This window comes from Sus scrofa, chromosome Y (genome assembly GCF_000003025.6).
Source record: "Sus scrofa isolate TJ Tabasco breed Duroc chromosome Y, Sscrofa11.1, whole genome shotgun sequence".
NCBI classification, from domain to species: Eukaryota; Metazoa; Chordata; class Mammalia; order Artiodactyla; family Suidae; genus Sus; species Sus scrofa.
In genome coordinates, this window is record NC_010462.3 from 1,957,109 (window position 1) to 2,020,601 (window position 63,493).

At 44.2% G+C, this 63,493-nt stretch overlaps 1 long non-coding RNA gene across 3 annotated transcripts; it reads right to left on the reverse strand.

Annotated features, from left to right (window-relative positions):
• LOC110257973 lies at positions 5,732 to 47,797 on the reverse strand. 3 transcript variants are annotated; one of them, XR_002340942.1, is made up of 3 exons: positions 47,299 to 47,797; positions 10,606 to 10,775; positions 5,732 to 5,944 (listed from the first exon to the last, which is right to left on the reverse strand). It is a non-coding gene; the product is annotated as an uncharacterized LOC110257973 (long non-coding RNA). The 3 variants fall into 3 exon arrangements; XR_002340941.1 differs by having other exon boundaries at positions 47,027 to 47,795; XR_002340943.1 differs by lacking the exon at positions 47,299 to 47,797 and adding an exon at positions 46,771 to 46,910.

The window sequence follows — 63,493 nt, forward strand, 5'->3', positions numbered from 1 at the left end:
TGTCTTGGCTATGGTGAACAGTGCTGCAAGGAACAGAGGTGTGCATGGATTTTTCAAGGAAAGCTTTGTCTGGATAGATGCCCAGGAGCAGAATGGCTGGTTCCTATGGTAGTTTTATATTGAGTGTTCTGAGGAACCTCCTGACTGGTTTCCATAGTGGTTGCACCAAAGACCATATGATATCTCTTACAGATGGAAGTGAACATAGGACAGAAATGAATGCATCTACAGAACAGAAACAGACTCACAGACATAAAGAACAGACTTGTGGCTGCCAAAGGGGAGGGAGGAGGAACTGGGATGGACGGGGAGTTTGGGGTTCGTAGAAGCAAATGATGACACCGAGAATGGATAAGCAATGAGGTCCTACTGTATGGCACAGGAAACTCCAATTTTCTTGGGATAGAACATGATGAAAGATAGTATGAGAAAATGAATGTATACATATGTATCACTCGAGCAACTTGCTGTATAGCAGAACATAGGCAAAACATTCCGGACATCAACCTTACAAATGTTTTCTCAGGTCAGTCTCCCAAAGCAACAGAAATAAAAGCAAAAATAAAGCAATGGGACCTAAACGAACGGACAAGCTTTTGCACAGCAAAGGAAACCATAAAAAAAAAACACACACACACACACAAAAAGAAAACCTACAGAATGGGATAAAATAGTATCAAAGGATGCAATGGACAAGGGCTTCATTTCTAAAATATACAAACAACTTATACAACTCAACAGCAAGAAAACAATGCAATTAAAAACTGGGCAAAAGACCTGACAAGACATTTCTCCAAAGAAGACATACAGATAGCCAACAGGCACATGAAAAAAGTGCCCAAGATCACTGATTATTAGAGAAATGCAAGTCAAAACTACTATGAGGTACCACCTCACACCAGTCAGAATGGCCATCATGAATAAGTCCACAAATACCAAACGCTGGAGAGGGTGTGCAGAAAAGGAAACCCTCCTGTACTATTGGTGGGAATGTAAATTGGTACAACCACCATGGAGAACAGCATGGAGGTTCCTCAGAAAACTAAATATAGAACTACCTTATGACCCAGCAATCCCACTCTTGGACATATATCTGGACAAAACGTTCATTGAAAAAGATACACGTACCCCTATGTTCATTGCAGCACTATTCACAAGAGCCAAGACATGGAAACAACCCACATATCCACTGACAGATGAGTGGATTAAGAAGATGTCGTATATATACACAGAGGAATACTACTCAGCCATAAAAAAGAACAAAATAATGCCCTTTGAAGCAATATGGATGGAACCAGAGACTCTCATACTAAGTGAAATAAGTCAGAAAGAGAAAAACAAATACCATATGACATCACTTATATTTGTAGTCTACTATATGGCACAAATGAACCTATCTACAGAAAAAGAAACTCATGGACTTGGAGAACGGACATGTGGTTGCCAAGGGGGAGGTAGTGGGATGGACGATGGGGAGTTTGAGGTTCATAGATGCAAACTATTGCCTTTGGAGTAGATAAGCAATGAGATCCGGTTGTATAGCACGGGGAACTATATCTAGTCCCTTGTGATGAAATGTGATAGAGGCGAAAAAGAATATATATATATGTCTAGGACTGGGTCACTTTGCTGCACAGTAGAAATTGACAGAACACTGTAAATCAGCTGTAATGGGAAAAAATAAAAGACAAAAATAAAGAAATTGGCACAATGGTACAGATCAACTATAATTAAAGTAAAATAAAAACATTAAGGGTCCTGAGATGGGGAGATGGCCCTGGATTATCTGGGTGAGCCCCGTAGAATTACAAGCTATTTAAAAGGAGGAGTCAAGGGTCAGAGTCAGAAGAGGAGATGCAACAACGGAAGCAGAGAGAAGGGGATGACCTTTGGGATCCTGAGACGGGGATGTCACAAGGGGGAGACGGCAAGAAAATGGGTTCTCCCCTAGATCTTCCCGGGGGAGCCAATGCCTCTTGACACTGATTTCTGCCCCAGACACCTGCCTTCCGGAATTGTATTTGGGAATGTGTCCTGTTCAAACCATCAATTTTGGGATCATCTGAGAGAGCAGCAGGAGGACAGGAAAACAGTGCCATAGGAGCGGACAGAGACGAAAATGCATTTTGACGGCTCCTTCCTTCAAGAAGATGGGCTGAGAAATATACAGCAGACTTAGGAGTGAGGCTTCAGCCGGGGGCCCTTCAGATGTGCATTTCCCAAGAGAGGGGCCTCAAGAAAGAAATCAGAACAAAACCAACGGGAAAGACGGTCAACGTGCAGGGAGCTGAAAACATGTTTGAGAAAGTGTCTACGATTAGAGCTATGTATATGATCTAGGCCTTGAACAGCCACATCATTTTGAAATGTCTTTCCAAAGCAGTGTGGCCATGTTGATACAGAAGAAAAAAAAAAAGAGAGAGAGAATTATTCCAATATATCCAGAAGATAGATCAACTCATCCATCTTCAGCTGTGCCAAACCAAGATGGCGCCACTCTGGACCAGGAGGCCCACTGATGTCTATCTGTTCTGAAAGGCAAGGTTGACTTTCTTCTTAGATCAGCTCCATTCTGGTCAGATGTGGCCACTCATTCGGTGCTCCTTTCCTCCTTCCAAAAATAAATTTCTTTCAGCCGTACCTGCCACACATGGACATTCTCAAGCCAGGGACGGAACCCAAGCCACCATGGCTGCAACCTATACCACAACACAGCTGCAGCAACACACAAGCCTTCACCCACTGTGTGGAGCCAGGGGTCAACCCCACCCCTCCCCAGCGACTCTCCCCACTTTAGACAAAACACCAGGTCCTTCACCTGTTGCACCCTAGCAGAAGCTCACCCCCCTCCCCAAATTTTTAAGTCATTCATGTTACGTCATTGCATAGATGGGGTCTAGGACGTAACCACCGACAGGGTAATGATGGGAAAATTCCACAAGAAGGCTAAGCAGTGGGAAACGGTGGTCACTGGTCACTACGGGGACTGCATTTTCAATGACACGCTTCGGCGACAGTCTCCAGGCATCCGCTGACAACGGAGGATTATTCCATGCTCCGCTGCCATGCCCCTCATTCATTGATTTTTGAGCAAGCACTCAGTTTAAATAATTTTAAAAAAATGCAACTTACGTAGCAAAAGAATTAAATTCGTCGAGGCTAAAGAATTAAATTCGTCGAGGCTTTTAATTAAATATTGATTAGAAAAGACGCAATGCGAGTACCAAGAACAAAAGAATACCTGGCAGGAAATGTAAACTCTGCCACTGACGTGTTTCCCATTTTCAAGTTTACTTTCGTGATGAATCCGCAACGTTGGGGCGTGAGAAATTAATGAGGACATGCATCCAGGTCGGAGAGGGCTCTTCATTCATCTGACGCCACTGCCTTATTACCTTGCCAGATTTTATTTGTGAACCTTCTTCCCAGAACAGCATAATATGAACAAGCCCATCCATTACCATTAAAAGGACAATTGAAAGACTCAGGCTTCCCCCAGGAAAGCTTAAATTTTCTAAGCAATTGAGAAGAAAATACGGCAGCTAACATCCTAGTCCATTTAAAAGACTTAATTACAGATAAGTCAATGCTCAATAATTGATATTCTTCCATGCATAGAGACCAGACCAGAACGAATACCAGGGGGAAGAAACATCTCTGGCATCTACGCTCCATTGCTTCCAAGCTGTACACCCACGTACAAAAAATGTCACAAGAACCCTGTGCATATTTTCGATTCACAAAACGCAAGGAATAAAATGATACCGATGCGTTCCTTGGCTGCAAAGACGACGCTCAGTTTCCTAAAACAGAGCTAACATGGGCCAGCATGACTTTGTTCTCTCCACCTAATTTTTTTTTTTTTTAATGCTGGAAATTCGAAGAGGTGTTTGGAAACCCAGTTTGCTGAAAACAGTCGAAAGAGGGATGTGCCCTTGAAAATCTTCTCGAAGCCAGAGAAGCTGCAGATGCTTGGTTACAGCATGAATGCAGGCACATCAGGTGATGAGCGGTCACAAGATAGTCTAAAGCCACTTGTGGTCTACATTCCAAAAAACGCTCAGAAGCTACGGCACTCCAATGGGTAAGAAAGTAGGTAAGGACCCAGGACTCAATCTGTATCATCATAACTGTCTCAGCAGGGCTGGAATTGAGGGCTGAGCTGTGAAAAGTCTTAACCATGCCCAAGAAATACATGAAAGCACATTCTCTCTGCAATTTCAATATGGAGAAGAAGGTCCCAAGTTTGAATTTTAAAATATCTTTTCTTTTTTTTTGCAGCATATGGAGATTCCCAGGCTAGCGGTCGAATTAGAGCTGTAGCCACTAGCCTACACCACGGCCACAGCAACACCAGATAGGAGTCACATCTGCGACCTATACTACAGCTCACAGCACCGCCGGATCCTTAACCCACTGAGCGAGGCCAGAGATTGAATCCCACATCCTCATGGGTCCTAGTTGGGTTCATTACCTGCTGAGCCATGAAGGAAATCCCTCTGGTTTTTTTTTTTTTTTTTTTCCTTTTTTAAAGCTGCCCCCATGCATATGGAAGTTCCCAGGCCAGGGGTTGAATCGGAGCTGCAGCTGCCAGCCTACAGCACAGAAATAGCAACACCAGATCCAAACCGCATCTGCGACCTACGAAGCATCTTTCAGCAACGCCAGATCCTTTACCCCACTGAACGAGGCCAGGTATCGAACGCACATCTTCACGGATCCTATGTTGGGTTCTTTGCTGGCTGGGCCACAGCAAGAACTTCTTGAACTGTAACGTATCTTCATTAATATGTGCTCCCAACCAGAGAGCATCAACGTGTTCTCCTCATCCCCCCTTCTCTGGGCGAGGCTCTATTTCTGGCTTTCAAATAAAGAGAAGAACCCCATGAGAGTTCCCTTGCGGTGCAGCAGGTTAAGGATCCAGCACGGTCCCTGCAGGGGCTCGGATTGCTGCTGTGGCGCAGGTACGATCCCTGGCCTGGGAATTTCCACACGGCACGGTTGTGGCCAAAAAAGCAAAATAAGCGAAGAAAGGATCCTGTGGCCTCCGTGGACCCACAGCCTGCATGACAAGCCCCTCTAACATTTTGGAACCCCCTCTTCAGGGGCTAGACTGAAAAATGAGAAAATAAAACACTGAGGGCATTCAAAGGCCCCAGGAGTGGGAGGTCCAGTCGCAGCCCAGTGGAAATGAACCCAACTCGTATCTATGAGGATGCAAGTTTGAACCCTATCCTTGTTCCCTGGGTGAAGGATCTGGTGTTGCCATGAGCTGTGGTGTAGGTCACAGATGCGGCTTGGATCTGGCGTGCTTGTGGCTGTGGTGGAGGCCAGCAGCTGCAGCTCCAATGCGATCCCTAGCCTGGGAACCTCCATATGCGCCAGGGGTGGCCCTAAAAAAACAAAAAAAAAATTTTTATTTAAAAAATTAAAAAACAAAGGTCCCAGTAGCTCAAGAGGCTTACTATAGGAAAAAGTGGGCTTTCAGCAGCCGAAGGATAAGGGGACATTTCAGAAGATTTATACAAGGTGAGTCAGAGGGCTGACTGTCCCATCTAATTAGCGAGATATACGTTGTCCTGTGGCTATTTGGAGAAACAAATAATTATGATGAAATCCTAAATTCACAATGTGTTCCCGTACATACACTCCAAGAGAGGCTGAAATCACCGTTTTGCACTTTTGCAAATTACAGATAGTTTAAAAAAAAAAAAAAAAAAAGAGAGAGAAAGAAAGGAAAGAAAACTATTTTCACCAGCAAAGTAATCTGAGAGCCCTGCTAGGTTTGGACTCACCAGGCTGAAAATGCATCAACATAATAAGCCAGCGGCGATCAATGATTATTTCTGACACTTACCATTATACTGTCCTTCTAAGATGATGCCTTTAAAAATGCCTCCATGGAAATCTCCTTGATTTCTTTTCCATCTCAGCACATGTTTCTCTGTTAAAACAGAAAGAGAGAAAACAATCCACTCAGTAAAAGAGATAATGCCCCTGTTTCAAAACCTGTGTTACATTCCTCTTAAGCTTACTTTTTCTTTTCTTCACTTTCTTTTTTTTTTTATGGGTACACCTGTGGCATATGGAAGTTCCCAGACTACGGGTTGAATCAGAGCTGCAGCTGCAGGCCTAGGCCACGGCCACAGCAGCACAAGATCTGAGCAATTATCTGTGACCTAAGCCACAGCTTCTGGCAACACCAGGTCCATAACCCATGGAGCAAGGCCAGGGATCAAACCTGCACCCTCATGGACACAGGTTGGGTTCTTAAACCCATTGAGCCACAGTGGGAACTCCTAAGCTTTCTTTTGGCTGGTTATAAGGACTAGCTGGTAGTGAGTTGCATAGGGTAATTCTTAACTCATTCCCTAAGAATTCAAGCAACACACATCAAGAGAGGACACCTACATGGTGGTGGCAAAGTGTGGATTTTCTTTTCAATGACATGATTCCACGTCTGTTTTGAGAATTCAGATTAAATTGAGGCAGTTGGAGATTACCAATAAATTTTCATTGAAGAGGAATAATCAATGTAGTCTATGTTTACACTTGATCTAATTTATTTAAATTAAGATTTTCTTCTTTTGGTCTTTTTTAGGGCCTCACCCAAGGCATATGGAGGTTCCCAGGCTAGGGGTCGAATTGGAGCTGCTGCCACCAGCCTACATCAAAACTCATGGCAACACCGGATCATTAATCCACTGAGTGAGGCCAGGGATTGAACCCTCGCCCTCATGGATGCCAGTCAGATTCGTTTCCACTGTGCCACAAGGGAACTCCTATTTAAATTGAGAATTTTATTTGATTTACATAGATACATGTGTACTCTTTTTCAAATACTTTTCCCATATAGGTTATCTCAGAAGATTGGGTAGCATTCCCTGTGCTCTACAGTAGGTCTCTGCTGACCAGCCTTAAGAATTTTAAATCCTTGAAGAATTTAATTTGTGACAGCCAATCAACATGGTAGCGGGCACTGGTTTGCAAGCACTGATTCTCAGGCTGTGGAGATCTTTTTTTTCCCTTAGAGAAGTGGGTCAGATGGAGAAGATCCAACACCACCCACTCTCTCGGCTCTCCTGCAACAAAACTAGCCTCTATTTGATCAGTCGTCATCTCAGGACCATTCGGCACTTTTCTTGTCATATCACTATGGAATCTTCTCTTTAAAGGATGACTCTCAAGGAACTCTGCTTCTTCCCGCTCATAAGGGAAGATCTCAAGAAAGCGAGTGAGCCCTTTTGTGACACTGAACAGACTCCCATGTTTTATGCCTCTAGGAAGGACAGTAAGCTGGGAAAGAGTATACATCAGTGAACACATTTCAACCCATGCAGAGTATCAGGATCAAGGACATAAGGTGTTCGGGTTTCATAGCTCACAATTCAGCCCAGTATTCAATTCTTGGAAGGTAGGATCATATTCTAATTATGTTTTTGATTACTCACAACACCTAGCACATTTAGTCATTATTTAATACATCTTTTTTTTTTTTTTTTTTTTGGTGTTTAGTGCCAAACCTATAGCATACAGAAGTTCCTGGGCTATGGGTAGAATTGGAGCAATGGCTGCCAACTACATCACAGCCATGGCAATGCAGAATCTGAGTCACATCTGCAACCTCCACACAGCTCATGGCAACCCCAGACCTTAACCCACCATGTGAGGCCAGATATGGAACCCACATCCTCAGGGATACTAGTCAGGTTCATTTCCTCTGAGCCACAGCAGGAACTCCTATATATCATTGATTAAAATAAATGTGTGGGAGTTCTCTGGTAGGCTCAGTGGGTCAAGGGTCCAGCATTGTCTCTGCAGTGGTTCTCATCACTGCTGTGGAGTAGGTTCTATCCCTCGGCCAGGAACTTGTGCATGCTGCAGATGTGGATATATATATATATATATATATATATTTGAAAATGAATATAAAAGGACCAACAATCAGGGAGTTCCTGTTGTGACTCGGTGAGTAATGAACCTGATTAGTATCCATGAAGATGGGGGTTCGATCCCTGGCCTCATTCAGTGGGTTAAGGATCTGGCATTGCTGCAAACTGTGGTGTAGGTCACAGATACTGCACAGATCTGGCATTGTTTGTGGCTGTGGTGTACGCTGGCAGCTGTGTCTCCAGTTTAACCCCTAGCCTGGGAACTTCCAAATCCCTCAGGTGCAGCCCTAAAAAGCTGGAAGTGGGGGATGGGGAGACCAACAATCCAAACTACATTCTTTATAGCTGACCCTACAGTCATGCAGACGAATTAATTACATTTTACATGACATTCCTAGTTTTTTTTTTTTTTGGGGGGGATGGCCACATTTGTGGCATGCCCATGTTTCTGGGCCTGGGATTGAACCTGTGCCAGAGCAATGGCAATGCTGATTCTTTAACTTATTGTTCCACCAGGGAACTCCGTGTACGTGTGCTTTGTAGGTGCACAAGTGAGGTGGAAATATCAATCAGTATTTGCATGAGTCTCCTTTATTTGCAAATCTGATACTGACGGAACCATATATTCACCTCTGATGGTATTTAGCAAACACATGTCAGGATTATTTCATCTGCTCTGCTTGCCCGTCTCACCATCTCCAGGTCTCTTCCTGGACCTGCATCACCATCACCACAGATTCTGTAGCCAAGCAGGACCCTGTGGGGCGTCCAGGGGAGAGACCCTCCCCATATTCTCTGCTGTAGCTTCTCTCTGGAGCCCTAAGATAACAGCATCTCATGCATATTTTTTTTTTGGTGGGGGGGTTGTTTGTTTTTGTTTGTTTGTTTTTAGGGCTGAACTCACAGCATATGGGAGTTTGCAGGCTAGGAGTCGAATCAGAGCTGCAGCTGCCAGTCTGCACCACAACCACAGCTACACTGGATCCGAGCCACATCTGCACCGTATGTCACAGCTCACGGCACCACCAGATCCTTAAGCCACTGAGCAGGGCCAGAGGTCGAACCCACATCCTCATGGATACTAGCCTGGTTCCGTACGGCTAAGGCTTGCGCCACAGCAGGAATTCCTCCTGAGTTTTTCAGATATGAAAAGCACCCCAAAGAGAAGAAATGAACCCCTGGATGACCCTGAGCTCTTAGACCCCAGAGCAACTGGCACCAAAAAATGTGAATCCCTGAGACCTCGCCCCTGTAGCTTATGATCAACCAATCAGTGGACTGCGCACGAGCTGATCTCATACCCTGGGACCCCCTCTCTCATCTGGCCACTGGAAAGGCTTTGCTGGAACCCTTTAGGGAGTCTGGAGTTAGGGGGGCACAAGCCACCTGTCTCTCCACATGGCCCTGCAATCAACCTCTCTCTGCTCCAAACTCCAATGTTTGGTTTGTTTGACCTCATTCAGCGCCAGGTACAGGAACTTGTGCTTGGTAGCAATTCTCCTATTTTTCCTGCTATGCACGGTGACATACATTCTAACTTTTTTTTTTAATGTCTTCTCAAAGCATAGCCATCCACGTGTGACGTCACATCCCAACAGCTGGCTTTTTGTATTAGAAACCCCCAAACACCGGAGTTCCCATCGTGGCTCAGCGGAAACGAATCTGACTAGTATCCATGAGGACTCAGGTTTGAACCCTGGCCTTGCTCAGTGGGTTAAGAATCTGGTGGTGCTGTGAGCTGTGGTGTAGGTCACAGACACAGCTCAGATCTGGTGTGGCTGTGGCTGTGGCTGTGGTGCAGGCCAGTAGCTACGGCTCTGATTTGACCCCTAGCCTGGGAACCTCCATATAATGCAGATGGGGCCCTAAAAAGACAAAAAAAGAAAAGAGAAAAGAAACTCCCAAGCACTAAAGAGGCACAGAAGGGCAGTGGCTTTTGATTACACCCATATGTGATGTCATTTTGCTGCTAATTATTGATATCAAGAGAGAATGCTAATCACCAACACGCCTCTGCTCAAATAATCACATTTTCATTTTTCTCATTTGTTTGTTGCTACACGGTTCAATGAGGGCCCTCAGGCTATTAATAAGCCTTACTTCATGCATCTGAACGTAGATGATACTTCTTGCAACTAATAAGATATTTCCACGGTGAAAGTCTATATTCTCTAGGAGTTTCCATTGTGGTGCAACAGAAACAAATTCGACTAGTATCCATGAAAATGCAAGACAGCCAGAGCAGCCAGAGCAACACAGAATCCGAGCTGCCTCCGGGACCCCCACCATGGCTCATGGCAATGCCAGATCCTTAACCCATGGAGCAAGGCCAGGAATCGAACCTGCAACCTCATGGTTCCTAGTCAGATTCGTTTCTGCTGTGCCATGACGGGAACTCCCCCCAAAAATTTTTAAAAATATATACCGTGCATTAAAAAAAGAAATTACATTTTCTCATTTGTCTGCATGTAAAACAGTACCCTACTGTATACAGATCATTCGTAAAAACTTACACTCTACTTAATCATTTACTGATTCAACTGTAAAAGCATCTTCTAAAAATAGACATCACTTGTGATGACTGATATGAAATCGTCAAGGCAAAGCCATATTTATGTCTTGCCCATATATTAGCAAAGGTTATCCTAAAATTCTGAGGTCATTCTGTTGGAATCTGAGCATCCAGAGACTACATGACTCAAAGCATACAGACCTGAGGAGCGATATCAGATGCAGATGCTAAGAAGGATCTATTCCACGCTAAGACGATGCATGGGGGAAGCTTCTGCACAGGATTTCATCTTTATGGCACAAGACGTGGTGTTTGACACACACGTTCACAGCCATTCCAGATGCACCCTGGGTACTCGGTCAAGGAGATACCTGGAACATAAGATAAAAGGATTTCACTATTTTCATAAAAGACACCACTGATGGAGCATTGACTTTTTTTTCCCCTCTGTTACGGCCACACCCACGGCACATGGAAGTTCCCAGGCTAGGGGTAGCACGGGAGCTGCAGCTGCCAGCCGACACCACAGCCACAGCCACGCCAGATCTGAGCCACACCTGCGACCGACACCACAGCTCACAGCAACACCGGATCCTTGACCTCCTGAGCAAGGCCAAGGATTGAGCCAGCATCCTCACAAAGACCATGTCGTGTCCTTAACCCCCCAAGGCACAATGGGACCTCCTGACTTTTCAATTCAGTATGAATGTGATTTTATTCCCTGCTCTCCAAACAACTGAGTGTAAATAAACACTGTCTAGAAATTCTAAATTATTTCAGTTCATGCATAGAGGCGGAGCCCAGGCTTTGAATGAGAGAGGAGGAGAGGAGAGAAATTCCAGGAGTTCCTTGGTGGTGCAGCACGTTAAGGATCCAGCTCTGGTCACTGCAGAGCTTGGGTTCCATCTCTGGCCTGAGAATTCCCATGTGCCATGGTGCCGGAAGGAAGGAGGAAGAAAAGAAGGAAGGAAAAAAGGAGGAAGGGAGGGAGGGAAGGAGGAAAAAGAGTAATTCCAAGGACGAATGCAGCACAATCTTTGCCTTCAAGGAGCCTGTGGTTCCCCAGGAGGAAAGGGACAGACATCAAAGCCATTTAGATAAAACTGCAGGACCAGGGATCAAGTCCTCTCTCAGGGATCAAGGCATAGAGGCAGGTGTTGCTCAGAAGAGGTGGAAGCTCAGGGAAACTCTCAGGAGGGGGCTTTGAAGATGGCACCGAGCGAAGGAGAGAAGGCCCCTTGTTGTCAAGGACACCAACAGGTGGAAGCTACAGCAGACCCTCCAGGATGCTCAGAACGTCTGTGCCAGGATTACAGCTGAGGGTTCCCAAGGGTTTTCATGTCACTCATGCTTAATGTCTGCAACCAGTCGTGGGCACAGACCTACACACAAACCCGGGAAAACATACACTTATTTTGAAACCTCAAGCTCTTTCAGAGGTATTGCAATGTTTTAAAAACGCTACTCTCGGCCATCATATTTATGGCATTTTCTTCTGAGTCGCTTCTGCTCAATTTCTCAAAGAAAAATGGAAGGAAGGTGTTTAATTTTGAGAGAATTTCCATGAGGAGCTAAGAAGAAATAAAACAAAATGCATGCTCAGATAAGAAGAGTACTGATCTCTAGGTCTTTGCAGGGTCACCCCGGATATTTCTAGATGTATATATGAAGGTCCCGATTCATATAAATCACCTGAATTTGCACCCTCATTTATCTAATTCAGATTTTATCTCCTTTCTCTCCAACCGAACAATCTTCCAAACCACGTCCATTCTTGAAGAGATGCATATTTCATAAAACATCTTTTTCTGTCTTGGATTTGCTCCCCATTGTATGCAATGATCCGACTGTTTAATGTTCAGCATTAGGAAAATCCATGCAGAAAAAAAATTTCCTTAGAATGAAAAAAGAGTCCCTTAAAGTATGTGTAATCACTTTTACACAATTCTACTCCTCCTGAATCATTCCAGAATTCTAATGAACTCTCAAGAAATTCATTTCTGGTCCACGTGGCTAATTTTGACCCAAATCTCTGCAATAAAATTAAAAAGTGCTAGAATCAACATTCAAGGAGCAGTAGAAACAAACAGTACTGCAGACTTGATTTATGGCTTTTATGTAAGACTTTCAACAATTAAGGGCCAAAATCATTAAACTTCCTAAAAAAATGCATCCCTCTAATTTTCTAGGCATGGACTAAAATGGGAAATTTGACCAAGCTTTTCCATGCCACGGTCTTTAAAAAAAATAATAAAAATGGTAAAAATCCTAGGGAGGTGAACACAGGCAAAGACGATTTTACAAGATGAAGAGGCATTTAGAAATAAATCACGTAAGTTTGCTGACTGAGCCACATCTTTCAGATTGCAAACCTGATCCTGATGGAACGAGGTGTTCACATCCGATGATGTTTAGTGCACTTGTCAGGAATGTCTACACGTACCCTGCTTGCCTACCTCTCTGTCTCTGGATCTCTTCCTGGGCCCTTGTTAAGATTTTCAGTACAGATTCTATAACCCAGCAGGAGCCTATGGGCCTCCTGGAAGCTGGAAGTGGGGGAGGGGGAGGAACACGCACTGAAGAAGCAAAAGACTCAGAAAAGTTAACCTAAGGATAAAAAGATGGGAGCAGAAAGCCAGAGGGGAGAGTTTCGGAATTCAAGGAAGGCTAAAGCATCTCCAAAAAAAAAAAAAAAAAAGAATATATATATATATATATATATATATATATATATATATATATATATATATACATACCTTATTAAGAGTCCCAGAGTCCTCTCAAGGCATAAATGGGGCAGGGGTTACCTTTTTTTTTTTTTTTTTTCCATTTGTGGCCACCCCATGGCATATGGAGTTCCCAGGCCAGGGATCAGATCCAAGCCATGGTCTTCACCTAAGCCCCGGCTGTGGCAATGCCAGAGTCTTAAGCCACTGTGCCAGGCAGGGGATCGAACCTGACCCCACTGCATCCCAGTGGGAGCTCCCCCAAACAGGATTTTGCAGAGATGATTGAATGCCTGAGAAGAAAGATCTTGATGATGAATATGTCAGACTGGTTTCAGAAGGAAATTCCCTACCAACAAGAGAGTAGGGAGGGTTACAAGAATGCTCATCTTTTAAAGTCTATCCATTGCCTTATAATCACCAGAAAATAACACATTCCTGGGAGTGTCAGAGATATGACGACGTGGCATCTGATAACGGTGACCTACCGCCTCCATGTCTGATTATTCTTTCTTTGATAAAGTACCTAAGATATAACCCCAATGTCTTCTTTTGGCCACGCCCATGGCATGCAGAAGTGCCCAGGCCGGGGATCGAACCCATGCCACAGCAGTGACAATGCCAGGTCCTTAACCACTCAGCCACCAGGGAACTCCTACTGCCCCAACTTCTCACAGTTACTTCCTTGGCTTGCTCTCTTTCCAAAAGGATGCCAGGTCCCATCCAATACCCTATTCCCAGCGCCCCTCCAAGAGTGTCAAACCTTCTCCCTTTCCCCAGTCTCTATCACCACGGGATCTTAATTTACATTTTTAGCTTCACAACTTCCCTGTCTTCCTCCACTGCAACCTGCCTCCATCACATTCATTACTGCAAAGCTGGCATTCCAGAAGGGATCCCATTCTGTGAAAGCCTGGACGTGGCTCTCTGCAGCCTACACAGTAGCATCTATTGGCCTGACCACTTGGGTTCCACCACCCAGAATGCCCTGATTTCAATGTAAGTCTCTACACACAGCAACCCACACTTGAGAGGGGTCTCAACCCATCCCTCCACACAACAGCAGGTGCACTCACGTCTTGACCCCTGTCCCCATTGCTCTTCTGAAAAAATCTTCTGCATCCTCTGCTGGAGCTCACAGGCTCCCTCCTTAGGCAAAGCTCTGGGGAGAGTCTTGTTTGCAAGATGCATTAACACCCTCCTTTGGTCCCCTTTCACAACACACCAAGAGCACGGAGCAAAAGTGAGGATCCTTCAAGCTCGAGGTACCAAAGTCTGTGGTTTGCATCCGAGGATCCCTCTCATCCTCTCCATCTCTCACTTCCTCTCCTCTCTCCCGCTCCAGAAAGCCACCTGTGTGATCAGCCTCAAGAGAAGGTCCATGTGACAAGAAACGGAAGCTCTCTGTTGATGGCCACACACGGGAAGCTCTCCCACGCCTGCATCAAACTGCATCCACCTGGGGTCAGCATCCTGAGAGGCCCACCCCAGAACCACCCAGCTGGTCGGCTCTTGAATTCCTGTATACAGGAAACGTGTGCAATAATAAATACGTCAGTCTAGGGTGATTCTTTAAGGGCTCTTGAATTCCTGACGTACAGGAAACGTGTGCGATAATAAATACGTCAGTCCAGGGTGATTCTTTAAGCAGCTGTAGACAACGACGGAAGTGTTGCAAGGGACACGAGGAGGAAAAAAGATTCCAGTGGGGGGGAAAAAAAAAAGAGTCCAGATTCCCAAAGTCTGTGTGTATCACCTCCTCATGGAATGTGTGACATGGTAGCCTTGGAGAGTATGTATTTTTAGGGATTATTTTATCTTCTCTACCACGACTAGCAGCATGCTTGGAATCTAATCAATGCTGTTTTTTGGTTTTTGGTTTTTGGTTTTTTTTATCTTTTTAGGGCAGCCCATGGAAGTTCCCAGGCTAGGGATCAAACAGGAGCTGCAGCTTCCAGCCTACACCACAGCCACAGCAATGTGGAATCCGAGCCCTGTCTGCAATCTACACCACAGTGCACGGCAACATTGGATCCTTAACCCACTGAGCGAGGCCAGGGATGGAACCCACATCCTCATAGATACTGGTTGGGTTCATAACTCACTGAGTCCCCATGGGAACTCTCAATGTTTCTATGTCCTGCAGCATCTGGCAGGGGGACCTTCTCAAAATAAGATGGGAACACATGGTTATCGAATGGATGAATGAATGCCTGTCCACTCCCAGCTTCTCAGTCTCTACAGGAGGAATACCGCCACTCAGCCTGGAATGCCCAGACCATCACTGAGGTTGAAAGTGTCCTTCAATGCCTGGAATGGGAAACAGTCGGCTGCCTTCAAGTTCCTCTAATGCTTTGAATTACAAGCTCAGCATGTGAAGCCATGGAGGAATAAATAACATTCAGCCTATCGATGCAGTTTTATGATGGTTATTATTCATCTTTACACCCCTCCCAGGCCATAGCACATGGGAGATGCCCAATAAATAGGCATGGGCTTGCATGGACCGGGAACCTGAAAACGGAAAACCTAACCCATCCATCATAGGAGCGAGACAAAACACCAAAAGCAAATGACGGGACCCCAGAGGTTTTAAGGCCACCTTCTGAACCGGAAAGGCCAAAACAGGAGGGGGCGCTCGAAAGGTCAGAGAGGACGTTCGTGGAAATGCAAACTGAAATGGCTGGAAGGGGGTCCCCCACAGATTAGCAGCCGCAAGTTCATGTGGGAACGTGTTGGGTACCATCTTGGATCTGCTGATTCAGAAACCAGGCGGGGTGGCTGCCAGGGGGTCTGTGTTTCGCAAGCCCCACCCCACTCCACAGGGGACAGGAATGCTCCATTTGAAGATTTAGGACTTAACGTCCCCTTCCAGGAATGGTCGTCCCAATAGTATGATTCAGAAAAGGGCAGAGGCAAAATGGATGGGAACTGACCCCCCCCCCGCCCAAGCCATGGCCATAAAGACCAAGCACTGTGGCCATACCAGGAGACCCGAAGCCAGCTCTTTGATGCAGCCGTGTCACTTTGGGCTGCTCAGCACTGGCTCTGACCTGCACACTTTTGTGTCCCCCAGTGCCTCCTGGCCCCCACCATCCCTTCCAGCTGTTTCACCCCCTCCCCATGGGAAGGTCTAGCTTCCTCTGGAAAATCATCCTTGAACTCAACCTAAGGTAGGTCCCTCTTCAGAAGCCTCCCATTATTCCAGCCCTACAAACAGGGACCGAGCCACCTGTATTAAAGGAATGAGGTCCCACACCCTTACGTCATCCCCTGGAACCACCTCTAGCCTCCAGCAGACCAGACCTCATCCTCCACGATGGAGGTACTGTCTCTTCCTCATCACCTCCCCATGGGAAGTCCACTGCTCCCCAGGCCACAAGCTCTCAGCACCCCGTGTATTCAACCCTACAATCATGCTTCTAAAGGTTCAGATGTTTGAGCCGACGGGGAGATTTTATTATTTTATTTTATTTTATTTTTATTATTTTTTGTCCTTTTGCCTTTTCTAGGGCGACACCCACAGCATATGGAGGTTCCCAGGCTAGGGGTCCAATCGGAGCTGTAGCCACCGGCCTACACCAGAGACACAGCAACGCGGGATCTGAGCCGTGCCACAGCTCACAGCAACGCCAGATCCTTAACCCACTGAGCGAGGCCAGGGATCGAACCCGCAACCTCATGGTTCCTAGTCGGATTGGTTAACCACTGCGCCACGATGGGAACACCAACGGGGAAATTTTTAAAAGCTCCCATTCATCCACTTTGATAAAGGTCAAGAGATACCCCCTCGGGGAAAAGACAGAGGAGCCCAGCGTAAGGGGACAGGGTGTGCCCTTGTCCACTCCAGCAGGGGAAAGATGAAAACGTTTGCTCTTTTGCTTAACTGTTTGTGACCCATGAGCTAGAAGTGGAAGAGGAGCAAGACCAAGACGGGAGGGAGGAAGCAGATGCTACCTCCTGCCACCTCTCCATTCAGCGCAATTTCGACTTTCTAACCTAAACGCTGCGCCCAGTGCTTTACGAACCAGACTGCCGCCGGGCTAGCTGTCTCTGGGGGAAGGGGGGCAATCCCTCCAGATTTGTTTTCGGTGACACTGTTCCGTGTAGGAAACACCCCCTTCCCCATTTGTCCCTGACGTTCCGTCAGGTGACGGTGGTGTTTCTTCAGAAAATCCACAGAGCACGGGGTAGGGCTAATCAGGGCTTAAAATGAGCGGTATTCACATCAAGAGTCTTAATTACAATGATCACGATTCTTGAATCATGCAGGCTTTGAGTCTGGAAAGCGCCTGGAGGCTGGTCCAACCCGCTCATTTCACAGCGGAGGGGCAGGCATCTGTTACCCTTCCAAGGATTGTGATTAAAAAGGGGGACCCAGGGAGTTCCCGTCGTGGCTCAAGGGTTACAAACCCAACTAGTATCCATGAAGGCATGGATTCCCTCCCTGGCCTCACTCAGTGGGTCAGGGATCCGGTGTTGCTGTGAGCTGTGGTGCAGGTGGCAGACACGGCTCGGATCTGGCATTGCTGTGGCTGTGGTGTAGGATGGCAGCTGTAACTTCAACTCAACCCCTAGCCTGGCAACCTCCATATGCTGCAGGTGCGGCCCTAAAAAGACAAAAAGGTGGGGGGAACCCCAGGAGTTCCCACTGTGGCTCAGGGGGTTAAGAACCTGACTAGTATCCATGAGGATGCAGATTCAATCCCTGGCCTCGCTCAGTGGGTTAAGGATCCTGCGTTGCCGTGAGCTGTGGTGTAGGTCACATATGTAGCTCAGATCCGATGTTTTGTGGCCGTGGTGTAGGCCGGCAGCTGCGGCTCTGATCCGACCCTTAGCCTGGGAACTTCCATATGCTGTGGATGTGGCCATAAAAAGGAAAAATTTTTTAAAAAGCTGAGGGGACAGGGGAGGCGGAATCCGGAGTTCCCTGGTGGCACAATGGGTTAAGGATTCTGCTTTGTCACTGCAGGGGCTCAAGCTGATGTCGGTGGTGCAGGCTCAATCTCTGGCCAGAGAACTTCCATGTGCCAAGGGGGCAGCCAAAAAAAAGGGGGGGTATTCCACCCCGGAATATGTGATGCTGTGACAGGAGGCAGCGGCATCATTGAAATCTTGATAAAAGAGAGTGATCTCTGAAGCCAATCTCTTCCCCCCAGCCCCAGCCCCACCCATGAAGGAATGTACGGGAGAAACAGGACAAGGCACAGGCATAAAGCTGGGTGAGGGGTCCACGCAGACCCCAGCATGACCCCAGGCTGGCCGCCGCACTGCAGGTGAATCCTCTAGAGTGTGGCTTGGGGTTTGAGAACCCTTGGGCTGCCCTAAGGGACAACCATAAATGTGAGGGTTTCAAACAATAGGAATTTGTTCTGGAGGCCAGAGGTCCTAAATCAATATGTCCCAAGGCCTCCGTCCCTTCCAAGGCTCAGGGCCGGTCCTTTCTGCCTCTTCACGTTCAGGTGGCTGCTGGCCCTCCTGGGCGTCCCTTTGTCCAACTGCTGCCTCTGCACTCAGGCCACTGCCTCCTCCTCTTCACTTCCTTCCCTGTGTCTCCCACATGTCTGCCCACGTCTTCATGTGGCGTTTTCCCTCTAACAAGGCCACCCGACATCCCGGAGGAGAGCCCACTTGCATGACCTCCGCTCAACTGCACCTGCAGACACTCTACTTCCCATTAACATCAGAATCTGGAGTCTTGGGGATCAGGACTGCCTCCTAAAGTTCAGAAAAACAATTTGTTTCACCCCACTGGGTTGATCTGTCAAATGAGATGGTTGGACTCTAGGAATTGTTAGCATTAGCTTCTAGTGTTAAACCGGAAGAGAAATAGAATGAGAAAATTCTCTCATTCTCCCCCTCTCTCTCTCTTTCTCTCTCTCTCTCTCTCTCTCTCTCTCTCTCTCTCTCTCTCTCTCTCACACACACACACACGCTCATGTGGAATTGTGGAACTGGAACACTCTGAATACTGGCTGGATGTGCTCACTTTCAAGCAGGGATTTTATCATCATGCAAAGACCCCCTTCTCCAAGAGGGAGGCTAGCATGTGTACTGTCTGCAGAATTCTCATGCACACAGGCACCCACCAGAAACATCACAAAACCTGCCACCACCCTGTACGTGGGGGCAGTTTGCAGACAGGCATCCATCAAAACCTGTTTGCATTCACTGCCAAATAAATGGACTTTTCCTTGTTTCTTTCTATTTTGCTGCAGCCCAGCTTCTTCACCTCCTTCCGGGCAGATCACACTTCTTTTAAATCTGTTCCATTCATTCATTTGAATATGTTAGCTGGGGCATCAACATATGAAAACATAGCCAAGTCTTGGAGTTCCACTGTGGCACAGTGGGTGAAGAATCTGACTACAGGGTTGCGAGTTCAATCCCCGGTCCCGCCCAGTGGGTTAAAGGATCCAGCTTTGCAGCAGCTGCAGGCTAAGTCACAGCTGTGGCTCAGATTCAATCCCTGGCCAGGGACCTTCCATAGGCTGTGAATGCAGTCATAAAATTTAAAATATACATATGTATATAAATCCAAGTGTTAAAAATGCAGAAAAGGAAGAGTAAGACATTTATATTTATGAACTATGAAATGATACAATGAAATACTATTGTAGCCAAACATAAATACTGCAGAAATGTGTATAGAAGAAAGAATAGCTTCCATCTTCACCACCCAATTTTACAGAATCAAACTCTCTTTTTCTTTTTTTTTTTGCCACACCCACCCCACACGAAAGTTCCAGGACCAGGACTCAAACCCACACCACAGCGCTGACCAGAGCCACAGCAACAGCAATACCAGATCCTCAACCCACTGAGCCACCAGGAACCTCCCCAGAACCAAACTCGTAAGTATGAGCTACTTCGTTTCACCCAGACTTTTAGGAACAAGTAGGGAGGTGATAGCAGTAGTTTAAATGAAGCACGGCAATAGATTGCTGTTTTGGGACCATCTGAATAAAAATTACTATTTTTGCATAATCCCTTTATCATAAAAAAATGGAGAACGTGCCCACTTATCATAGAAATTGAAAACGCTAATCCCAAGCAATCTATTCTACAGCCATTTATGATAAATCTTAACACTGCCTTCTTTGGGGTGACTGATAGGAAAACTCAGCCTCTGAGGTTAACCATATACATCTCTGAAAAACACATTTTTCCATGCAAACCAACCTGTATGCATTCATGGAATATGAAAGCTTCTTATTTTCCCTGCTGTGTAGCACTTGGAACTATATCTGGTCACTTATGATGGAGCAGGATCATGTGAGAAAATGCATGTGTGACTGGGTCACCCTGCTGTACAGTAGAAAAGTGACAGAACACTGTAAACCAGCCATAACAGAAAAAAAAAATCATTTAAAATAATAATAATAAAAAACTTCTTATTTTGTTGAAGAATCTAATGTTCATCATTCAATGCAACAGTTTAGAAAATATAACACCATTTTCAAGGAGTCTGAAATTCTCCACGTGGTGCAATCCTGCCGTTTGCTTCGATGCCGATAATTTCTCAATAACTGACAGGTCTCCCCAATTTGTGCTCATCTGTAGAGCTGTGAATCATACTCAGAGCATCAAATGTTCAAATACTGGCTCCCCATCTAGGGAGCTTTCAATTGCAATGCAATTTTGCTCAATTTTAGATAAGCTAGCTGCATTTCGCTCAGCACTTTGTTCTCAAAGATACTTATCAGGAGGATTTTTCTGTTCTGGCTTTCTCTTTTTATTTGCTCTAAAGCACTCCCCTATATAAATCAACTCCATCTTTCTTTTTGATAAAGTGCATGATAATGCTATCCCCCAAAATCACCCTCATTCTCATTACAACTGATACAATTCAAGAAGTCAACTCCTCATATGAAAAAGAGCTTCCTAAATAATACAGTTACTACCTCTCACTGTTTGCCCAATTTTTCTGATCATGCCCAGCACACGTAATGGACTAACAGAATCCCAAAGACAATGAAATTTCCTGTGTAAAACCTCCCTTTTTTTTTGTCTTTTTAGAACTGTACCTGTAGCAAGTGGAGGTTCCAGGGCTAGGGATCAAATGGAAATTGTAGCCACTGGCCTACACCACTGCCACAGCAACACCAGATCCAAGCTGCACCTACAACCTACACCAAAGCTCATGGCAACACCGGATCCTTAACGCACTGAACCTGCATCCTCAAGGATACTAGTCAGATTTGTTTCTGCTGAGCCACGACAGGAAATCCTAAAACTTCCCATTTTGAAACAGAAGTCCTTTACCATATAACCCAGCAATCCCACTCCTAGGCATCTATCCAGATAAAACTCTAATTTGAAATGACCATGCACCCCTACATTCATAGCAACACTATTCACAGTAGCCAAGACATGGAAATAACCTAATGTGCATTGAGGGGTGAATGGATTAAGAAGATGTGGTACAAATACACAAAGAAATACTACTCAGCCATGAAAAAGAACAAAATAATGCCACTGGCAACAACATACATGGACCTAGAGATTCTCATACTACTTGAAGTCATTCAGACAGAAGACAAATACCACGTGATATCACTTCTATGTGGAATCTAAAATATGGCGCAAATGAACCTATCTATACAACAGAGACAGATTCACAGACATAGACAATAGACCTGTGGTTGCCAAGGGGGAGGGAGAGGGAGTGGGATGGATGGGGAGTTTGGCGTTGGTAGATGCAAACTATGACATTTTGAATGGATAAGCAATGAGGTCCTGCTGTCCAGCATAGGGAACTCTATCCAGTCTCTTGGGATAGAACATGATAGAAAATAATATGAGAAAGAGAAGGTATATATATGTATGACTGGGTCACTTTGCTGTACAGCAGAAATTGGCACAAGACTGAAAATCCACCAAACTTCAGTTAAAAAAAGAAAGAGAGAGAGATCCTCCACTGGGATGGATTTTTTCCCCCCAGAGGCATCTAGAAGCTTGAGGAAAAGCACTAAGCATGGGACAATGCACAGGGCAGCCACTTACAAAAAGGATTCACCAGCCTCAATATCCAGAGGGCCAAGGGGAATACATCACTGTATGTGAGAAAAAGGTGTATTCTCGCAACATTGCAACATCACTGACTATAGGAAATCACATTTTAAATATTATACAGCACTGCCTAGATTGCAAAAGTCTCTAAAGCATCCTTCTGTGATAGACTCCAATGATCTTGTACCAATTATGCTTTCATATTCCTAATCTAGGTTACAACGGTTTGGGTATATCAAGCAGGCTAGCATGTATAGGCACACACAAATGTGTGGAGGGGAGAACTTTTTTTAATTTTATTGAAGTATAGTTGAGTGATACTGTGTTCATTTCTGCTGTGCAGCAAAGCGATTCAGATATATATACATATATATATCTTGACTGGGATGTTATCTTATAGGGGTGATGGTATTATAATATGTAAAAGTATTAACTGATGACACTGTCCACCATATATTTACAATGTTACATGTCAGTTACATCTTAAGAGTATCGATATGTATACTTACTTTCTTTTTTATATTCTTTCTCATGATGGTTTATCCTAGGATCCTGAATAATATATTTCCCTGTGCTCTCCAGCAGGGCTTTGTTGTTGTTTATCCATTCTATATATAATCATTTGCATCTGCTCACATGTGGAGGGCACATCTTGCTGTTTCTAGCAAGACTTTTTTTTTTTCTTTTTTGAAAGATTGGTATGTCATTCCTTTTATTTTGTTCAACAGGCTAAATATCTAATAGGTATCATTTTTCTCCAATACGCAGCCATTTACCCAAAGGGTCTATGCTATTAGGCTGAAGGATGAAATAAACCAGAGAGTCAAAGAATGGTTGCCAGGGGCTCTGAGTCGAGGGAATGGGAAAAGATTGGTTCAAGGGTAAAAATATCTAGTCAGAAGACGGTACGTTCTGGATCTGAGGCACAGCATGGTGATCTAGTTAAAAATGATGTCTTTTACACTTGAAAACTACTGAGAGCCAATCTTTCCTATTCTCCCCACCCGAAAGAAAAGGTCATTATGCAGCATGACGGGGGTGTTAGCTTATGGGGGTGATGCTACTACAAGAGGTAAAAGTATCAGCTGATGACATTGTCTACTGTATATTCACAATGTTACATGTCAGTTACATCTCAAAAAAACAAGGATGGGAAAGGAATGAAGCAAAGCAAGAATGATGAGAAACCATCTTGATTAACCAGCTGTCCCTACACTGTCTCTTTTTCTTTTTTTTTCCAGGGCCACGGGTGTGGCATAGGAACGTTCCCAGGCTAGGGGTCGAACTGTAGGCTACGCCACAGCCACGGCAACTCAGGATCCAAGCCTCATCTGTACCCTACACCAGAGTTCACAGCAATGCTGGATCCTTTAACACACTGAGCGAGGCCAGGGACGGAACCCTCATCCTCATGGATACTCGTCTGGTTCATAACCCGCTACGCCACAATGGGAACTTCTTAAACTGTCTTATTAATGTAGAGCACGACTTAAGAATGATGTGCAATGGTAATTGTGTAGATCAAGTGGCTAGTGTTCAGTCTTTATGTTTGGAATTTTTCAATAGTAAAATATTCCATAAGACTTCAAGCACATACAAAAGTTATGGGTTTTTTTGTTTGTTTGTTTGCTTGTTTTTTGTCTTTTTAGGGCCACACCCATGGCATATGTAGGTTCCCAGGCCAGGGGTCAAACGGGAGATACAGCCGCCGGCCTACACCACAGCCACAGCAATGCAGGATCCAAGCTGCACCTGCGACCTACACCACAGCTCACAGCAATGCCGGATCCTTCACCCACCGAGTGAGGCCAGGGATCGAACCTGCGTCTTCATGGATACTAGTCAGATTCGTTTCCGCTGAGCCAAGACAGGAATTCCCAAACATGGTTTTTAAAATCATACGAAAGAAAAAATAGTTCACAAAGTAAGAGTATACAGAAAGCCACAAAACAAGTCATGTCGCTTTGATGAAGAATGTAGGCTTTACAAGAAAGGATTTGGAAAGAAGTCACAGGTGCAAAACACTGTAACACTCTACCTGGCAAACAATAAAGAAACTGTGTGTAAACCAATAAGGTTAGAATGCACCCTCACACCATACACAAAAATCAACTCGAAATGGCTTAAACACTTAAATACAAGACATGATACCATTACACTCCCAGAAGAGACCATGGGCAAAACATTCTCTCACGTAAATTGTACACATGTTTTCTTAGGTCAGTCTCCCAAAGCTAAAGAAATAAAAGCAAAAATAAACAAATGGGCCCTCATCAAACTTGTAAGCTTTTGCATAGCAAAGGAAACCACAAACCACATGAAAAGACAACCCATGGAAAAGCACAAAAGATTTGCAAACGATGTGATGGACAAGGGCTTAACTTCCCAACTCTACAAACAGCTCAAACGACTCAATATCAAAGAAACCACCCAATCAAAAAATGGGCAGAAGACCAAGAAGGACACTTCTCCAAAGACATACACATGGCCAAGAGGCACAGGAAAATATGCTTAGTATCACTAATTAGTAGAGAAATGCACATCAAAACTACAATGAGGTACCACCTCACACAAGTCAGAATGGCCATCATTAAAGAGTCTACAAATAACAAATGCTGGAGAGGGTGTGGAGAAAAGGGTGCTGTCTGGCACTGTTGGTGGGCATGTCAATTGGTGTAGCCACTAGAAAGAACAGTATGGAGGTTCCTCAAAAAACTACAAATAGGAGTTCCCTGGCGGCTCAGCAGGTTAAGAATCTAGCATTGTCACTGCTGTAGCTCTGGTTGCTGCTATGGTACAGGTTTGATCCCTGGCCCAGGAACTTCCATATGCTGCAGGGTGTGGTCAAAAAAAAATCTAAAAATAGAATTACTACCTATGATCCAACAATCCCACTTCTGGGCATACATCCAGAAAAGACAAAAACTCTAATTTGAAAAGATACATGCACTCCAGTGTTCACAGGGGAACTATTCATAATAGCCTCTTATTCGTAATGGAAGTAAGCTAGATGTCTACCAACAGATGAATGGATTAAGAAGATGTGGTACATACTTACAAGGGAATATTACTCAGCCATAACAAAGAATGAAATAACTCCACCTGCAGCAACATGGATGGACCTAGAGATTATTACACTAAATGAATTAAGTCAGACAGAGAAAGACAAATATTATATAATATCACTTATATGTGGAATCAAAAAAAAAAAAAACCAGCACAAGTGAATTTATATGCAAAACAGACTCACAGACATAGAAAACAAACTTATGGTTACCAAAGACAACGGAGGGATAAATTAGGAATATGGGATTAACAGATATACACTGTTATTTTATATATATACTATGCATATAAAATAGGTAAACAACAAAGACTACTATGTAGCACAGGGAATTATATTCGATATCTTGTAATAGCCTACAATGGGAAAATGATTAAGTTAAGAATAGGAGTTCCCATCGTGGCTCAGTGATTAATGAATCTGACTAGCATCCATGAGGACGTAGGTTTGATCCCTGGCCTTGCTCAGTGGGTTAAGGATCTGGCGTTGCTATGAGTTTTGGTGTAGGTCTCAGACATGGATTGGATCCTGCATTGCTGTGGCTGTGGTGTAGGCTGGCAGCAACAGCTCCGAATGGACCCCTAGCCTGGGAACCTCCATAGGCTGTGGGTGCAGCCCTAAAAGGAAAAAAAAAAAAGAATAACCTCCTGAAATAATTAATCATGAAAAATAATGCTTATGAAGATTTGCAGTAATCATAAAGAGGCTTTTGCTACAATATTGTAGGAAATATTCAAAATGGCACAGATATAGATATATAATATAAACATAAACAAAGATATGACTAGAGATAGAAATATGGATATAATTCAGATATAAATACAAGAAGGAACAATGTAATAAAGGTATAGTTATGGATATCATATGGTTTGATATAGATACTGATAGATATATAGGTATAGATGGACTATGCATGCTGATACACATATAGTTATATGCATATACACGGATAAGGCTAAAGATCACATATAAGATAGATAACTAGGAGTTCCCATCATGGCTCAGTGGTTAACGAATCCGACTAGGAACCATGAGGTTGTGGGTTCAATCCCTGGTTTTGCTCAGTGGGTTAAGGATCCGGCGTTGCCGTGAGCTGTGGTGTAGGTTGCAGATGCAGATCGGATCCCGCGTTGCTGTGGCTCTGGCGTAGGCTTGTGGCTACAGCTCCAATTCGACCCCTAGCCTGGGAACCTCCATATGCCGCAGGAGCGGCCCAAGAAATGGCAAAAAGACAAAAAAAAAAAGATAGATAACTAAAATATTAAAACATTCAGATAATTAAAAATAAAAATACAGAAAAAATGTGACAGAAATGATACAAATTGTTTGCTGTTTAACTGAAAATTGCTGTTTAATTTTTCACAGAATTTCTATATTCCTATGGCACTCCTCATTCCTTCTTTGTAAAGAAAACCACACTGTCCTTAAAATCTCTTTGAGAAGGCTATGGTGTGCTTATATGACTTATTCATAAAGTGGACCCATAGCATTCAAAAAAGAATGCTTCTGAAGATACCATTAAGTGATAACTACCTGTGTGCATATGAAACACACATCATAATGTTAAGAGGATGAGATGACTTTTTAAAATATTGATCACTGTGAAAACATGGCCACGCCTACGGGCAGTTCAGACTAAAACCTCCACGGGGTTCCAGGGCACTTTGGTTCCTGCATGGGAAGGTTGCAGAGGATGGCACTGGAGCATTGTGAAAAAGCTGGTGAACTCTGCTGGCCCCACAGAGGTTTCCAGACAGAAGGTGGCCTTTTTGTAAGGTGAATACCCCTGGGCCAGCAGGATGAGCAGAGTCTGAGAAACAGCATACTGTCCGTGAATTGAACGCTCCTCCCAGATGCAAACCCTGGGTGGAAGTTTTCTTCTAATGGTTCTGTAACGTAGCACTTTCTCCTTTATGAGCTATCAAAATGACAAGACTCCCAGGTGTCCAAACTCCAGCAACAAAGTATAATCAGTAACAAAGTAACAGTAATGCAGTACTGGAGATTGGTACCACAATAAAGTTAGTTCTGCAAGAATACACTCCATGTCCACTGAGTCCATACAGATATAAAGGAATGATTGAATGAATAAATGAGAGGGGACAGATCTTCCTGCCAGAAGAATTTTAAATTACTGATGTCAATACTGCACTATCAGCTCATGCAACTCAGTAACACACAAACAAACAACCCAGTCCAAAAATGGGCAGAAGGTCTAAAGAAGATATTTCTCAAAGGAAGCATACAGATGGCCCCAAACACAAGAAAAGATGCTCATCATTGCTAAGTGTTAGAGGAACACACATCAAAACTTCAGTGAGATACAGCGACCTAACAGTGGTCAGAATGGCCATCATTAAAAATTATACAGATCAGGAGTTCCCGTCGTGGCGTAGTGGTTAACGAATCCAACTAGGAACCATGAGGTTGCAGGTTCAATCCCTGCCCTTGCTCAGTGGGTTAACGATCCGGCGTTGCCGTGAGCTGTGGTGTAGGTTGCAGACGCGGCTCAGATCCTGCGTTGCTGTGGCTCTGGCGTAGGCTGGCAGCTACAGCTCCGATTCAACACCTAGCCTGGGAACCTCCATATGCCGCAGGAGCGGCCCAAAGAAATGGCAAAAAGACCAAAAAAAAAAAAAAAAATGATACAGATCACACATGCTGGAGCATGTGTGTAGAAAAAGGAACCTTCTTACACTGTTGGTGGGAATGTAAACTGGTGCAGCCACTATGGAAAACAGTAGGCAGGTTCCTCAGAAAACTGAATATAGAGCTACCATATGATTCAGCAATCCTACTCCTGGGCATATATTCAGAGAAAACAAAAACACTAATTTTGAAAGATATTTGGACCTCAGTGGTCATAGCAGTGCTATCCACAGTAGCCTAGATATGGAAGCAACCTATACATCCGTCAACAAATGAATGAATAAAGACGTGGTACATATACACAATGGAATATTAGTCAGCCATAAAAAAGAATCAAACAATGCGGTTTGCAACCACACGGATGCAACTACCAATTATCATACTAACTGAAACAAGCCAGAGAAAGACAAACATCACATGACATCGCTTCTATGTGGAATCTAAACTATGACACAAATGAACGTCCTTACAAAACAGAGACTCACAGACAGAGAGGACAGCCTTGTGGTTGCCAGGGTAGAAGGAGGAAGGAGTAGGATGGACAAGGACTTTGGGATTAGCAGATGCAAGCTGGAGTATATAGGATGGATAAATGACAAGGATTTACTGTGTAGCACAGGGAACTATATTCAACATCCTGAGATAAACCATAATGGAAAAGAATATGAAAAACAATCTACGAGTACCACTGGGTCATTTTGCTGTTCAGCAGAGATTAACACCACATTGAAAATCATCTGTCATTCAATAAAAAAAATTTTTTTAAATATTGCACCATCCAAGGCATGGAACCAAATGCCTCCCCCCACCTCCAGCTTGAGTATGCTTTCAATGACTAGATTCCAAGGAACAGACTCTGGAGAGGTGAGGGGGTGTATGACGGCGAGGTGGAAAAACCTGCTACCTCAGCAGGTGACCAGGTCACCATGTGCATGTTGACAGACTGTGCCCTTGACAGAATGAAAAAGGCATGTCCCCTGCTGGGAAAACATCAGACCAAATCCGACAGGGGTGGGGTGGGGGAGGGGGTGCCTTCTAATAATACCACCAAACTATGAACAGCAATGAAAAACAAGGTCACAGACCCGAGGAGATGAAGGAGACAGGGCAGCTAAATGCAGCATGGCGTGCTGGATGGGATCCCGGGACAGACAGGGAGCATGAGGTAAAAACAGGTGAAACACAGAAAGGCTAGGGTTTCATTAATACCACTGTACCAGCACTGCCTCCTCACTTTTAATCAGATATCTCATGGTCATTTAAGACATTAAGAGGGTATGGGGTAAAAGAACACTCTCTCAAACTATCTTTACAGGGTTTTTTTTTTTTTTTTTGGTAAATCGAGTTTTTTGGGTTTTTTTTTTTTTTTCCGGCCATGCCGGTGGCATATGAGAGTTCCGGGCCAGGGACAGAATCTGAGCTGAAGCTGCAACCCACACCACAGCTGGGACAATGCCGGATCCTCAACCCACCACACCGCAGCAGGAACGCCCTTAGAACTAGTTTTAAATTAAGGTTTATTTTTAAAAAACACAAACAGCACCAGCATGCCTCAGCGATATGGCAGGTCTGGTGCCAGACGGGTTGTGGAAAGCAGGTCACATGAATTTTTTGGTCTTGGAGTGCATATAAAAGTGATGTTTAAACTAGGCTGTAGCCTATTAAGTGTGCCATAGCATTATGCCTTCGAAAGGTACAGACCTTCATTTTTAAATATTTTATTGCTAAAAAATGCTAGCCGTCATCTGAGCCCTCAGTGAAACATCAAAAATCACAGATCAGGGAGTTCCCATCATGGCTCAGCAGAAATGAATCTAACTAGTATCTATGAGGATGCAGGTTCGATCCCTAGCCTCACTCAGTGGGTTAAGGATCCGGCATTGCCATGAGCTGTGGTGTAGGTAGCAGGCGCAGCTCAGATATGGCATTGCTGTAGCTGTGGTATACGCCAGCAGCTACAGTTCTAATTCAACCTCTAGTTTGGGAACCTCCATATGCTGCAGGTGCAGCCTTAAAATGACCCCCCCCAAAAAAAAAAAATCTCAGATCACATATACCTTAACAAATATCATCTTACTGAAAAAGTTTGAAATATTGCAACAAAATGACCAAAACATGACCCAGACACAAGGTGAGCAAATGCTGTTGGAAAAATGGTGCCAACAGACTTGCTTTTTATAACAAGCACAGTATTTGGGAAGCACAAGGCAATGAGGTCTGCCTATACTGCAAAACTGTCCTCAAGAAACCAAGTCTGTCTTTTGTAAAATCGATTACCGTGGAAGAATCAGAGTCAGCTGGACAATCCCGGCATGGCAGAACTACAGGCTTCCTACCTTGAAACGTCCAGCCAATGCAATCATCAATTGGTTTTCATCCTGCAGAATCAAAACCCCATGTATAAAAGCAATAGCAACAAAGGTGAAATGTTTAAAAATGCATCTCCCTGGGAGTTTCCTTGTGGCACAGCCGGCAAAGGATCCAGCACTGTCATGGCTGTGGCTCAGGTCACTGCTGTGGTGCAGGTTTGATCCCTGGCCTGGGAACATACACAAGCCACAGGCACAGCCAAAAAAACAAACAAAAAAAAGCCTCTTCTGGATAGGAGAGAGGATTCATTTCACGTGTGTTTCCTTTAAGGCATCATGGAAAATCGGGGGTGAGTCTCACACACAGAAAGACCTTTACCTCTAGCTCCATGCTCAAGTTTTCAGGCAGGTAAGAGTAAAAAAATAAAATGAAAAATATAAAAGGGCTGTAACCAGAATTCCCTTCGTGGCTCAGCAGGAGCAAATCTGACTAGCATCCATGAGGATGCAGGCTCCATCCCTGGCCTTGCTCCGTGGGTTAAGGATCCACCATTGCCAAGAGCTGTGGTGTAGGTCGCAGACGCGGCTCAGATCTGACATTGCTGTGGCTGTGGCTGTGGTGTAGGCTGGCAGCTGCAACTCCAATTCAACCCCTAGCCTGGGAACTTCCATACGCCGTGGGTACAGCCCTGAAAAGACAAGAAAAGTGGGGGGGAGGGTGCGTACCCAGGCAGGCTGGAGCATCCTGAGACAAACCAGGACACTATAACACTCCAGGCTTGTCAGATCCACAATAGGACAAACCATTATTCAAAAATATGGGGGTCACGTGTGGACTCTGTCAATGTACAAGATAGAGCATTATGCTCATGGTACTGTCAGCAAGCCCTAATCCCGACTCCTCTTCCCCTCTGGATCAGCCCTGGGACGCAGATGGATCATCGTAAAAAGGCACATTTCATTGAGGTGCTTCCCTATTGGCCAGTCGACAGCTGTCATGGAAACCCCTCCAGGTGACCGGATGCTCAGGGACCAGCGCCTGCAAAGTGACAGACCCCCTGTTCACCTGCAAGAGAGGCTCCTGGTGCTTTTGGTCTCCAGGAGCCTTCGAGAGTCCTGAAAATTGAGGGGCTGGTAATTGTTTCTTTCCTCTGGACTCTATTTCACAGGACTAGGAAGGCATCAAGAGTAATCCAATCCACCCAAGTTTGCAGAGAGGAAAAACCCGAAACTTCCCATCGTGGACAAAGCCCTCTGGGGAGCGAGGAGAGAGCATCACTGAAAAAGTTCGGTCCCTTCCTACAAACGCAGGAAGCGTAGCAATAAATGAACGAGTGCAACAAATGAACGTTTCAAAAAAAATGGAGAAGCCTTTCATTCTTACAAAGAATAATTAATTAAGCATCCGAGGAAAAGGAAGATGAGAAGCAGCTATGTTGCTTTATAGAAAAAAGAAAAAAAAAAGGTTTTGGAGGTTTTCTCCCCTCTGCTTCCTCTCCTAGTTGTTTTCGTGAAAATGATTTTATCGTTTTAAGTCTCTACTGCACAAAATGAAGAAAAGAAATAGGTTTTGAACACGAATCATATGCTTTGTTGTATTAACCTGTTTGATGATGCCTCTGATTCCTCAAGCTTTCAAAAACTGGCAGAAATAGAGATAGCTAACCCTGAAATTTCAGGTATTTCCCCTTCCTTTCAAGAACAGCGTTTAAAAGTAGTGACTAGCTATGCAGTCCAGGTGAAAAATCACAGGACCTCTGTGTGACTCGGTTCCCTTGTCTGGAAAGGAGGAAAACGAGCATAATTTCCTTCCTTTCAAGTCCTCAAAAACTGTGCTTCTAAATGATTTTTCTGGTTCGATCACCAATCACCCCACCCACGATCCTTGGTATTTACTAGAAGGCTTACGCCCGTTTTCACGTTCTTGGAATTGAGTGGATAGAAATGCATCCCTTCCTGGAATCCTTGCCTCCTCTCACCTCCATCCCATAAATGGAATCAAGCCCTCCCAAAGTGCAGAGTAGCTGGTGGAATACTGTTCTTAATTTGAAGACAGGATTTGTTTTTCCTGTCAAGTAGGTTTGGGAGGAGATGAGACCAGAGGAGGAGGAGAGGGAAGGAGGGGACACAGATGTGTTCCCTCCTGACCTGGTCAGGTGAGCATCCTGGGACCAGGGAGACCCAGAAAGGGCCACTTGATCGCCCATCACCCCTAGCTATGACATGTTGCAATTCCCTGAGAAGGGCCACCCGCTGGCATCCTCAGAAAAACCAGAAGCGGCAGTGACCTTGGCTTGGGAATAGACAGACAGTTGTTTCAACACCAGCAAATCCATGGATCTGCCCCTCCCCTCTCCGCAGGAGTGACGAACCCTCCCCTGAGCTCAGCTTCCCCCTGAAGGATGCCCAGAGACCCCAGTAGGTACCAGACTGAGAGGATGGGCTATGATGTCTCTAAATTAACAGCAAACTGGGGGCTGGGGAGGGTGGGAAGACAGAGATCACCGTTCAATATAATACTGCAAACTCTTTCCACTGCTCTTTCTCTACCTCCAGTGACACAGAGAGAGAAAAAAATAAACACACGTGTGGGATGATTTAGTGATAGAACCATTAACAGTCAAGTTTTGTCAATACAAATAACGCATCTGCTGATTCTGTTATGGCACCACCCTAGGCAGACCCAGGACTGTCTTTTTAAAATCTTCAGGAAGATATATTCCTGATAAAAAGTAAATTATTTATACATATATATGTATATGTGTGTGTTATATTAACACAAACATAATATAAACACACATATATATGTACAAATAATTGAATTTACGTAGAAATACATATGTGTATGTGTTTATATAATTTATATGAGCAAATTATATATAGACATACATAATTTTATTTAATCGGCTGACATCTACATAAACAGGAAATCAGCTAGCTCCATGAATGCCCAACGTGTATCCTGACATTTTATACATCTATTTATGCAACTCAACAATTCATTAATTTGGATGTGATCCGACAAAACACCCCAAAACTTTTGAAATTAACACACACGCTTATTGAGGTAATTCTCATGTAATTTTGATCCATTTTCAGATCCTTAGCAATTCATCAAAGGGAGAGCTTTCCATCAGTGTAATCATCACATAAATTCATGGACATTATTTTAATCTGTGAAATCGTTTTAGCAGAATTACTGTTCAACACCTCTGCACAAATTTTCAGCGAAGCCATGTGTTAAGTACACGCTCACCCCCGGCATATGCTGCTGTTCGATTTCCATGGTGAACTTAAATTGTCGCGTGAGGAGTTCCCTGGTGGCTCAGTGGGTTAAGAATCTGGCATTGTCCCTGCAGCATCTCGGGTCACTGCTGTGGCATGGGTTCAACGCCTCACCTGGAAACTTCCACACGCCACAGGGGCAGTAAAAAAAATTGTCAGGAGACGTGTGCTGAGAGGGTACTTTTCACAGGATAGGAATTCTGAATGTCTTCCATGTTCCTATTTGTGTAACAGCTTTACAGAAATGTGTTGCACCGTCCACAACGCACCCACTGGCCACTCTTGCCCTATGGTTGGTTGGTTGGTTTGATAGTCTAACAAATTAAGATTTTTCCGCCTTTTCAGTTTTGCCATCCTAGCACCTGTGCCTCATACGTCTTCTGTCCGCACCTACCTAACCTACCCTAACTTCGTGGAACTGTTTCCTTTTCTCCTGGGTCGGCCTGATGCTTGTGTTCAGGGACAAGTTGTTTTTTTTTTTTTTCTTCTTCTTCTTCTGTTCAGGTCCACACCTGTGGCATGGGCAGATTCCCAGGCTAGGGATCAAATTGCAGTTGCAGCTGCCACCCTCTACTGCCTGCGGCTCACAGGCACTGCTCAGTCCATAAGTAAGGTTTTTGCCTTGTGTCTCGTATATGCTTTTTGTTTCCAAAATGTCTTTTGCTTTTCCATGGTTCTGTTTCTCTAAGGGTACCCGTTCCCAATAATTCTCTGTACTGTGATCTAAACTATTCCAGCCTAAGCCTGGCTCCTGGGACAATGTATATACCATGTAAAAAGCAGAGCTGGCCTGCTGCCTTAGGGTTGGGACACAGATGCCCCTGGGGAATCCACTAACATAGATACCTTCTTTTCCTAAAGGCCCCTGGGTAACTCCCCGATCCTTTATTAAATCATCTCTTTGCTTATTAACCCCAGTCGCCTGCGCCATTGAAGATGCTAAAATTTAACAGCAGGCATTCTCTCCATCTGAAAATTACACAATCCTCTGCCTTCTCATAGCTCAGTTATACGGCACTAATCATCTTGCCTCTATTTTTAGAAGGTTTATGAACCCTGAATTAAGCTGTTCTCTTCCTGAACATTGGAAAAAGGACATGAGACATGACACACACACACACACACACATACCAGAAGGGAGATTCTGATGATAAAACTTCTTTGTTCTTACTTTTGAGTCGGTTCCTGTTTGGTCATGCCCATTCATCCCCCCACCCCCGCAAACACTATCGTTTTTGTGGCGGCCTTTGTCACATGGACGGTACAGAAAAGATAAACAGCTTGACCTTCTTCTCCCCCATACTCAGCCCTCAATATATGCTGAATAAACAAATGAAATGACCAAAAAAAAAAAAAAAATCGCGTCCACTTCTCCAGATGACCTTGGCAATGTAAACACACTCAAGTGCCCCTTAGATCCTTTGCGTTCTGTGTCAATAAAATATCCACAGAGGCCTTCTAGGTGATTCGACTGTTGTGGCTTGGGGACCGCTCAGGACAAAGACTCTCACCTTATGCTACTGAATGCAGCCCGGCGGGGCTTCTCAAGGCGTTGATGTGTCTGTATTCAGGGTAAAAATTCAAGACAGGGGTATGACAGGCGGGGTTCTCCCAAATGATTTGATCCAGGCACCTCTTTAAAAGAGAGAAATCCCTTCGAGAAGATGTGGTCCATGATAGAATTCTACTCCACTCTCAGAAAGAAGGCTATCATTGCCATTTGCAGCAACACGGATGCAACTGGAGATTCTCATACAAAGTGAAGTGAGTCTGACAGGGAAAGACACAGACGCTGTGACATCCCTTCTATGTGGAAATCTAAAATAGGGCACACACAGGAACTTCTTGACAAAACAGAAAGAGACTCCCAGACATAGAAAATAATCGCAGGGTTCCCAAAGGGACAGGGTGCTAGAAGGATGAGTTAGGAGTCTGGGATTAGCAGATACACACGATTACCTATAAAGAGAGAAACAACAAGGTCCTACTCCATCGTACCGAGAACTATATTCAATATCTTGTAATAAACCCTAAGAGAAAAGCATTTGAAAAGAATGTATGTGCAGGTATAACTGAATCACTTTGCTATACAGCAGACACTAACACGACATGGTAAATCAACTACCCTTGCATAAAATACATTAAAGAAAGAAAGAAAGAAAGAAAGAAAGAAAGAAAGAAAGAAAGAAAGAAAGAAAGAAAGAAAGAAAGAAAGAAAGAAAGAAGGAAGGAAGGAACGAAGGAACGAAGGAAGGAACGAAGGAAGGAACGAAGGAAGGAACGAAAGAAAGAAAGGAGAGAAAGAAAGAAAGAAAGAAACACTGATTTGGGAGCTCTTATTAAAGACCTGAAATAGCTGAAAAGTAGAGTCTATGAGGGGTGGCAGAGTTTGAGACAAGCCTCTGTGATCTTTGAGACATCAGACATGAGTCCATCAGAACCCAAGGTACTGTTTATGCCTAAAAAAGGCTGAAATAGGGAGTTGCCAAGGTGGCGCAGCAGAAACGAATCCGACTAGGATTCATAAGGATGCAGGTTCAAACCCTGGCCTTGCCCTGTGGGTCATGGATCAGGTGTTGCGATGAGCTGTGGTGTAGGTTGTAGACGTGGCTCGGATCCCACACTGGTGTGGCTGCAATGTGGGCCAGCAGCTGTAACTCCGATTCGACCCCCTGGCCTGGGAACCTCCATATGCCTCAGGTGCAGCCCTTAAAAAAAGAAAAACAAATGCTGACATATTTAACTATGGCTTACGGATTCGTAGAAAGACTACAGGACACAGCCATTAATTCATGAGGCTTGATCCACTCCCTGCCTTTAAAAAAACCCCCAACCTTTCAGGGGTCCTCAATTCTTTATGGAATCAAAGGCGTCTGTTTTCCCTACATCCTCACTCCCAGGATTTACAAAAATGAAAATCAAGGTTTTACCAATAGAGGGTTGGCCAGCTTTTAAAAACATAAGCAGCCGTACCCATGGGACACGGGAGGAATTCTATTACGTTGTCATGGAAAATCTCCTTTGCCATTTCATTTTGCTCTGCCTTCCCGACTCATGGAAAGAATGATCTTGCTGCTGTCATTGTTCCTTTAATCCCTTAAGGACCTCTAAGTCCTCATCATGCAGCCCAATGAAGAAAGCCGGCGGGGCAGCGGGGCGGGAAGGGGGGGGGATGAAAGAAAGAATACAGAGCACATAGCAGCAAATGGGGGGGGTCACGTACACATGAACTATATTCCTTAACCATTTTCTTATGAACGTTCCCACACCAGCAAAGATGTCTGAGGAGGTACACGCCTAAGGCATCTATTACCAGGACTAAGTTGACTTGCAAGCCTGCCACTTCGATGTGTGCAAGAAAAGTGATGAATACACGAACGAGAGTCAGAAGCTATTTTCCAGAAAAAAGGTCCATCTACGTCCCTCATGGCATTTCTTTCTTGCCCATTCCTGAGGCTACCGTCTTGATCTGCTATCGTGGGCACATCCACAGAAGAGACCCGGCCAACAGAATCTAGCCCACAAGGACACACAGATGTTTAGAGGGAAAGGCACCGCCTCTGCCCCTCGCCATGCCCAGGGCGGACTGCTGTAATCTGTTGGGGCTTCTGGGCACTGACATAGATTCAGGGTCTGCGTTCCGGGGGCAAAAGATGCTGCTCCATCCATCCAAGAGCCACAGCTTGACCTCATCCGCATGTTCCCACTGACACGAGGTTTCCCACTCAGTATCAATAAATGATGTTCCAGGGAGGTCTGAAAGATGCTGGTGAGCACAGCAGCATGAATAGCCCCCCAACGTCTCTTGAATGCAAAGCGGTAGTTTCTGTGGACAATTAGTGTCAATTCTGGGGACCAGCCTGCAAAGGGACTTACCACCTATGACACAACTTCTTCTGGCAAATGCACATCAAATGGTCCATGCATCCATCTATAACTATATTTGCAGTCTATCTTTACAGCAATTTTCATATGTCTATATTAATGCATTATATAGCTTAAATACTTAAGTACATTATATAATACACAATCACACTCATTATATTTTCTCTTTTTTCTTTTTTCCTTTTTAGGGCCACAGCCATGGCATATGGAGGTTCCCAGGCAAGGGGTCCAACTGGAGCTACAGCTGCCGGTCTACACCACAGCCACAGCCACATTAGATCCAAGCCATGTCTTCGAGCTATACCCCAGCTCACAGCAATGCTAGATCCTTAACCCACTGAGTAAGGCCAGGGATCGAACCCGCAGCCTCATGGTTCCTAGTCAGATTCAGTTCTGCTGCGCCATGATAGGAACTCCATCTTTTTTTTTTTTTTTTTTTTTGGCTGTGGCATGCAGCTGCTCGATGTGGGATCTCAGCTGGAGACCAGGGATTGAACCCAGGCTGCAGTGGTGAAAGCACCAAATACTAACCACTAGACCACCAGGAAACTCCCTACAATTATACTTATGTAATCCATTATGTAGCTAAATCAATTTTATACATTATCTATAGAAAGGCTTTCCAATGAATTTTGAAATAACGTATGTGTTGATGATAGTCTTTCTTCATCAATTACATTGTATAAAAATTGTACACAAATTATATTGTATAAAAAGTTGTATACAAATTTAATTATAGAAATGCATAGTGTATACTGTATGTAAAACAGACAACCACAGAATTTTGAAATAGTGTTTTGATGATAGTCTTTCTTCATCAATTACACTGCATAAAAATTGCATACAAATTATATTGTATAAAAAGTTGTATACAAATTTAATTATAGAAATGCATAGAGTGTACTATATATAAAGCGGATAATCAACAAGGACCTACTATATAGCACTGGGAACAGTACTCAATATTTTGTAGTAACTTGAAAAGAATCTGAAAAAGAATACACACAAGTATCACTGAATCCCTTTGCTGTAGACGTGAAACTAACACATCGTAAATCAACTGTACTCCAATATAAAAATGTACAGTGAATAAATATGTTATAACTATGCAAATACAATCATTAACAATAATTACAAACATATATATTTAAATGAAAATTAGCTAGACAACGAAGCCTTTCTAGTTACGATTTGCCAATAAAATGATTTTGTGCAAGAAACAGCTTCGTGACGTCATGCCTGTCACTGTCCCGAGAACACTTGGGTCCCACGTCAGCGCAGTGTCGGGTCAGGGACCTAAGTCTATTTACCATCTATGTGCAACCCTATTTCCAAAGCATCTGCGCCCAGTGGCAAAATGACCACATGGGACAGGAAATCCCGTGGCTGCACCACTGCTGTGGCTGCCCCCACGGCTGGGGTCTGTCCCCGCTTTTCGGCAAATGCAGGTGCGTGAGTGGTCCACGCTGAGTTAGGAGGCAACGGGGCTGCGGGGTGGGGGGGGGCCCTCAGACCACAAAGACACCACGATGAGATTCTCCACTTTGGGGACGTAAGCATCCCAGAGTTTACGGAAAGTGAACCGTGGGATTGTCTGTGGGGCTGAGACGCTATTCCTTTGCTAGCCCAGAAGGTTTCACTTGCATCCATCTCTCAGCAGAGCTTTCACATGCATCTCCTACCAGGCAGATAAATGGGCTATTCTGTTGTGCCTTTTAAAAAGGAGTGTCCAGTTTCATCCTTGCACCAACTGTCAATTGCTCCCTCCCAGTATGCAACCTGGACCAAGATGGATGGGCAGGAAAGGGCAATATTTTATCACTCCTGATATGTAGTTTATTCCCTCCTAATCACAGGTGATGAGACCTCATTAGAATATGTTTCTCAAATTGGAAGAGAACGCTTCAAGGATCGTTGGAGAAAAACAGATGCTTGCACCCCAACATGCACACTCACATTCTTTAAGTTTCCTTATCAACGAACACCTTCCCCTCCAATGAGGAGGCGTTGCAGATCCATCCTGGGCCATTTATGGAGTGCCTTTTTCAATATCACTTAGGCTTGGTGAACAATGGAGAGAAGAAAGGGAGAATGACCAAGGCACCAAGCACATGTTTCATTCTGATCTTGTGTTTTTTTGTTTGTTTGTTTGGATCGCATGCGTTGCCATGGCTGAGAAAAACATCTGATGCAAGAAATCGCTCTTGGTTTGTGCTGGGGGCATATGGTCATACCTACGTGTGTGAACATACAGAGACACACACAGACACACTCCACTCGTCACCACATGCCTCTGGGAGGTGAGGGCAAATGTGAGTGATGGAGAAGAGCCGTTAACAGGGACATACGTTATTTGTTTTAAAAAGGTGTTTACTCAGACACACAGATCTAGAGAACAAGCCAGTAACCAGGGCGAAGAGGGAAGCGGGGAGAGACAAGAGAGGGAATTAAGAGAAATAAATGACCTTCCTATAGGGATGGTGGAAATGAACACTGGTGCAGCCACTATGGAGCACAGTGTGAAAGTCCCCTAAAAAACTACCAAAAAAACTACTCTAAGATCCAGCAATCCCACTCCTGGGCATCTATCCAGACAAAACTCTAATTCGCAAAGATACATGCACGCCTATGTTCACAGCAGCACGAGTCACAACAGCCAGGATGTGGATGCCATGGACAGAACTGGAGAAAGATGTGGTCCAGAGACACAATGGAATACTACTCAGCCATAAAGAAGAACGAAGCAGTGCCACGTGCAGCAACATGGATGCAACCAGAGAGTCTCATATGAAGTGAAGTGAGTCAGACATAGAAAGACAAATTCCGTATGATATCGCTTCTCTGTGGAATCTCAAACAGGACACAAATGAACTTATCTAGGAAACAGAAACATATTCACAGGCATGGAAAACAAACCTATGGTTACCAAAGCAGACTGAGGGGATAAATTAGCAGTTTGGGATTCATATACACACAATACTCTATATAAAAGAGAGAAGCAACAAGGTCCTACTGTACAGCACAAGGAACCATACTCAATATCTTGTAATAACTGATAATGGAAAAGAATCTGCGAAAGAATATATATAGATAGATATATGTGAAAGGAACATATCGACAGATATATCTGAACAGCTTTGATGTACCTTAGAAACTCACACAACATGGTAAATCAACTATACTTCAATCCAAAAAAAAAGAGGTGCTACTATGTATAATATAGATAATCCAATATATAAGGATATATCATCCAATACAGGGAAATACAGCCATGATTTCGAAATAGCTTTTCACGGAGTGGAATCTAAAAATCTTGAATCACTATGCTGTCACCTAAAACTCATATAATAATGTAAATCAACTCTGCTTCAATCAAGTTTTTAAAAACGTGTTTATAGTTTCCCACTCAGTGTGTTCCTAGCGCAATCCTCAAGTAGGAAATGATCGGAAGCAGGACAGCCAGAGAACATCCGTGGGCTCTGATCTCTGCACCTGCTCCCCCTGCCACCCAACACACACACACTCCTGTTCCCCTTGACTGTTTCTGAGACCAGTCTGATGCTGCAGGCTGAGCAGCCAAAGCTGGCAGACCCTCCAGGTAACCTCACCCACACCCCTGCCACAGTTCTGACCCAAACACGGGGGAAGCTGATAAATGAAACACGAAAAATGATACCATGGGCAAATCCATCACGGCTGCAAGAATACAACCAGAGCCCTTTTCTGTGTGCCACAAAAATAAACACAGACTCCCAGGCACACCTCTCGTCACTGCCAATTACAGTGTCTTTCACCTTGATTCTTCTTCTTTTTTTTTTTTTTAAAGGGATTCAAAAGTTTCCCTACGTTTCTTTTCTTTTTAATGTAGACAAATCAGCATCTCAAAGAAGGGCACTTTGCAAAACCCTAGGTCTTTCTCCACCTAGCCCCTGGCCAAAATAATAATAATAATAATAAGGCACAACCAGCCAAACAAAAGCAACTTTACAGTCACCACAGGGGAAAAGGGGGAGGGATAAATTACCAGTGTGGGATTTGCAGATACAGGCTACCAAGTATAAAATAAACAACAAAGACCTGCTGGATAGCACGGGAACTACCCTCAATACCTTGTAATAACCTGGAATGGAAAAGAATCTGAAAAATATCTGTAACTGTATCACTTTGCTGTACACCTGAAACTACGACAACATTGTAAATGAACTCTACTCCAATTTCAAAAAAACGGCGCATGAGCCCAGAGGAGGGATGGATTCCTGCTGTCTTTTAAGAGTCAAACAGGGGGAAATGGTGAGTTATGAATCAATAGACATACAGTTTATGTTGCACAATGTATTCCATCTCTTGAGATATAGATCATGATGGGAGATGATATGAAAACAAGAATATATACATATATATGTATGTATGTATGTATGACTGGGTCACTTTGCTGTACAGAGGAAATGGACACAGCACCGTAAATCAACTCCAAAACTTCTTTAAATGATTTTTATTTTTTCCATTATACTTGGTTTACCGTGTTCTGTCAATTTTTTACTGTACAGCAAAGTGACCCAGTCACACATACATATATATATTCTTTTTCTCACATGACCCTCCATCAGGCTCCATCATAAGTGACTAGATAAGAGTTCCCAATGGTAATCAGCAGAGTCTCATTGCTTATCCATTCCAACGGCAATCGGCGTGTGCATCTATGAACCCCCGATTCCCAGTCCATCCCACTCCTCGCCCCTGCTTGGCAACCCCAAGTCTGTTCTCCAAGTCCATGAGTAAATCCTTTTTCTAAAAAAGAAAAAAAATCCTAGAAGTACCATATGATCTGGCAATTCCACTTGGAGGTGTAAACCCAGAAGGTTTCAAAGCAGGGTCTCTAAGAGCTATTTGTACACTCATGGTCGCAGCAGCATTATTCATGATATCGAAAAGCTGAAAACCACACACACATCTGTCCATTGACAGATGACTGGATAAATAAAATGAAGTATACACATACAATGGAATATTAGTCTGACACAAATTCTGCATGAACCTTGGAGACATTATGCTAATAAATAACGCATCATTAAAAGACATTTAATGATTATCATTAAAAGACAAAAAAAAAACAAACCAGTTGAACACGATGAAGAAGTTCTAGAGTTATGATATAATATCGTACCAACAGTCCACAGTACTTAAAACTGTGTGGCACTTAGATCTTGTGATATCTGTTTTTACCACGATGTAATAGGGTAAAGACCTATGCCTGGGATAGTAACTTCCAGAGCCCATAATGCCTTCATCATCCAATCAGGTATTAGCCTCGTGAAACCAAAATGCTCACCAGTATCAAGACACCAAATCAGGAAGCTCCAATTCTGGTCCCCCAAAAGAGGGCTGGTACTGTGGCAAATCACTCTTTACAGCGCATACAGTCAATAAATACATAAAAGCACCCTCTGTACAGCACAGGGAAATGTGTGTGACTGGGTCACTGTGTGGTACAAGAGAACTGGACAAAACACTGTAAATCAACTACGCTTTCATGATAATAAAACACAGGAATTCCCGTTGTGGTACAGCGGAATCGAATCTGACTAGGAACCATAAGGTGGAGGGTTCAATCCCTGGCCTCGCTCAGTGGGTTAAGGATCCGGCCTTGCCATGAGCTGTAGGTCACAGATGCAGCTTGGATCCTGTGTTGCTGTGGCTGTGGGGTAGGCCAGCAGCTGTAGCTCCAACAACCCCTAGTCTGGGAACTTCCATATGCCGTGGGTGCGGCCCTAAAAAAAACGATTGATTCATCAGTCCATCAATCAATACCAAAAAAATAAAAAAAATAAATAAAAGCACCCAAACAAAACTCAACGTTCTTTCCCCTCATTTCCAAAGAAGCTGTAAAAGCACAAGCCATCTCATTATATACCCTCCGGAAAGAAAGACGCATTCCCGCGAGGTCCTGCTCGGTTTTTTCCCCCGTCACTTTTCTCTCTCTCTCTCTCTCTCTCTCTCTTTTTTTCTGTTTTTCATCAATTCAATACAAATTCACCTCACTCTATATTTTGGTCTGTATTTCTGTCAGGTACCACTTCTGGGGGGCGGGGGGAGGGAGGCGGGTTGGACCAGAGAAGAGGCTCATTCTGGAAACTGATTTGCTGCAGCAGGTGGCGCGCAGGGGTTCCGCACACACCTGGGACAGGTGAGCCCAACAGCGAAGGTCTGAAGTGAGGTGGCTTGGCTCTTCTCCCTCTGTGTGCGGATCGTATGAGCCTTTGACTGCGCTTTGGCGTCGCAGATTCGCCACAGGACGGAATTCTTCTAGCTATGCACTCAAAGCCTGGGAATGGCCAACTTCAAAATTCTAGGCGGTACCACGTTTCCCCCCCCACCCCCGGCCCTCCCTTAATCATTGGTGCCACTCTGCCCCTCCCCAAGAATAATGAGGAAGAGTTTCCCATCGTGCCATTCTTTAAGCAAAGAACAGAAGAGGCTTTGAAAGGCCCCATGTAGCTTGTTTAGAGAAAAATGACAAAACTGGAAAATATTCACGGAGTGAATGGCCCATGAATAGTAGCAGCCCACAACAGATGACCTAATTGCCTGAAACCACGTGGCCTCAATTTTGTGCATCTCTCTGCCTCTCCTTAACTGAGCAAAAGCTGAATATGTGATGTGAACCTGGGGGCTGACAAGTTTAAGAAATCAGTTGTTGCTACACCGAAGTCAGAGTCTGCATTTTTTTTTTAACCTAATTAAACGGAAGAGGAAGTGTCTCTTCTGAAAAGATGCAATATCCAGAACTTTTTTTTTGTTTTAAACTGGGCAACTGATTGAAGTGAAACCCTGAACATAGTTTCATCATCTGGGAATAAAACGTATGCTCGTAAGCGTTGAGAACATAGAAAGAATACATTTCTGGTTTAGATATTAAAAATATGTTCCTCGCGCTTCACTCTCACATATAAAAAATCAGCTCTCACCGAGTTTGGAATTTAAATGTTTGAACCAGAGGAGCTTGTCTTCAGAGTGAGGGCTTTAAAAGACTTTAAATATTTTCATATGGTCGTTTCATTTGAACCACATAAATTTGGTCAAGAAGTTGCCCTGCTGACAACACCCAGCCAGGTAATGAAGGTTTATAATACAGGGCACCAATTAAAACCTAAGAACAGTAAACCCAGGCCAGATCCCATCCACTTGACTATTTACTTTTGTGAGAACCTTCTCTGGGTTTGTTTGTTTGTTTTTGTTTTTGTTTTTTTTCTTTTTTCTTTTTTTTTTTTTTTTTTTTTTTTTTTTTTTTTTTTTTTTTTTTTTTTTTTTTTTGCTGGGGTCCAGGCATAAAAGCACCATATGATAAAGGTTCCTAAAGACATCCTTGGACATTCAGAAAGCAACTGAGTGTGTACAGAAACACTCTCATCTTTGTCCGGTGACCAGAAGCTTTCCACAAATTACTACAAAGAGAAAAACGAAAAGGCCGAGTTCAGAAATAAAGAAAAAAAAAACCGTAGACTTATTGTCTATATTTCAGGCGAAAAAAAAAAATGAACTTTTGAATTTATTCACTTGTAAATGTAAGAGCATGGACAGCTATACCTGCTTTATCCACATTCCGTGGGAACCAGTTCCTGACCAGGTATCTTATCTCTTCTTAGACTTGGGTAAAAATTAGCTGGACGGCTGGTTACAGGGCCAAATGTGTATCCAGCATGCTTTCATTTGGGAAAGGAAAAAAAAAAAGAATACAAAGGAAAGCAACAATTCTTCCACCCGAGAAAAATATGTCAAAACACCTCGAAAATGGCATCAAAGCACAGTCATTATTAATGAAAGTGCAATGATCATTAACTCCCTGCTCGAAATCATTGTGGTTTCCAAAAAATTCAACCTGTCATTTTCATCCAGTGATTTAAAACTGATGAAGTAATTTTCCACTTGCTCCATTCTGGCCCTGACTATTTTCTTACCTGTCAAGGAAAAATAGTCTTTAAAATAGCCGTTATGGATACAAATCCTTGGGTAACAGAATACTATGTATTTAATTTGGAAAAAAATAAGTATTTGCAGAGGCTTTCCGTGAGATTCTCATGTTCTTCATTTAGGGACACATTAAAAAAAATTCAGATGTTATTATCTGGAAAGAAGGGGTGAATGCAACCATGTGCTATCAGCCCCCCCAACACACACACACACACACACACACACACACACACACACACACAGAGTTCAACAGTCAGCTTCTGCTGCAGCCACACAGGGAAATAGACCCTGGCGACTGTCAGGGTCGCTCTTAACCTCTTCCCACCACCAACTGAAGGCAGAAAATATAATTTCCCACTCCCCTCATCTGACTCCACAAAAATACAGATCTCTGTGCCATGAGATCACTTCTCCAACCTCTGGCATCCTCTAGGAAAAACACGAAGCCTCTCCTTCAAACCGGGCAGCTCTCAGAGCAGCTGAGGTTGCTTTGTTCTGATAGAAAGTCAGGTCTCGACGCCCTGGTCATTTAATTTCTCGCTGAAGCAGCTACCTCCCAGACAAGGTCTCAGGGATGTACTTCCGTGTTGCCTGCAGAAGCCTACATACACAAACTGCAAATTCTTTCCATCAGGATAACTTAAGTCTCCCCAAACTTTCTTATTTTCTCTCTCTCCCCCCACCCCCTTTCTTTTTTCTCTGCGTCTCATCCCTCCAACCATGCTAAGTGCCGACTCCCGAAAACGAAGCCAGCTTGCACCACCTCGCATTAGGAAACATGCAACGCGTTGTGGGTACGGAAGCCGGACCAGCAGGTGGATCCCTTCAAATAGCATAGGATATGAACACAGAAAGCCGATTCCCCCAACTGACCAAATAGGGGGGAAAAAAAAGAAAGAAAGAAAGAAAAAAAATCCAGTCAAATCAAAAATGAAAGGAAGAATCCACACTACCACCTTGTGGACTCTGCTCGCAAGAACAGCACCTGCTCAGTTCCATAACCCCCATCCGACAACCCTCACCCCCAAATTCTTAAGTTGGGTCCAAATGACAGATTGGGATCCGCGGTCCTGGTTACCCCAGACTCGCCCAGGCTCTGCGCTCAATTCGCCGCGCGCGCACCGAGCGCGGGCGCGAGCGGCCACCGCGGCACGAGGCGGGAGCCACCCCACCGCCACCCCCTGGACCCCGACGCTGCCTCCCGCACCCCCCTCCCCCCCGTTTGGAGGGGGGGGCAGCGAAAGGTTTTGGAAGGGGGGGGGGGGGGCGGTTGTCTATTACGTCGCCCAAGGCTACTGGGGTGGTCCGCGTATTGGAACCGACTCCCCAGACCCCCGCCCCCACCTCGGGCAAGAGCACTGGCCCTCGGTGCACCCCGCGGATTGTGCTCCTGGGAACAGGGGCGATGGCTTCCGCACCCCCGAGACCCTGGCTGGGCTGCCCGGAGCCTGTCCCCGCAGCTACCAACTTTTGTGGTCCTCCAGAAGAGCAGGCAGCTCGGGGACGGCGCTCCGGCGGCAGCTGCGTGCCCCTCGCCGAGGTCCAGGCCAGATCCAAAGGCTCGAGAAGAAGCAGAACCACCAGCTGCCCCCCTCCCAGCCCCCCACCTTCCGCCGCCTGCCTTCCCCCAACCCACACGCACGCGAAAGGGGAGGGGGGGCGCAGGGAGCCCGCTCCCCAGCTTTGCAAGAAACAGCGCTAAGCTACCGTCGTTTCGTCTTCACCTGGGGTCTCTGGCGCGCCCGGGTCGCTCCCCAGCAAAGCCCAGCCAGGTCCTAATCAATCACGTGCGTTATTTCGTGCATCACACAAGCCGTCATCTTATCCAAGGCCAGCAGAGGCAGGAGGGGAAAAAAAAAAAATCGCTTAACGCAAACCCGGCCAAGCCTGTTTTCCTTTTTTTTTCTCTGGTTAACCCAAAAAATGCACCCCGGGAGGTGGTAGCTGACAGTTTCCTTAAAGAAGAAGGAGGAGAAAAAAGCCCGTGGTTGCTCACACTTTCCAGAAGTCCTTCAGCCTTCCTCTCCAGTCTCGCTTTGCAGAGAACTGGCGCTTTGCTCTTTCTCTCCCTGTACTGCAGATACATTTTTTTTTTCCCCTCCTCTCCTCGCCACACTCTTCTGTTTATTTGTATGTAACACAGCGCTACTTTGTAAACACATCACACACGGCCCCAGAGCCGTTCAAACAGCTGATTGCAGCAAAATGCTTCCGAACCACCGTGGTCCCGAATCTTTTTTTAAGTCAAAAGAAAAAAAAAAAATGTAATGTTTCTGTGGAGACGGGCACGAAAGCTTGCACAGGACACGCCGTACATATATGTCCACACACTCCCACACCTAAGAAATGGGGCGACAGATGGAAGAAAGTCCATCTATCCAAATTTTCAAAATTAAAAAAAAAAATTTTTAACGTCGGATGAATTGAACCGCAAACGTTAGCAGTCAGGCTTATCATCTTCGGCGGGGGAGCACACACAAGTCAAAATGTTAAAAAAAAAAAAAAAAAGGTTTTATAAAAAAATAACCCAGAGACACATCCTAAAACGGCACCTACCTTAGCCGTGGAAGAGCGGCTTCGACTGTTCAGTGTTCTTTTTATATATCCAGATTATTCTAGCGAACCCTGGCCGAAGGTATGATTCAGGAGGATGTGCTGGGGCGCCTCGGCTTTCTCGAATCCCAACCGGATTTGAGCCCCCGAAGGCATGTGACGATGGATCACTAACGCGGCCGTTTGGAGGAAATTCGTTGTTTGTGTCGTAAATAGTCTTATGGGGAGGGAGAAACGGGAACACGGAGCACGAAGGGCAGCGTGAGGTCTGAATAAAAGCTCTGTATGGAGAGACAGAGACCGGTCTGCAAGAAAAAGAGAGATTGAAGCGAGAGGTCCTGATGGCTCCCAGCTCCCCCTCTGCTATTGGACCAAACTGAATGAAATTTACAAAGCCAGCAGCCAATGGATCTCCGCAGTCGGCCCCATCACTACAGAAACCACATCCACAGCTACAAGCGAATGCAAAGAGCAGCTAATCCCCAGTGCAAACCAGCTGGCACCGAGCGATGCCCGGTGCTGGTGCCGGTGCCGGGTGCCGGGGTGGTGGAACAGGTGAGCGCGTCTCACGGGGCCGCCGCCGTGCCAGAAGCGCACAAGGAAGCTTCCCTTCCCTGCCCGCTCCAGATAGCCTTCAGAGACACCAAACACGCTACCGTATTTGCAAACATCTTAACTCTTGCAGGCCATGCTGTCCCAGAGAGAGTGCCAGCAGTGTGAGCTATTCCCAGGAGTCAGGCTGAAAAATGTGTTACTGTTGCTGGATGTTATTGTGCCTGTATTGGAAGCAATGACATACATATATAATGCGGCATATAATATATATGAGATAGCTATGTAGGCAGCAAAATTAGAATGAAGATCTGTAAAGGACAGAAGCTTTTTTATGTCGAGGTGATGGGTTAACGCCTTTGGGGGTTTGTGTCTTATTCGGTAATGATTTCCTCCGCCCGCCCCCCCCCGCTGACCCCCTTGGCACGTGGAAGTTCCCTGGGCCAAGGCTCGAACCAGCCACAGCAGCTACCCCAGCCACGGCAGTGACAATGCCAGATCCTTAACCCACTGCGCCCCAAAGGAGCTTTCTATATAGTAATGATTTTGCAGAATTAAGTACTAGACATTGCTAGCATCTGCCAGTTATTTTGAAACAACCTCCCTTGGAGTTCCCATCGTGGCTCAATGGGTTAAGAACCTGATGCAGTCTCTGCCTCTTTGAGGATGTGGGTTCCATACCTGGCCTCACTCAGTGGGTTAAGGATCCAACGTTTTTGCAAACTGCAGTGTAGGTTGCAGATGCAGCTCTGGTCTGGCGTTGCTGTGGCATAGTCCAGCTGCTGCAGCTCCAATTAGACCCCTAGACTGGGAACTTCCATATGTTTCAGGTGTGGCCCTAAAAAGAGAAAAAAACAAAAGAAAAAAGAAATACCTTCTCTTCAATGTGGGGAATCCAGAAAATCATCTTTCCCAGCCTGCTTCAAGTTGAGTGCTGTGACCTGGTATTTTTCATTGGGTTTAGAGGGATCTGGCTCTCTGTTGGGCCATGTCTGAAGTTCCTTGCTCATAAATCAGGGAAGGTTATATAGTGTGGCAATCTGAACACTGATTCTCTTGTTCAAGTTGCCTCTGACCTTAGGTGTGTGTTTAAAGGCTTTGCCTGGGTCTCAGCCTCTGCAATATGAAGCAGATAAAAGGAATCACTCGCAATATCTTTGAGATATCATATTTGATGCAGGACTAGACATGCAAGAAGCTCTAAATAAATATTTGCTTTTCTCCACATTATTTCACAGGCCTAGGAATTTCTTTATGGATGGAAAAAACATAACATCTCTTATCCATTAGGCATCCTCAGAGTTGCTTCTGCATTTAGGCAGCAAAGGTACGCATCCAGCCTGCTGTAATTACTTGGGGTGAGAGCATAATTAGGGATTCCTCAGAAGTTTTGAGAGAGGGAGTCTTGGGGAACATAGGGAATAGGGTGAACACCGATTTAGGGTACCTAGTTTCAGATCAAGGGTCTTATCCTTGCTTGCTTGAACCGGTAGGAAAAGTCTGTTAGGTTTTGTGAAAGTTAGGGACTAGATATATTAAACAGTGATTAAAGTAGTTTTCTTTGGGGTTCCTTGGGATGATTAAATGGATAATATGCATGAAAATACCATTTATGATAGAACACTGTAAACCAACTATAATGGAAAAAAATAAAAATCATTAAAAAAAAGAAAACTTTACCAAAAAGATGCATGTGTGAGTGTGTGTGTGTGTGTATCATACATATAGATATAAAGACCTATTTTAATCACTGTTATAGATACAATATACATACATAAAATTGATACATATCTAATAATAGAAGAAACATATATGTCACATAAATATATATCTTTCTTCTATCATTGAATAGATATTTAAGATCTGGTAACATAACTGGAAGTTCCCTTGTGGCTCAGCAGGTTAAGGATCTGGCATTGTCACTGTTGTGTCTCAGGTCACTGCTATGACACAGGTTTTGATCCCTGGCCCAGGAACTTCCATATGCATTTGGCACTGCCAAAAAAATAAAATAAAATAAGATCCAGTAACATAATAGCATGGCTAGTAAATATAGCTTTTCCCCCAAATTAGGGACACATATCGTTACAGATACAAAGATATAGAAATAGAGAGATAGATATAAACATATATTCTTCCCCAAGTAGAATTTTTTTTTTTTTGTCTTTTGTCTTTTTGTCTTTTGTTGTTGTTGTTGTTGTTGTTGCTATTTCTTGGGCCACTCCCGCGGCATATGGAGGTTCCCAGGCTAGGGGTTGAATCGGAGCTGTAGCCACTGGCCTACGCCAGAGCCACAGCAACGCGGGATCCGAGCCGCGTCTGCAACCTACACCACAGCTCGCGGCAACGCCGGATCGTTAACCCACTGAGCAAGGGCAGGGACCGAACCCGCAACCTCATGGTTCCTAGTCGGATTCGTTAACCACTGCGCCACGACGGGAACTCCTCCCCAAGTAGAATTTAAAAGCAGAACCTCAAGTTGAACACAGTAATTCCTAGCATGCCGGAACATCGTAGGATTGACCAAGAAAGTGCGAATTGATTTATAAATGTCTCAAGTATCTGTTGAGCACAAGCATAATCCTAAACACGGAAAAATGCATTTGTGAGTAATGCATATCCATTTATTTATTTATCTTTGGCCGCACCCTTGGCATGCGCAAGTTCCCAGGTCAGGGATGGAACCTGTGCTACAGCAGCAACCCGAGCTGCTGCAGTGACAACACTAGATACTTAACTCGCTGCCTCACAAAAGAATTCCACCTCCATTTATTTCTGAAGAAGCATACAGTCTAGTGGAGAAGGGAGCCAAAAGCATCAGAAGGGGAAAAAAAAAAAAAGATGACCAGAAGGTATGAAAATACCAATGACTTATGACATCGTAGGATTCCTGGAGGTAGGCGTGATGAGGAAAGGCTCTTCAGAGAAAGAGTGCTCTCAGCAGAGAAGGGAATAGAACAGAGAATACACCTGGCTCCACATTGAATCCATGCCTTCAGCTCTAATCCCTGTGCTCTGCTGCTTGAGTTGAGTCATGGGGGCTCCACAGCTTTTGTAAAAAAAAAAAAAAAATGTTGCCTCCAGTCTGAAAGAGACACATGGTTGGTTCTCTGGGCTCTGCCTTTCAGCCTTGACCTTTAAAGGTAGAATAAAAAGTTGCATACACTTTGTCTTGTTGGAGGGTAATGGGAACAATGTGACCAGACCTAGCTGGACAGCTGCAATAAAGGCACCAGGAAGTTTGCAACAACCAGCCACACTCTGTCCCCCTTTTTGTATGAAAGAAGCCTGGATTCTAATTCGGCGAAGCCGGTTCTTGAGGACAACGCTCAGTCTGCTGTCTTTCCGAATAAAGTCACTCTTCCTTGCCCTACCACCTCGGCTCTCGATTTATTGTCCTGCCACGTGGCGAGCAGTACAAGCTTGGTAACAGAATGATAAAGAACCCTGGATCAGGTGCAGAAGTTGAGAAAAAAAAAGCTATGGAAACAGTCTGAATAAAGGCATAGCAGCAACAACGTGTGTGGGGTGGAGTTTGGGATGTATAGGGTTTGATATTCATATCGAATGTGAAAAGAAGAGAGGATAAGAGGGTGATAAATTCTTCCAGGATCTTGAATACCATACTGAATAGGTGGAATTTATTCCATAGGCAGTGGGTTACCAATGGCGCAGCAGGTTAAGGATCTGGCATTGTCATGGCAGCGGCTCGGGTTATGGCTATGCCGCAGGTTCCATCCCTGGTCCAGGGAACTTCCACATCCTATGGGTGCAGCCATAAAAGAAAATTCCATTCTTAATTTATATATACTCCAAAGTTCCTGAGAAACTCTGTCCTTTCAATGACACAAAGTAAACTTCAGACAAGTTCAACTGGGATTATCATGAATTCCAAACCTACGTCTTTCCCTTAAATGAGGTTGTCTCATACTAGTTTAATGCATGCACCTTTTCATATTTGTAAATAGGGTTATAGAAATTTAGGTGAGAAGTGACAGAGATGGTCCCCCTTGGTTACGTCAGTGAAGTGTTTTATAAGGTTAACAAACCCTTTGCCGTGGGTGCGCCCAAAATAAATCAAGAAAAAAAGTTTTAAAGGCAGATGCTCACATTCAAATTCTCTAAGGAGAAGGGTGTGCACTCCCGCAATCCAATTTTTGCCTCTGAGAAATCCAAAAAAAAAAAAAAAAAAAATCCTCTTGGTTGGGAGCCTGCTCTCGGTGGCTTTGTTCTCCTGTTATCTTAAACCCCCAAACGACCATCAATTTTGCAAGGGGTGTACTCTGTTGCAGAGATGCTCTGACTTTCCATCTGGTTTTTAAAAGTGCTTTTCCTAGTTCTCATTTCATCTCTGGACATGATTAGCCTAAGTGACTTTTAAATGGCCCTGAGTGTTAAACATGACTCAGTCTCCTGAATTTCACGGAATTCATGGAGGCTGAGAACCCCTTTTGCTTGTGCTCGCGTATGAAAACTAAGGACACTGGATCCCAAATCTGTGGCCCCAAATACAGTTCTTTGGGTGAGGTGGGGGGGGGGGGCACACCCAAGGCATGCAGAAGTTCATGGGCCAGGGATCAAATCCGACGCAGAGCTGTAACCAGAGCCACAGCAGTGACAACACCCAAGCTTTAACCCACGGAGCCACCAGGAAACTCTGAGTTCACTTTTCTATGACATTTTGCAGCAACTTTTCCACGTAATTGCCTAAGACTTTATAAACTTCCTATCTCCGGGGTACTTGAAATTACACACACACACACACACACACACACACACAGCTATACATACACATGCATATATATATATATACATATATATACACATATATGTGTGTGTGTATATATTCAGGCACACATACACACATATATACATATAATACATAAGGTATATGATAAATACAAATAGCGAGGGTTTACATATTTATATAAATGCAATATATATATCTACACACACATGTTCAGGCATATAGACATATACTCACACATATATAAAGTATATAATAAATACATATAGAGAAGGGGGTTATATATTATAATAGGTTATATAAAATATACATTTGTAGATAACATTTATAATTTATATATGGGATATAAATGCTATATGGTATATATAACATATATATATATATATATTATATAATCATCAGGCACATCTTGGAGATATTGAGCTAAATTCCAGATCCCCAAAATAAAGTGAGTCCCACACATGTTTTGGTTTCCCAGTCCATACAAAATTATGTGTTCTCAAGACTGTAGCCTATGTAGTGTGTGATAGCGTTATGTCTAGAAAAGCCAAGTACATACCTTAATTTAAAAATATTTTATGGCAAACAAAACCACTATCGAGCCTGCAGTGAGTAATAGCAGTCCCATCAAAGACCACTGATTACAGAAACCAACACAAATATAATGAAAAGGAGGAGTTCCCGTCGTGGCGCAGTGGTTAAGGAATCCGACTAGGAACCATGAGGTTGTGGGTTCAATCCCTGGCCTTGCTCAGTGGGTTAAGGATCCAGCATTGCCGTGAGCTGTGGTGTAGGTTGCAGATGCGGCTCGGATCCCATGTTGCTGTGGCTCTGGTGTAGGCTGGCAGCTACAGCTCCAATTCGACCCCTAGCCTGGGAACCTCCATATGCCATCGGAAGTGGCCCTGGAAAAGGCAAAAGAAAAAAAAAAGAAAAGGAAAAAATTTAAAATATTCCAAGAATTACCAAAATATGACACAAGAGAGAGAACGTGAGCACATGGTGTGGGAAAAAAAATGGCCCCAATAGGCTGGCTTGAAGCAGGGTTGACACAAACCTTCGATTTGTGAAAAATGCAGTATTCACAAAGGCCAATAAGGCAAAGTTTCATAAACTTAGGTATATCTGTACAGCATTATATATGACATCGATAGGGTTGTGTAAATGTTATATATAGTCTATTGTATGATATATAAATAAATACGCACACCTCATATATGTTATACATTATAAAGACATGTGTGTCTTCCCCGAATGATTGACTGGTTGAACAGATTCCTGATTCTGACCCTTTATTCTCATCCTATGTATAACTACTACCTGTCTTCCTACTTTCATGCTTTATACTTCGGATGATCTGTATTTACAAGAAATAAGTTGAGTTCCTGCTGTGGCTCGGTGGGTTAAGACCCTGACATAGTGTCTGTGAGGAAACAGGTTCGATCCCTGCCCTCACTCAGTGGGTGAAGGATGCAGCGTTGCCAGGACCTGTGGCTTAGATCTCAGATGTGGCCAGATTCTGTGTAGCTGTGGCTGTGGCTGTGGCTAGGCTCCTATTCAACCCCTAGCCTGGGAACTTCCATATGCTGCAGGTATGGCCATAAAAAGAAAAAAAGAAAGAAAGAAGTTTAGTTCTGGGGAGTAACATACGAACTGGCATAGATGTCCTTTGTTTATTGACACAGAGAGCCTTCTCTTGGGTTAATGACCTGTATCAGTCACTTACCTCAGGTGAATGCAACACGCTTCTAATTTCAGTTTATCTACATTGAGGTTGACCAAAAAATTCTTCCTACCATGGCTCTCTCTTATCCTCTGGAGCTCAAGTTTCATTGTGGAATCTTTAATCATTTCCATTTTCTTTATCTTTCCTTGAAAAGAGAGGGAACATGGTGCAAATTGTGCTTTGTGAGTGACATGTACACATATGTGGCTTGTCATTCATGTGGCACCAGAGCAGACAGAAGATGTCTATTAATACTGATGGATTAGGGTTTCTTTGGCTGCACCTGCAGCACGTGGAAGTTCCCAGGCCAGGGATTGAACCCTCACCAGAGTTGCAGCCTGCATCAAGCTGTGACAGGACCAGATCCTTAACCCACTGCATCACAAAGGAACTTCCTGGATGGATTTGTTTTGAACAGGGATCAACTTGTATTGTAAGGCACTGGTACATGAGTGATAAGGTAATAGTTTCTTGGAACAGTCATGACCAAAATTACATAGGAAACCACCAAATCTGTGTAATATCTGTCAGGAAACTGATGGTCCCTTGTGGCCAATGGTCGGTGAAGAACTAAAGTTTTGGAGTTCCTGTTGGGGCTCAGCAGATTTAGGAACCAATGTTGTCCCTGTGAGGACGCAGGTTCAATCCCTGGCCTCGTTCAGTGGGTTAAGGATCAGTCATTGCCACGAGCTGCAGTGTAGGTTGCAGATGCAGCTCAGATCCAGTGTTGCCATGACTGTAGCACAGGACTCAACTGCAGCTCTGATTTGACGCCTAGCCAAGGAATTTCTATGTGCCATGGGTGTAGCCTTAAAAAAAAAAAGAGAGAGAGAGAGAGAAGAAATCTTCATTCCAACAGCCTGTGAAAAACCGAACCCCACCAACCACCACATGATTGTGGAAGTGTACTCTTCCCCATGTGAGTTTTCTGATGAGACTGCAGCCCCAACTGGTACATGGATTGCAGCCTATAAAAATCTTGTAGCAGAGGACTCTGCTAAGCTATGCTCGTGGTGTCGTCAATGTGTGCCCCAGCCTCTAAGTCAGGTAATTTGTTACACTGTGACAGATAACAAATAGTGCTTAAACACATAGGTATGTGTGTGTGTGCAGGGATGGTTGTGGGTGTGGAAGGCTGTAACAAGCTGTAGCAAACTGGATCGTAAAAGACGATGGACCAACGTGAACCCGATGCTAAATATTTGACAATTGGCAGCGTGGTTGGGACAGCTCCTCCAGAAACACCATAGACAAATGAACCAGAGAAAGAAGTACATCACCTGCTCATGAAGCCTGCCCAAAGCTATCAAATTAGGGAGAGGCGGAACTCGACAGCCACATCTGTGATTCCGGCATCTAGCAAGACACTTTCTGCATTCTGGCTGAGAATGGTTTACCTCTCATCCAGAGCCTTGAGGTTTTCTCAATTCGTCACATCAAGGCATGATTAAGGAACCCACCCTTGATCTGGTCAGCCCTGGGCAAACCAGGGTGGGAGAGTCTTGGTGATATTTTTCAACTTCAAAGGAGTTATAATTTCTTGACATAAACACTTACACCTCCACATCCACCTTTAGAAAAATTCATCATTCCATTTCCGCTGGTTTCAAGGCATGTTGACCCTGTGACAGCACTTAACCACTTACTTCCAGTGGAACATAATGTGTGTGTGTGTGTGTGTGTGTGTGTGTGTGTGTGTATGCTGTGTGTGTATGTGTGCAGCTTGTCCACTGGACTGTAGGCTACAGTTAGATGTCTATTTCTAATGCCTCACTTTAAAAATGTTTGTTATTTTTTTTTAAGTTACCATATGATCCAGGAATCCCACTCCTGGGCATATATCTAGAAAATGCAAAACTCTAATTAGAAAGATGTGTGCACCACGATGTTCATGGCAGCACTATTCACAATAGCCAAGAGATGAAAGCAACCTAAGTGTCCATCAACAGAGGAATGGATAAAGATGATGTGATATATATATAATAGAATACTATTCAGCCATAAAAAAGAATGAAATACGGTTGGACCTAGAGATTATCACACTGAGTGAAGTAAGTCAGACCGAGAAAGACAAATATCATATATTACTTATCAGTGTTCTCTTAAATACAACACAAATGAACTTATTGACAAAACAGAAACAGACTCACCAGTCATAGAAAACAAACTTATGGTTACCAAAGGGAAAGGAGGGGATGAATTAATTAGGAGTTTGGGATTAGCAGAAACAAACTACTATATATAAAACAGATAAACAACGAGGACCTATTGTATAGCACAGGTAACTATATTCAATATCCTGTAACAACCTAACGGAAAGGAATCTGTGTGTGTGTATACATATGATTATAATATTTAATATATACATCCATACACTGAATCACGTTGCTGTCCACCAGAAACAAAGACAACAATGTCCATCAACTATATTCCAATTTTTAAGACACAGGTTAATTTGAATAGAACAGAAGTTGACCTGCGTTTCGTCTTTTTCAGTTCACGTTCCTTGCACACACTGAGCAGACTGCCCCATCAGGGGAAATTTACGAGGGAAAAATGTTACTGCATCATCCTACCTCTGGTTCCTCGGGGCTGAGAGGCTCACCTTGGGTGAACCACAGGGAAGTCCCGTGCCGATATGATCTAATTCCATCTTAGCGGCATGAGGCTTCTGGTAGAAAATCAAGTCACAAGCTTTATTGATAATGTGAAAGGGTAGCAAATGCTGGAGAGGGTGTGGAGAAAGGGGAACCCTCCTACACTGTTGGTAGGAATGGAAATGGGGGCAGCCAGTCTGGAAAACAGTGTGGAGATTCCTCAGAAAACTGAATACAGAACTACCATATGATCCACCCATCCCACTCCTGGACATCTATCCAGACAAAACTATAATTCAAAAAAGATACAGGCACTTATATTCACCGCAGCACTATTCACAACAGCCAAGACATGGAAGCAACCTTAGTGTCCATCGACAGATGATGGATTCAGAAGATGTGCTACATATACATAATAGAATACTACTCACCCATAAAAAAGAACAACATGATGCCATTTGCAGCAACATGGATGCTTTGTAGAGATTCTGATACAAAGTGAACTAAGAAAGAAAGAGAAATACCATATGCAACATGGATGCTTTGTAGAGATTCTGATACAAAGTGAACTAAGAAAGAAAGACAAAAACCATATGATATCACTTCTATGTGGAATCTAAAATAGGGCACAAATGAACCTATCCACAGAACAGAAACACTCACAGATATAGAGAAATAGAGAATGGACTGGTGGTTGCCAAGGGAGATGGAGTGAGATGGACAATTAGTCAATGCAAACCATGACATTGAGAATGGATAAGCAAGGAGGTCCTACGGTATAGCACAGGGAACTCTATCCAACCTTTTGGGACAGACATTGATGAAAGATAATATAATAAAGGGATATATATAAAAGTCATATATATATATGTGTCATATATGACTAGGTCACTTTGTTGTACAGCAGAAATTGGCATAGCATTGTAAATCAAGTATACTTTAGTAAAAAAAAAAAAAAAAGATTAAAAAAATGTGAAAGTGTTGAAGTCCCAGGTCCATGCAATCTCCAACTCCATTTTCACATCACCTACAAACATAATTATCATGATTAAGCTATCTGTCTATAGATCCTTTTCAGCGACTGAATCCGAGCCCTCTGCGAAAGCCATCCAGGATCTGAAGTCTTTAATTGGAGCACCGAGCACGCAGGCTGCACGACTGCAGAGGAATATATTTATTCCAAGATTAAAGACAATGAAAATTACTTACAGGTCATATTTTTAAATTCACATTGAAAGTGTGCATCATAGCAGTTCCTTTCCTCTCTCTCTCCATCCCTTGTCTGTCCTTGTCTCTCTCTCTCTCACACACACACACACACACACACACACACACACACACACACACACACACACACACTTTTCCCTGCACAGGACTGGGCAGCGGAGTGAAGCAGGAATTTTATCAGCAAGTTTATCTGTTCCTTGCAGGAACTTCACGGGCCCTTCTGAGCTTCAGGTTGCAACTCCTTTTCCCGTGAGAAGCTCTGACACCACCCATTTGTCTCTGGGCACCTGAAGATGCCCCATCCAGGACAGGCTCCACTTGGCCGCCCTCCAAACCTATAAGGTGGTGGAGAGGATAAGAGTCAGGAGTTTGGGGGGTCAGGTACCCAGGGTCCCCCAACCTAAGATGCTTTCGGCCATAAACAATCACTGGAGTGCCAGAACGTGCTCATTATTGCCGTATATATAATCTCATGTGGAAAGAGTCCATGATTTGTTTAACCTTTTTTCTTCATCTTCATTTGCTTGTAGTATATAGTAATATATTTTGGTATACATTCATTTGCTATAGCTGGAGCCTCAAAAAACGCACATGGGCTGAGCCTCGGATGCCCATTGGTCCTGCCCACCTGGCCCGTGCCCTCAGGGCTTCTGGAGAACAGTTGTTAACATTGCAGAAAGCTTGCCCCAGAGGGATTTCCTTTTAATCTGTCTCTTCTGCATGAACAGAACAAAGGCTGCCCCCCAAACTAGGCAGACGTGTGCAGCTCACAGGGTCTTGGGTAGCCCATGGGCTGGCACTTTAAATTAGAGGCATAGAAATTCGGTCTTCCGTCTTCACCAGGCTGGGGATGCTGGGCTTTTGCCTGGATTTCATCAGCCTCTATCCCGTCTGCTTGTCAGGGTAGCAGAACTCATCTCTGATGTCTTTCCTCTGATGGCTCACTCCTCAACCATCTGGCTTCTTTGAAGCCACTTTTTGCTTAATTAGTGACACAGGCTTTCATGTCTCATTGAAGTCATACACCCACCACTGGCTGAGAAGCTACGCAACCCTGCTTACGAATGCCTGGAGAAACACGCTTTTTTCAGTGTGTTTCTTGGAGGTGCCAGCTGTCCGCTGTGTTTTGGCCTTCAGGGTATTTCCAGTGGCAGGGGTTTTGACGTCATGGGAGTCTAGGTATTTTAAATCCACTAACTAGTTGTGCGAAAGTCAAAAAGAAAAAAAAAAGGAAGAAAGGAAGAAAAGAGGAAGGAAGGAAGGAGGGAAAGACGCTAGGGAGGGAGGGAGGGGCGGAGGAAGGAAAAGAAGCAAGAGATAGAGAGAGAGCAAGGGAAAGAAAACGAGCAAAAGAGCAAGAGGAAGGAAGAAAGGAAGGAAGGAAGGAGGAAAGAAAAAGAAAAGAAAAGCCAGGACCATAAGTGCATCATCGCCCCCCTCAAATTGTATTCCACAGCCAGGTCTACTTGGTCTGAAGCCTGTAGATAATGAACCCCTTAAATACCAAAGATGGACTCACTCTTATAGAGACTTCATGAGGACATTGAACATCAATAGCTTAAATTTTCCAGTGAAGATAATTTCTAACCACATCAACACAGCTGAGCCACAAAGATGGTAGTTTGTCTCCAAGACCTGACAATTTTGCACCTGGTTTCTGATGTCCTTCTGGGTCTGAAAAGAGATCAGGATTCTTTTCTTTGAGAAAGACTCATGAATAAGAAAAGCCATGACTCCCACCTGGTTTGGAAACACAGGAAGCTGAATGATTCAAACTACGTCTTTTCTTTGCTTTGTTTCTCATCCTTCTGAATCTGGCTTCGTGCCTTTGTAGCGCTCAAAACGCCCATGAAGTCCCTGAAACTTCTACTTGGGGTGTAAACACTCGGTGCTAAAGCAGTGGCTGGAACTGGAAAAAGGAAGAAAAAGGAAGGAAGAAAGGAAGGGAGGAAGGGAGGGAGAGAGGGAGAAAATAAAACAGAGTTGGCAAGTGAGGCATCAAGAAGAACATGACTTGTTCTTTCATTCTTTGACCTTCTACTCAGGATACTCAGTCAAGACCTGAGACCACTGGTGGTTCTCATGAAGCAAAAGGGATGTGGATTTTTCTTGACTTCAATCTTCTGTTTTGCCAAATCCACAGAGCTCTGTGGTTTCATCTGAAACCTAAGCGTTCCTTGGGTGATGTATGATGGGACATGCTTACATGGGTCTCTCATGTCTTATGTGACTTGCTTTTTGTTTTAATTTTTTTTAGTATAGGTGATTTACAATGTTCTCTCAATTTCTGCCATGCAGCAGAGTGACCCAGTTATACACACACACACACACACACACACACACACACACACACATATATATATATATATATATATATATATATATACATTCTTTTTCTCATATTATCTTCTCTCAGGTTCTATGACAAGTGATGGGCTATAGTTCCCCGAGCTGTACAGTAGGACCTCATTGACTTTTGACAGGGACACTGGCCCTTCATCCATCTGCACTACCTGTTCAAGAAATGTTTGCCTGGTCACCAGCCTTGTGAGACAGAACAGTGTCTCCTTATGCAGCAAGTGCAGGTTTGGGGGCTGCTGTTAGAAAATGTATGGCTTCTGTAAAGTCAGGGTGCATGAGAAGCATCCTCCTTGGCCTCTGTGTGTCACCCTTTTGGCACATGGAAGGCTCAGGCCATCTCTGCACCATGCACATTATACTGCTTGCTGGGTGCGACTAGCAGGATACGTAGCAGATAACGAATAGACCAGACACGGATATGCCTTCTCTCTGACCCAGAGGTTTCATGTCTCCTGCCAGCATCGTCAAGCTGTGGCTGGCTACCTTGTTAGCTATGCTGTTGAGTCAAATCGCAGATGCTGCCTAGTTCCTCAAAACCAGGCCAAGAAGGAAAAGCCATCACTGAATCTGGCTCAGCAGGCAGAGAACTGGATGCCCTGGATCACACCCATGACCGAATCAGGCAGGCCAACGGGTACTCGAGGAGAGTGGATATCTTCTTCTAAGCTGGCTATCAAGTTCCAGGAAAAACACCGCACCCTAAGGCAAAGACTCTCTGCGTTTCGAGAATCATCTTCCATTTCTTTAAAAGCCTCATCAGCCTCACCCAGTCTTAGAACATAAAACATTCTAGCCTCTGGAAAAGGATATCCATTAGAAGGCAACTCCGGTAGTTGTTTTTGTTGGAAAGATGGGGTCGTGAAGGGAAGGCTTGTCTGCGAAAGGAATCAAGTTCGGCACACAACACATATCAATCGACTATTGTCAACAAGTGGGAGATGACGGTTTTTAACGTGTCCGTAACACAGATGAGGAAAGGAAGCCTTAGTGAGTGTGGACGAAGCATGCTTTCGATTTATGTAGCTATGAAAGCTGTGGGCAGGGCTTCAAAGCATTTTTTTTTCCCCTAAACAGAAACAGATGCAACAAAAGACATCAGTAAAATACTAAAGAAGAATCTCCTGTACTATGGCTTAACCATCAGGGACTGGGAAATAGCAGTGACAAATATTAAGGGACGGTACAAGATCTGCCTTCTCAACAGGTGTGATATCACTTTACAGGGGCTGAAAAATTGGTTCCTGAGGGCCAAAAAAATCCTACTCTCTCAGTATATCTATCTATCTATCTATCTATCTATCTATCTATCTATCTATCTATCTATCTATCTATCCATCCATACATCGCCTATCTACCTATTATGAATCTATCTATTTATCTATCCATCTATCATCCATGAGCAAATGTAGAGTATATCTGTCATATTAGAATAACATGGGGATGGGAAATTAGGAAAACATGTTTGAAAATTCTCCCTGGGGGTCGGGGGGTGTGGACAATGACCAAGAAGGTGTTGATAGATACTGCTACAAGGCATTGAATGTAGGCATGAAGCATACACTATAAACGACTCTCTTTAAGTAACACCAAGAGCCACTCACCAGAAGCAAATAAGAACTTATTCATGGGTACTGTCTCCATAGAGTGCAGGACCCTTGGATGAGTTCGCAGAAGGGTATGAAGGCATGGTCCTCAAGAAACAGGAACTTAGCCACATGGAAAATAAATTTGGGACTCGTGATGTCACAATGAAAAATATTTAGCCATCTCGTCTCTGTGACAAGGGGACCCCTGACGTGTAGCCTTTGATGGTGAAATACTTGGATCCTGGCCAGGTTCCTACAGCAAGGTGAAGTCCCAGAGCTTGGAAAGTGGAAGATGTTCAGAGCATTTGACACTGGAGGATTTGCACCACGACCCTACAGTAGACTTAATAACCTCAAGAGCAGGGAGAACAGCAAAATGCATCAGTGATGAGTTTTAAGCATTTATCACCTTTTGTGTGTGTGTGTCTGTGTGTGTATTATTTTTTATCTTTTGACAGCCACGCTTGTGGCATATGGAAGTTCCCAGGCTAGGGGTTGAAGTGGAGCTGCAGCTGCAGGCCTACACCACAGCCACGGTTCCATAATGTACTTAGGGTGTCCCCCCCTGCGGTGCCCTGGGTAAAGGATCTGGTGTTCTCCCTGCTGTGGCTCAGGTCACGGCTGTGGCAGAGGGTTGATCCCTGGCTCGGGAACTTTCACCTGCCACAGTCGTAGCCCCCAAGAAAAAATATATCTATATTTAATTTTAAAATTACACAATTAAATTTCTCGTAGAAAGGAGTTCCTGTCGTGGCGCAGTGGTTAACGAATCCGACTAGGAACCATGAGGTTGCGGGTTCGGTCCCTGCCCTTGCTCAGTGGGTTAAGGATCCGGCGTTGCT